Genomic DNA, 68,007 nt, shown 5'->3' on the forward strand with positions numbered 1-68,007 from the left:
GGGGGGGGGGGGGGGGGGGGGGGGGGGGTGGGGGGGGGGGGGGGGGGGGGGGGGGGGGGGGGGGGGGGGGGGGGGGGGGGGTGGGGGGGGGGGGGGGGGGGGGGGGGGGGGGGGGGGGTGGGGGGGGGGGGGGGGGGGGGGGGGGGGGGGGGGGGGGGGGGGGGGGGGGGGGGGGGGGGGGGGGGGGGGGGGGGGGGGGGGGGGGGGGGGTGGGGGGGGGGGGGGGGGGGGGGGGGGGGGGGGGGGGGGGGGGTGGGGGGGGGGGGGGGGGGGGGGGGGGGGGGGGGGGGGGGGGGGGGGGGGGGGGGGGGGGGGGGGGGGGGGGGGTGGGGGGGGGGGGGGGGGGGGGGGGGGGGGGGGGGGGGGGGGGGGGGGGGGGGGGGGGGGGGGGGGGGGGGGGGGGGGGTGGGGGGGGGGGGGGGGGGGGGGGGGGGGGGGGGGGGGGGGGGGGTGGGGGGGGGGGGGGGGGGGGGGGGGGGGGGGGGGGGGGGGGGGGGGGGGGGGGGGGGGGGTGGGGGGGGGGGGGGGGGGGGGGGGGGGGGGGGGGGTGGGGGGGGGGGGGGTGGGGGGGGGGGGGGGGGGGGGGGGGGGGGGGGGGGGGGGGGGGGGGGGGGGGGGGGGGGGGGGGGGGGGGGGGGGGGGGGGGGGGGGGGGGGGGGGGGGGGGGGGGGGGGGGGGTGGGGGGGGGGGGGGGGGGGGGGGGGGGGGGGGGGGGGGGGGGGGGGGGGGGGGGGGGGGGGGGGTGGGGGGGGGGGGGGGGGGGGGGGGGGGGGGGGGGGGGGGGGGGGGGGGGGGGGGGGGGGGGGGGGGGGGGGGGGGGGGGGGGGGGTGGGGGGGGGGGGGGGGGGGGTGGGGGGGGGGGGGGGGGGGGGGGGGGGGGGGGGGGGGGGGGGGGGGGGGGGGGGGGGGGGGGGGGGGGGGGGGTGGGGGGGGGGGGGGGTGGGGGGGGGGGGGGGGGGGGGGGGGGGGGGGGGGGGGGGGGGGGGGGGGGGGGGGGGGGGGGGGGGGGGGGGGGGGGGGGGGGGGGGGGGGGGGGGGGGGGGGGGGGGGGGGGGGGGGGGGGGGGGGGGGGGTGGGGGGGGGGGGGGGGGGGGGGGGGGGGGGGGGGGGGGGGGGGCGGGGGGGGGTGGGGGGGGGGGGGGGCGGGGGGGGTCGGGGGGGGGCGGGGGGGGGGGGGGGGGCGGGGCGGGGTGAGGGGCGGGGAGGGGGGGGGGGAGTGTGAAGGGGGGCGAGGGGGAGGGCGAGGGAGGGGGTGAATGCGGGCCTAGAAAGCGGAAGGGCGCGAGAGGGTGGGGGGGGGGGAGGTGCAGGGCTGCGCCGGGCGGGAAGTGCGGCGGGAGAGCGGCGCTGGGGGCGTGGAACGGGGCCCACCGGGAGGGCGGGCGAGGCCGTGGGGTATGAGGGTGCGGCTGAACGGAGAGGGGGATGGGCAGACAGGGGGTCGGTAGGGGGAGGGAGCGGGAGCCGACAGGAGGTGACGAAGGAGGAGGAGGGGAGAAGCCGGCGTGCCCCCCGCGAGGATGGGAAAAGGGAGACCCCCCGCGTAGGAGGGGGGAGATGGATGTGGGTGCGGAGCGGGAGAGGGCGAAGACAGACGCAAAAGAGAACTGGGTGGAGGGGAGCGGAGCCCTGGAGCCGGCAGAGGCAGACGACCGGATCACCCGGTAGAGCGCGGAAGCGAGCGAGGGAATGACGCGCGCTAGTGGGACGAACAGCGAGAAGAGGCTGCAATAGGGGACTGGCGACCGAGGCTTGAGGCACCTCAGAAATCTCCTGTTGGGTCCTGAGGGTGCAGAGCCTGACTCCCCAGGAGCTGCCAAGCAATGGAATCATGGAATCATTTTGGTTGGAAGAGACCTTTCAGATCATCAAGCCCAACCTTACCCCAGCACTGCCAGGGCACCACCAACCCATGGCCCTCAGCACCACATCCCCAGGGCTTTGAAACCCCTCCAGGGATGGAGACTCCACCCCTGCCCTGGGCAGCCTGGGCCAGAGCTTGGCAACGCTTTGGGGGAAGAAATTGTTCCTCATGGCCAACCTAAACCTGCCCTGGGGCAAATTGAAGCATTTCCTCCTGTCCTGTCAAAGCTGAATATGCTCAGCTCCAGACAGAGGCCATGATTCCAGGCAGGTTCTTCTCCTTCCCAAGGATTAAGGAAGCAAAGGATGACTGGAGAGCAGTGGTTACCTTTCCTTCTCAGCCATGTCTTGTTTCTCTTCTGCCCTGTGAACACAAACCACCTTTGAAATCCCTCATCTAGAGTCCAGCAGGTTGGGGGAGCAGAGTGTCTAAAGCCTTCCTGGGGAGACAGCTGGAGCTCAGAGAGGGATTCCAGGTCTGCTTCTTGTCCCTGTGCTGTACAGCCTTGCTCTCAGGATGCCACTGCTGGCCCTGGAGAGCAGCAGCTCAGGCTGGGCAACTCCCCCTCCAGCAGCTAATGCTGGACAGAATCACAGAATGCATTGGGCTGGAAAGGACCCTGGAAGGTCATCTTGTCCAAGCCCCCTGCAGTCAGCAGGGACACCTCCAACTCGAGCAGAATTGCCTGGTTATAACAGAAACAACGATGGGAGAGAGCAAGGACACCCCAAGAAAATGAACCCAGCCTCCACCTGCCCCCAGCTGAATCCTACCTTTCTTTTCTGGCCTTGATCCTCTCTTCTTCATATCTGTGAGAAACAAGAAACATTCTTTCAATATTACCCACCCAGGATTGTTCACTTTTCACAGGATCCCCAAATCCCAGCATGGAGAGCTTGGAAGGGACCTCTGGAGCTCACCCAGTCCAACCCCCCCACTCCAGCAGGGCACCCACAGCAGCCTGCCCTGGAGCACAGTGCCCAGGGTGGGTTGGAAGCTCTGCACAGAAGGAGACTCCACAACCTCTCTGGGCAGCCTGCTGTAGGCTCCAGCAGCCTCACACCAAAGAATTTTCTCCTCCTGTTCAGGTGGAACCTCCTGGGGTCCACTTTGTGCTCCTTGTTCTGGTTCTGTTTGCTCTGAAGGTGCCAGAAGTGCAGCAAGCAGGCTCCAGTCTGTCACCACTGTGTGACCAGGACAAGGTCTGCCCCAGGCTCTGCATTTCTAGGGTGGGGGTTCTGACTCCACACCACATCCTGCTGCAGGGAGGCTTTGTCCTGTGCCTCCTCAGAGCTGGGAGTGCCCCGGGGTGGCCCTGGGATACTCACTGTAGGACGCAGTCTGGGATCTGTACGTGCTCCATGGGGATGAGCTGCTCCAGTTCCTCCAGGCTGTGGACGTATTGGATCTTGTTGATAAACTTCACACTGGCAGGGAGGGAAAGAGGATGTGCCTGAGGGCTTGGGTGGATGTTCCCTCCTTAGGCAGGCAAAGTTTTCCTGGTGGAAACTGGGAGTTGTGCATTGCTGCATACCCTGCAGCCTGAGGGTCTCCATCTCCCCCCAGGGCTAACATGCTGCTGACTGCCCATGGTGGTGAGGTGCCTCCTGGCTTTGCACTGACCCCCACCCCAGTAGCTGTAGGAGGGAGAAGGGACCAACATTCCTGCCCTGCCCAGGGAATCTTTATGCACTGTCCACTGGGACAAGCTTTAATCTGGATCCAGACCACTACAGCATAGACTCACAGAGTGGTTTGGGTTGGAAGGGACCTTCAAGATCATCCAGTCCCAACCCTCTGCCATGGGCAGGGACACCTCCCACCAGCCCAGGCTGCTCAAGGCCTCATCCAACCTGGTTTTGAACACTTCCAGGGAGGAGGCAGCCACAGCCTTCCTGAGCAACCCATTCCAGTGTTTCTCCACCCTCACTGTCAGGATTTCTTCCTCATCTCCACTCCCAGTCTCCCCTCTGCCAGGTCAAAGCTATTGTCCCTCATCCTGGCACTCCCAGCCCTTGTCAAAAGTCCCTCCCCAGCTCTCCTGGAGCCCCTTCAGGTACTGGAAGGCTGCTCTAAGGTCTCCCTGGAGCCTTCTCCAGGCTGAACAGCCTCAATTCTCCCAGCCTGTCCCCGTAGGAGAGGTTCTCCAGCCCCTAATCATCCTCCAGACCCTCTCCAGCCACCTCGAGCAGCAGCCTCACCCTGGTTGCTACTAATCAAAGGTGAGTTGAAGATCTGACTCCATGAGACAAACTTGCCCTCCAAGGGCAGCTGAGCATGGGAAGCCCTGGCAGGTACCTGATGAAGGGTCTGGAAATTGCCAGCACTGTCCGGATGAACCAGGATGGGTGCACAATGATCAAAGCTTTCAGGTTCTTCCTCAGCCTGTGGGAAAGCCATGGGGTGGAAAATCAGCTTCCAAGAGCCTTCTCCCAATCCCCTGTAATGTGTTAGGTCATCACTAAACCCTCAGCACCACATCTCCACGTGGCTTTGAAACCCCTACAGGGATGGGGACTCCACCACTGCCCTGGGCAGCCTGGGCCAGGGCTTGACAGCCCTTCTAGGGAGGAAATTGTTCCTCATGTCCAACCTAAACCTCCCCTGGGGCAACTTGTGGCCCTTTCCTGTCGCTTGTTCCTTGGGAGAAGAGACCAAGCCCCACCTGGCTCCAGCGTCCCTTCAGGGAGCTGTAGAGAGCAGTGAGGTCTCTCCTCAACCTCCTTTTCTCCAGGCTGAACACCCCAGCTCCCTCAGCCACTTTCCACAGGACTTGTGCTCCTCACAGGATCCTTCAGAGATGCACTGCTCTGATCTCTGTGAGGCTGCTCGTGGAGGACAGGGGAAGAAGAGGTGATGAAGGGAGCCTGGAGGAGGTCAGAAGGCTGCGGCAGAGGAACCAGTTCCAGAGCGTGGGGAGCGAGGAAGGGTTGGAATAGATGGAAGAAGGGGGCTGGGAAGAATGAAGAGGGAACACCAACAGGACTCTCACCTTCTGTCTATCATCTGGTAGCACTTCTTCAGCCAGCCCAGGCCTGGCATCCTCCTGCGGGGGGTTGCTCCGTTCAGGTACACGATCATATAGTCCTCAGCCACCAGCAGCTCCAGGCTGCTGATCACATAGCTGTTGGGTGGTGAGGGACATGAGGCTCAAAAAGGGTTCCTTGACCTTCCTTCACCTGCCTGTGTGTCATCCCCAAAGGACTCCAGACCCCTTCTTTTAGAGCTTGGAAGAGGTTTTGGATTCTCCTGGTGCCTCGGGGTGATCCTTGGGCACTGTTGGAGGTTGTTAGCAGAGTGCCTGCACTGCTGGACATCCCTGCTCTGGTCCTCTGCCCAGCAGCTCCCAGCTGCTCAGCATTGCATGCATATGCTCTGCCCTGGCTGGGAGTCCATCACTGGCATCATTAACACTGAGGCTTTGAGTGCTTTGACTCACTGGACTTGGACACAAGCGCCGTGGGCAGTGTCTCACCCAGCCTGCAGCTGCACCCTGGGTGTGTTTGGCCTGGATTCAAATTCCTTCCAGCAATGAACACATGGAAAATGATTCCCCAGAGCCCCAGTTACCTTCCTTGCCCTCTTCTCCCTCACAGACTTTGACCAGCCACTTACAGGAAGAGGTTCTCCATGATGTAGTGGTAATCAGCCAGGTTACTGTCTGGGAGGTAGCAGGCAGCAAAGACAATGATGGCATTGAGCCCTTCTCCATAGTACCCTGGCAGAGACAGACAGAGGCAGCATCAGGGACCCTTTCCAGGGGGAGATGCCAGAGCTGAAGGGGCAATAGCAGTGAAGATAGACCTGAGCACCTGCTCTAGCTGCAGATGTCCCTGCTGACTGCAGCAGGGTTGGACTAGATGACCTTTAAAGGTCCCTTCCAACCCCTTACGTGAGTCTCTGCATTGCTGAACGTGGAGCTGGGCTGGCTGGCTGCCTCTGTTCAGCTCTAGGCAAGTTTTTGTCTCTCCCTCATGATCAGATTTGCCTCTGATCCCAAGTTTGGCTGTCACAATGCACGTTGGAGTTCAGGGAAGGGATCTGTGCGTTCCCCAGCACAGGGCTGAGAGCTTTGCCCTGGGGAGCTGCTTGGCTTTGCTCAGACTGAGGAATGGGCACTGGCTGAGGACATGTTGGCCTTCAGCTCTGCCTCAGGGACAGCTCAGGGCTCAGCTAGGGAGGGATTAAGCTCCTGCAGTCCCTTCATGGCTGGTTGTGCTGCCTGTACCCAGGGCTGGGCCAGGCTGTGTTCAGCCTTGCTCAGCTTTGTCCCTGCTCTGCTTTGGGGCAGGCTCTGACTGTTTGGTTTCCAGCATGAGCTGGGTGCTTGTTATAGAGTCACTGCATGCTCTGGGTTCAAGGCACCTTTAAAGCTCATCCAGTCCAACCCCTCTGCAGTCAGCAGGGACATCTGCAGCCAGAGGAGGTTGCAGGCCAGGCTGGATGAGGCTCTGGCCAGCCTGATGTAGTGTGAGGTGTCCCTGCCCAGGGCAGGGGGGTTGGAACTGGATGATCCCTGTGGTTCCTTCCAACCCTGACTGACTCTGTGATTCTATGATTCTCTGCTCAGAGCCCCAAACCTGAGCTGGAGTGGTTCCACCAGGGATGGGGCAGCTCCCACCTCTCTGGGCAGCCTGGACCAAGGTCTCACCACCCTCACTGCAGAAGAATTCTTCCTTCTCTCAGGTCTGAATCTCCCTCTGTTAGTTCCAAACCATCCCCCCTTGTCCTGTCCCAACAGGCCCTGCTCACCACTCTGTCCCCAGCTTTCCTACAGTCCCCTTTCAGCACCGACAAGCCACTAGGAGCTCTCTTTGGGGCTTGTCTGCCACACAGTGGTACGAAACGAGCAGCAATTTGCCTTCCAAGAGTCGACACCGCCACGGGCGGCAGCTCCTCCAGCTTGACAAAGAGGGAGCACAGGCAAGGCAGAAAGGCAGGAGGAGGGTCCCCGTGCTCACCTCCGTGTGTCACCACTCTCATGTAGGGTTTGATCATCTGGAGGTCGATGCGGTGCTCCTGCTCGCCGATGATCACCGTCCTCCAGAGCCTCCCGTTGGCAGCACTCCCATCCTCGGCCCCACCGTCCCCAAACAGGTCTGCACTGTCCCCAGGCATGTTCTTGGCTGTGGCTACAGGAGTGTCATCTGCAAAAAAAGGGACAGCCACGCTGGGGAGAGGTTCTGCCAGAGCTCAGGTGTGCAGTGAGAGGCAATAGCAGCCACAGGCTGAGGAGGAACTGTTCCATCTGCAGCTTGGAGTCATGGAATCAGGGAATGGTTTGGGTTGGGGAAGCCCTCTGAGATCAGCCAGTCCAACATCAACCCAACCCCACCATGGCCACCAAACCATGGCCCCAAGTGCCACGGCCACAGGTTTCCTGAACACCTCCACGGATGGGGACTCCACCACCTCCCTGGGCAGCCTGTTCCAGTCCCTGACCACTCTCACAGCAAAGAAATCTTTCCTCATCTCCAACCTAACCCTCCCCTGCAACAATTTCAGGCCATTTCCTCTCCTTCTATCAGCTGAGACTAGGCAGAGGAGACCAACCCCCACCTCACTGCAACCTCCTTTCAGGGAGCTGCAGAGAGCAATGAGGTCTCCCTCAGCCTCCTCTTCTCCAGGCTGAACACCCCCAGCTCCCTCAGCTGCTCCTCCCCAGCCCTGTTCTTCAGACACTACCCCAGCTTCATTGCCCTTCTTGGACCTGCTCCAGCTCCTCAATGTCCTTCTTGGAGTGGCCCAAAACTGACCCCAGGATTTGAGGTGTGGCCTCCCCAGTGCCAAGCAGAGAGGGACAATCATCCCTAGACCTGCTGGCCACAGGATCAGGATCCTTCCTGGTGTTCCCAGGCAGCTTTTTTTGCCCTTAGTCAAGCCTGTCTCCTATGTTCAGCTGCTCTTGATGAGGCTAAAACCCACCCCAGCCCCTGCAGACCTTCATCCCCATCTGGCCTTTTACCTTCCCACTCCAGTTCGTTCCCATTCCCCAGAAATTCCAGGGAATCTGTCTCATCAGGAGTTTCAATGTCATCCACATTAATGTCCAGGTCATCTGGTGTGTCCAAGAAGTCATCAGAGAGGATGGAGCCTTCACTCTGGTCCAGGGAGATGTTGATTTCAGGTGCCACAAGGGTCTTCCTCTTACGGTGAGCCCCATTGAAGTTTAACGTGGTTGGGGGAGCTGAAGGAGGAGAGGAGAAGAGCTGAGAGGTTGTCCTCACCCTGCACCCTTAGGGCAAGGCCTGAGGCTTCCTTCAGGGAGCTTGGGAGCTAAGGGGGGTGGCTCATAGCTGGGGGGTCCTGGCTGCCTGCAGGTGTGGCAGTGCCCAAGCTTCTGAGACATCTATTTCCTCCCCCAGCTCCTTGAGGCAGGTCAGCAGATACAAATCTCTGCTGATTTCCTCTTCCTCCTGGGAACTCCACTCCAAGGGAAGTGGCTCTCACTCTAACTAGAAGCTGGTTTACCCCTGAGCTCCTGATAAGGCAAGGTGGTACTCACAGGATGTGTTTTCATCTTCTGTAGGGCTGCCCAGGGACTCCATCCCTGTCTCTTCTGGGAGAGGTCTGCAGGCAAACCAAGATAGGGAGGGGAAAAGACAGGAGATAAGAGGGAAAAGGACAGGAGATAAGAGGGAAAAGGACAGGAGATAAGAGGGAAAAGGACAGGAGGTAAGGCAGGAAAGAAGTTGTTTAGGAGAAATCACTCCAGGGCAGGCAGTGGACAGGGAAAAACCTGGAACACTATGAGTGCCCTGCTCTGGAATCATAGAACCAGAGAAGTGGGGAGGTTGGAAGAGACCTCTGAGACCATCAAGGCCAACTGCTCACCCAGAGCTCCCAGTCCCAGCACTGAGCCACTGCCCCTAACCCACATCCCTGAGCTCCACATCCATGTGGCTCTGAAACACTTCCAGGGAGCTCTAGGGCTCCTCCTCAAGGGGACCAGGGAACACAGAATCATTTTGATCCAGTCCAAACCTCACCCCAGCACTGCCAGGTCACCACTGAACCATGGCCCTCAGCACAACATCTCCAAGGCTTTGAAAGCCCTCCAGGGATGGAGACTCCACCACTGCCCTGGGCAGCCTGCACAGCATCTTCTGGAGCTGGAACTTTGCTGCCTGTGCTTCTGCTCCCTGCAGAGTGCAGGCACTGAGCTCAGCAGGCTGTGCAGACCCTCTGAGCCTGGCTCTTCCTTAGCCTGGTGGGGGAGGCTTTGATGCCAGCAGCAGCTGAGCCACTGGTGAATGCTGAGCCTAGTTGCACTTTGCCCTCTGCCAGTGGTTTTGTAACCTGCAGCTGCCTTCTGCCACAGGGAGCAGAACATGACCCAGCCCAGCTCCCCCTCTAAGACAGGGATCAGAGCTCACGTGGGATCCCAGAACTGCCATCCCATCTTCACCTCACCCCCCCTCCAGCTTTGACAAAAGCTGATGGTGATTCCCAAACCACTCTGATCTAAGATCCAGGCACCAGCACCCAAATCCATATTTTGGAGCCAAAGGTTCCCTCACTGCTCCCACCCTGGGGCTCCATGGCAGAGGTCAGGACCTGCAGCTTCTCATGCTTGGCTCCTGCAAGCAAATCATTCCATGAGGCTCTGAGAATGCTGGGTGCTGGGACAGCCCAGGGGTGAGCTGGAGTGAGCTGGGGGTGGAGAAGCCACCAGTTTTAAGGCAGTGGGGTAAGAGTGAGGACAGGGCTGGCATTCAGCAGCTGCTGGCCCTGCTGCCTGCTGATACCAGGGAAGAAGATGATGGGGAGGAAGCATGCAGGAGGACACAGCCTAGCTCTGCCCTACAGAGGCTCCTCTCTGTGCTGCCATGACACCAGAGCCACCAGACAAATTAAACCCTATAAATATTTAGATCCAGGGATAATCCTCTCCTGCCTGCTTGTTGTGTATTTATGAGAGTTGGAGACCTGATCAAAGGCAACCTCCTCTCTCGTGCAGCACTCAGACCCTCCAGGTTGCCACCGTGGTCCTGAGCAGCCAGAACCATCCCTCTGGCCCCCTCCAGCCTCTCCTTCTCCCTCCTGCTCCTGTCTCCTGCCTGGTTGTTTATCTGCCTGTGAGCTGGCGCCTGGCACAACTTGGTGATACGGCAGGCGGGGGGAAGGGGAACCAGCTGTACCCAAGTACGTGCTGCAGGCAGGCAGAGAGGCAGCTCCCTGATGCTGGGATTCAGCTCAGAAGAGCAACGACCAAAGCAGAGGAGAAGAAAAGGTTTTTCTTACCTCCCCGAAGGATGCTCGGATCACTCCCTCCCAGCCTTGCCTGCAAATCTTCCTCCCCGCAGGCAGGCAGCCAGCCCCAGCCGCTGAATTCTCTGCACCGAGCAGCTTGGCTAAAGGCTGAGTGCCACCATTTTGCTCCCTGCTGACATCCTGCTGCCCAGTTCCCTCTCCTGGGCACCTCCTCCCGGGTTCCGAGCAGCCCCTGAGCCGACGGTTGGGTGGGAGATGGAGTGAGCATGCTCCCGCCCCGCGCGGCATCATCATCATCATCATCACAGGGCAGCACTTGCACAGCCAGCTGAGACTGACTGGCAGCAGGAGGCTAAACCTTTGGGGAACAGCAGGAGCCGGAGCGGGGGGGACTCAAACCCAAATCCAAACCCAACCCCAAACCCTTTCCTTGCTCCTTTGCACCTTTGCAAGGAGCTTCTTCTGCCCATCAGCTACTGGGGGAAGGGTGGGAACGTGGCTGCCAGGAGCAGCTGCATACAGTTTGCTCAGATCTTTGTCCAGGATTTGGGGTTTGTTTGGTGGTTTTATTTATTTTTTTTCCCCTCTTTTTTTTTTTTTTTTTTGGTTTGATGGCAAGATTGGATTAATCACAGCTCAGCAAAAAAATAGCTGTGCAGCAAATCATCTGCTGGAGAGCTGCTGTCCCACATGCAGCAGCTTCTGCCTCTGCCCTATTATTTTAATGCTTCTAGGAGAAAGGAAGGGAGGGGAAGTGTCTTGGAAATGATTATTGATTTATTTTTAATGCCTGGTTAAACCCAGGCAGTGCTCTCTGAGTGCTTGTTTGTTTGGGGCTGTTTCACTTGCATCATTCCTGAACTAATCCCTCCTGCAGCAGGCTGAGGAGCTCTAGTCTCAGCCCTGCCACTGCCCTGCCACCCTGCCAGCCCCTTCCTGGCCTTGCCAACGCAAGCCCCTGGTGGGTGGTGCTGGGGGCTCTGCAGAAGAAATGTCCCTGGGAGGCTTGGCTGGGGCTGGGCTGAGTTTGCTGCTTGCAGGACAAGCCTGAAATGGAGCTTGGCACCTCCTGCTCCAAGGTGATGGTGTGGGACAGGGCAGTGCAGGTGGGAGACAGCTCTGTGTCCATCCTCCCTGCCCTAGGGGCAGTGCTTTCCTTTCCATCCCTCTCCTCCCTTTCCATCCCTCTCCTCCCTTTCCATCCCTCTCCTCCCTTTCCATCCCTCTCCTCCCTTTCCATCCTTCTCCCTTTCCATCCCTTCTCCTCCCTTTCCATCCCTTCTCCTCCCTTTCCATCCCTTCTCCTCCCTTTCCATCCCTCTCCTCCCTTTCCATCCCTCTCCTCCCTTTCCATCCCTCTCCTCCCTTTCCATCCCTCTCCTCCCTTTCCATCCCTTCTCTCCCTTTCCATCCTTCTCCTCCCTTTCCATCCCTTCTCTCCCTTTCCATCCCTCTCCTCCCTTTCCATCCCTCTCCTCCCTTTCCATTCTTCTCCTCCCTTTCCATCCCTCTCCTCCCTTTCCATCCCTCTCCTCCCTTTCCATCCCTTCTCTGCCTTTCCATCCTTCTCCTCCCTTTCCATCCCTCTCCTCCCTTTCCATCCCTTCTCTCCCTTTCCATCCCTTCTCTCCCTTTCCATCCTTCTCCTCCCTTTCCATCCCTTCTCTCCCTTTCCATCCCTCTCCTCCCTTTCCATCCCTCTCCTCCCTTTCCATCCTTCTCCTCCCTTTCCATTCTTCTCCTCCCTTTCCATCCCTCTCCTCCCTTTCCATCCCTCTCCTCCCTTTCCATACCTTCTCTCCCTTTCCATACCTCACCTTTCTTTCCATCCCTGTCCTCCCTTTCCATCCCTATCCTCCCTTTCCACACCTCACCTCCCTTTCCATACCTCATCTCCCTTTCTGTCCCTTCCTTTCCATCCTTCCTGTCTGTCCCTCACTCTCCTTTCTACTCCACAAGCAGCTTGTCAGCACAGTGATGGGAGGGAGCCTTAGGCTGGCAGAGGTCCATCAGCCCAAAGCTCTGCTCTCAAAGGAAAATAAAATCCCATCCTCGAAGGCCAAGGGCTGGACTGAGCCCACCTGTGGGGCCAGCGGAAGGCCAAGCTGTGCCCTGTGTGCCAGGAGTGGGGCTGGCACAGAGGTGCTCAGATCAGGCCTGCAGCTGGAGCTGGGTGAACAGAGAGGGGCTGAGCTTGGTGCCCAGCTGAACAGGGCAGCACTGTGTGTGAATACAGGAGCTGTGTGGGCTGCCTGGGGGGGCACAGCTGCAGCTGGCACAGGGAGAGGACGCCCTGAAAAGACCCTCAAGAGCCCAGAGCCCAGCTGCAGCAGGGCTGAGTACTGGCTGTGCTGTGTGTGCCCCAGCAAGCTTTGGCCTTGGGGTGGGGATGAGGGTGGCTGCCACCCTTTGGGGATTGATTTAGCACTCTGTGGGGTTAATAAAGTGATTGGGAAGGGCAGAGCTGCCACTTTGGCACCTTCCTCCCTCCCTCCCTTCCTTTCTTCCTTCCTTCACATCCACCCATCCATCCATGTTAATCTCTGTTAATCTCACTGTCCTCTGCCCCCAGCTCCTCACCCTCTCCTTGCCATGCTCACAGAAGGTTGCCACAAGCCTCCCCCCAAAAATCTGGAAGCATTCTGAGCAGCCTTGCTGCAAACTCTCTGTTCTCTGGCCCAGTGCTCTGTTGGAGTTAAGATTCCTGTTGGCTTTGGGGCTGAGCAGGAGGGATCTGCATGCTCCATGCCCTGCTGGCTTCTTACAGGAGGAAAGAAAATTCTCCCTGATTTTTTTTTTTTCAGGGAACAAACCTGGGGAAGTCCTCATCTTGCCACTCTTCCTTCACATCCACGTTTTCCATCCTCAAAGTGGCTTCTGTGGTCCCCATGGTGCTGGGAGAAGGGTTGGCTGCGCAGTGGTTCCCTCAAGGAAGGGCTGAGGCTGGAAGGTGGAAGGAGGAGAGGTTGGCATTGAGCATGGTGGCTGGGGAACATCTCCCTCATCCACAGCCTGCAGGGCAGGGGGGCTGACAGCTGGCTCCACAGAGCTGCCCATGGGGTTTGTGGCCACCTGACAAGTGCTGGACACGGGAGGGAAGGAGAGGTTGGCCCTGGTGAGAGCAGCAGGTCTGTCTCTGCTCTGTTGTGCCCTCAGTGCTTCTCCTTGAGGATCAGCACCCTCTGGGCTGATGTCCACTTGGTTTTCCCTTATTCTTTCTCTTCCAATGCTCATCTCAACCTCACCCAGCACCTCTGCTGAGAGGAATGAGGTGTGGCTAAAAGGGGAGAGAAGAGCAAGCTTCCCCCAGGCTGGTCTCAGCCTGCTCTGGCAGTGGCATCAGTTTCCATTTTGCTGGCCTGGCAAAATACAGAGAAATTCCTGACTGCTGCTGCCTGTGCCCCAACCCTCTGCTTGTCCCTGCCCCCCCAGAAAGGAACAGAGGAGAGCAAAGAAACCTTCACAGGGATGTGGAACATCCTTCCACACCCCTGAAGAATCCACATCTCTGCCTTGCTCCCAGGTAAACCAAAGCAGCTGCCAAAAACCTGGAGCACCTCCAATGGAGCCAAGGTGGCTGTGCTGCTCCCAGTCTGGGCTTTCTCCTGCACTGGTGTGAGCAGGAGAAGTTCAGCTCAATCTCTCTTTTCACTCCCACCAACACCCCAGCAGCAGAAGAGGCCCTCAGGACTGTGTGTGCTGTCTGCTTTCACTGGAAGGTTCCTGCACTGCCTGCCAGCCAGCCAGGATCAGACCTTTGTGCTCATTTCCCAGGCACTGCACCTGCAGCTCCTGACAGAGCCCAGCTGAGGGCTCAGGACCAGCCCCTGCAGGACCAGCTCTGGTTGGAGGGAGCAGATGCATTGCTCTCAGCTGGACACTGCTGCAGCTGATCCTGGAGGGGACAAGGTCAGGCCACATCTTGGATAGAATCTGCTCAGGTGCAGTCAGCTCCTGTGCTGGGATGCATGCATTAACCCAGCCCCTGCAGGACAGTTAGGAGGTGCTTAAAGACCACAGAGGTGTGGTGCTGAGGGCCATGGGTTAGCACCAGACATGGCAGAGTTAGGGAATGGTTGGGCTGGATGAGCTTAAAGGGCTTTTCCAACCCAAATGATTCAATCAATGTCCCTCCTGAGCTCAGCCTTTACACTGTGACTGTGCCCAGGCACTGGATGGGGACTGTTTTATCTTAGGAGAAGCTGATTTCAGGGTCCTCGGTGTCAGGGCAATCAGCACCTGGCAGAGCCTGGCCCTGACCCAGGGCTTTCTCTGCTTCCTTTGGAGGCTGCTCCTCACAGAGGTGACAGCCTGGAGGGAGAGCAATCTGTGGGCATCTGCTCTGAAGGAAGGGGTCTGAATCAATCCAGCATCTGTCGTTATTCCAGCACTGGCAGAGACAGGGATGAGAGCAAGGAGCTGGCTGGGAGCACTGCAGGGCTCTCTCCCTGCCTGGTGTCTCTCATCTTCCCCCTCCCCTCCCCCCAGCACGATGTCTTCTCTCCTCACCCCCACGCCTGGCTGCCTGCAGTGCCCATGCCAGGGTCACACACGTCTCCATTTTTGATTTTCCCTGCGTGCAGGCAAAGAGGACACCTCGGGGCTGCCACAGACCCTCCCTTCCCCCCTCCTCCCTGCCGCTGTCATCTGCTTGCTGCTCTCCCTGAAGGCATCATGGAGGGAGGCAGAGAAAAAGCAAAGCAGCGAAGCAAACCCCGGGCTGGAGCCTGACGTTTCTCATTCCCAACGCCTGCCCAGCAGGGTGGAAGCCCAGATGCTGCTGTACTCACCGACGCTCCCGGCTAGCGAGGAACAAAGCAGATGCTGCCTGGATCCCAGCCCAGCATCCCTCCGGATGCAGAAGGGCTGCTCAGGAGCTCCAGCGCCGGGAGGCAGGAGCAGACCTCTGCGGCTTCCTCGGCAGAGGGCGGAGGGGATGCATCTAGGTCGGCATTCCTCAAAGCATTCCTTGCTCTGGCAGCTGGATTTTGGGGCGGGGTGGGAATCGAGGGCAGTTATTTGTATTCCATGGCTGCTGCTTCCTCTGCTGCCTCCTCCCCCTTCCAAGGTACTTTATTATTATTATTATTATTTTCTGCTTGCAGCTAGCTAAGCCTCAGCTCCCCTAAGGCAGCTAATTGCACTGCTTTTGTGTGTGAGGAGGATGAGGGTGGTGGCGATGGTGAGAAGGAGGGGGGGGTGTGTGTGTTGTGGAGGATGGGTGGAGAAAGGAGCTGGAAGCATCTCCTTTTCGGTGTCAGCTCTCCTCCAATTGGCTGCGAGGTACCAAATCTCTCCCCGCACTCTTCCTCCGGACGAGTGATGCTGGGAGGGGCTGGGCACAGCGGCTGCTGTCAGTGGGAGCCAGGGATGCTCATGATCCCGCAGGATCCGCTCCTGGAGGAGGTGTGGGAGATGGGGAAGGGTGGGTGGGAAGGGGGAAGGGTTTTTTCGTACAGTACATCACTCACTGAGGTGGCCTCAGCATGTGGTGGGATGCAGGATTTGGGGATAGGATGGGAGAGTTGGGATTGTTCAGCCTGGAGAAGGCTCTAGGGAGACCTTAGAGCAGTACCTGAAAGGGGCTCCAGGACAGCTGGGGAGGGACTTTTGACAAGGGCTGGGAGTGACAGGATTAGAGGCAATGGCTTTGAGCTGGGAGAGGGAAGATTGAGACTGGAGATGAGGAAGAAATTCTTGAGAGTGAGGGTGGGGAGACACTGGAACAGGCTGCCCAGGGAGGTGGTTGAATCCCTATCCCTGGAGGTGTTTCAAAGCTGCAGAGCTGTGGTGCTGAGGGCCATGGTTCAGCCCCAGCCTTGGCAGAGCTGGAGAATGGTTCAGCTGGATGCTCTTAAAGGTCTTTCCAACAGAGGCGTTCCTGCAATTGGCTGTTTTACAGGCGGCTGTAGCCGACGGAGCAAGACAGCAGATGTGTGAGTACCACAGCCTGTGAATGCCATCTACTGGCTGCCATCCCAGGACTTGGAGCCAGGGGATTTTTGTTTTTCCAGCCTGCTTTCAGAGGTATTTCATTGAGCACATACTGATGGGCTGAGCTGGCCCAGCTCTGCCTGCCAGGACAAATGCTTATGTTGGGAATCCATTTTCTTTACATCTGCTGGGATGTAGAAAGGGAGCACTGCATCAGGCTGGTTTTCCAGCACTGCACTTCCTCCTATCCAGCCAAATGGGAGGAGGAAATAACAGGAGAAGGGAGCAGGCTGAATCATAGAACCATAGAACTGCTGAGGTTGGAAGAGAGCTTTGAGATCACCAAGCCCAGCTGCTCACCTAGAGCTCGCAATCTCAACACTGCTGCTAAGCCACTGCACCATGACCCTCAGCATCACATCCACACAGCTTCTAAACACCTCCCAAGGATGAGCCCCCATCCCTGGAGTTGTTCAAGGAACCTGTGGCCACGACACCTGGGGCCATGGTTTGGTGGCCATGGTGGTGTTGGGTTGCTGGTTGGACTGGATGATCGCAGAGGTCTCTTCCAGCTGAAACAATTGTGTGGTTCTGTGTTTGCTGTCCTACCTGCATGGAGAAGAAGGGAGCGACTCGTTCCAGGTGCTGTTGCTCCCACCGCACGCAGCTGCTCCTTGCGCGCTGGTGGAAGTCGAAGGCACGAAGCTGTTCTGCAGCCTGCCACGGGGGGGCGCTGAATGCCCCCGGCCTGAAGCGTCGCTGCCGGCAGGGCTGGGAGATGCAGGCAGCGAGCTGTAGATGGCACCTTGCACCAGGAGATGGCAGGGGCTGGCGCCCGAAAGTGTCGGAGAATCGTGGAATTGTTTGGCTTGGAAAAGACCTCTAAGATCAACGAGTCCAGCCATCAACCACCGCGGCCACTACACCCTGCCCCCAGCTCCCACGGCCACGCTTCCCCCGAGTGGAAAGCAGAAAGGAGACATCTGGCCCTAGCAGAGCTTGAAGGATGAGCTGGGAGGCTGATGGTGCCCAGCAAATGCTGGGTGTTGGGGGTGACCTGTTTCAAGTCAAGATGCCAGGGGGCTCAAGCTCTTGGAGCTATCAAGATGTGTCCAGGAGAGGAATGGGTTCCTCACTGAGTGTGCTGCTCCAGCATGGTGGTGACCTGTTTCAAGCCAGCCTTCAAGAGGTGGCCAGAAGATGAACAGGTCTCTCACTGGGTGTGATGCTCCAGCATGAGCTCAACCTCTTACCAAACCCCAGAGAGCCCTCACTGAACAGAACATTTTGAACACCCAGCTCTGGGAGAAGCTTTTCAGAGCCCACATCTGAGCAGGCTGTGGGGGATCCACACAGGAGGTGTAGGGGCTGAGCGAATTTGGCTTGCTCAGACGAGCTGCTCACAGGATGGCTCCCTCGGAGTGCCTGTGGTTTTCTCTTCTGCTAATCTGGTTTTCCTCCCCTCCCAGGTCAGGCAGAAGTTACAGGTTTTCTCCTCACTGGTGAGAGGAAGAAATGGGCCTTTTAGTTTAAACACTCAACTGCAAAAAACACCCCAGCAGCTGGAGTGTGGAATTGCCACCAAGCTCTGCTGCAGCTCTTGGGCTTGGCAGGGCTGGAGGTGCCACAGCTTGAGGTGGTTTAACAGCTGCTGGGTTCCCTGGAAATCCCCAAGGAGGAGGCTTCAGGGTCTGGATGCTTCTTTCTGGGGCTGGTGATAAAAATCACACATGGTGAGGCTGGGAGGCACCTCTGGAGATCATCTGATCCAACCCCTGCTCAAAGCAGCAGCAGCCAGGGGGAGTTCAGTGAAGAAAGTCATTGGTGTCTTGGGGGGGCATGAAGAAGAGTGTGGCCAGCAGGTCAAGGGAGGTTCTCCTGCTCCTCTGCTCTGCCCTAGGGAGGCCACATCTGGGCTGCTGGGCCCAGTTCAAGAGAGATTGAGAACCACTGGAGAGAGTCCAGTGGAGGCTCCAAAGCTGCTGAGGGGCATGGAGCAGTACTGTGAGGAGCAAAGGCTGAGAGCCCTGGGGCTGAGCCTGGAGAAGAGCAGTCCCAGAGGGGAGCTGAGCAATGCTCAGCAAGAGCTAAAGGAGCTGTAGGGGGCAAGAGGCTGGGGCCAGACTCTGCTCAGTGGTGCCCAGGGACAGGACAAGGGGCACTGGGCACTAAGTGGAAGCCAGAAGGTTCCATCTGAACAGGAGGAGAAGCTTTGGTGTGAGGCTGCTGGAGCCCTGCAGCAGGCTGCCCAGAGAGGTTGTGGAGTCTCCTTCTCTGCAGAGCTTCCAACCCCCCCTGGGCATTGTGCTCCTGGGCAAGCTGCTGTGGGTGCCCTGCTGGAGCAGGAGGGATTGGAGTGGGTGAGCTGCAGAGGTCCCTTCCAACCCTCACCATGCTGGGATTCTGCTTGAGTTGTTCAGGGCTGTGTGCAATCAGGTTTTGATTATCTTCAAGGATGGAGACTCCACAACCTGCTGCTACTTTTGACCACCCTTACAGTTAACATAAAAAACACCCCTCCCCCCCCCCAAAAAAAAAGGAAAGTCAAATTTCTCTCAGTTCTGAGGGAATTCCTCTCATGGTCCCTGCCCCTTTGCTGGGCACCACTGAGAAGAGTCTGGCTCCAATCATGTTAAGCCAGCCTGGCTGAAATTAAGATGAAACATTTGTTTGCAGGGGGAAAATAAAAGTTATTTTGGTTCCTTTGAAATTATTTACAACTCCAACCAACGTTTGAAGCAGAAAAAAGAAAAAAAAAAAAAAGGGGGGTGGGGAGGTGGAGAGAGGGAAGGGGGGAAGAGAAAAAAGTCTTTTAGGGATGAAAACCTTCAGGCTTTGTTTAAGATAGGCCTGAAATGAAATGCTTGAACTTTTTTATTACACTGTGACAGCCTCCATTTGAGATCTGCCTGCCTTTAATTAAAGAGAAGGGACAACAGAGTGCCTTCAAACATGCACTTGAGAAACAAGAGAATCAGTTTTATTTTGGGGGGACAGGGGGGAGAACAAAATGTTTGCATTGTCTCCACTGAAGGGAAAAAAAAAATCAACAACCAAACAACCCAAAATAAAAACAAAAAACCCCCAAACAAACAAACAAAAACCCAGAAAACAAAAAATCAACAACCAAACAACCCAAAATAAAAACAAAACAAAACAAAACAACAACAACAACAAAACCCCCCCCCAACAACAAAAACCCCCAGCAAACCCAAACCAGCAAACCCCAAAACACCAAAAACACCAAACCCAAGGTTTTGCTGTGACAAAATAGGAAGATTTCACTCAGGGCTGACCTAAAGAGAAAATATTTTCCACTGCCTCCTTTTTAAATGGGAGCTCTAAAGGGGCAGAGCAGGGTCTGGGGCTTCACCTCTGGCACTCCAAGGAGAGGATGCTGGCATCTGGGAAGCTCTTTGAAATGTGGGATGGGGCTCAGACTCGTTCCTGGTTCATGGATTCACAGAAAGGGTTGGGAGGGAGCTTCAAGGTCAGCCAGTTCCAACCCCTCTGCCACCTCCCACAAGAGCTGGCCACAGGTCCCTCCCCCGGAGGCAGCAGGGAGGCAGCAGAGCACAGCCTGGGCTGTGTGGGGCTGGGGTAATGCACGTCTGCTGCGAGCAGGCTGCCAGGTTCTGCAGCCCTGAGGACTCAGCTGGAAGGAGCTGCTGTGTGGGCAGAGGCAGCTGTCAGGAATGCGTGGCCCAAACCCAGCACCACAGCCTCTTGCTGACTTGGTCTTGTCACTTGATGTGGCTCTTGAACCTCTCCAGAGAGGCTCAGAGGCAAATCCAGCAGAGCCAGGGCTGCTTGGAGAGGTGGAGAGAGCTGTCCCAGATAGCTCTGGTGGTTTTCTTACCCCAATCCTGCTATATTTAAGGCATTTAAAAGGGGGGGTGAGAGGGGGGTGGGGAAAGTGTTTTCCTTTCTCAGGAGGTGCTTTGCACATCTAAACCACCAAGACAAGCATCCTGTGGTTGCTCAGTGACCTGGTTGCAGGCCTGCAGAGTGGGGCTGGGAGGGTGGTTCATGGTCCTTGCACAGAAGCCAAGAAGAGCCTTGCTGCTGGAGCAGCCAACTCCTCCAGGCAGGCACTGCTGGCTCCTGCCACTTCCAGGTTCCCCTGGGAAGCAGCACAGCCCAAAGGACTTTGGGATGCTCAGGGCAGTGGAGCTGCAGGCTTAGGGCTGCAGCTGTCTGCAAGGGAACTGGCATGTGTGTGCCTGGAGCTCAATGCCTGAGTGATCCCTGAAGTCCCTGGGGAGCAGACCCTCGTCAGTCCTCTCTAAACACTTGTCACCTCTGCCTGGGCTTGGTGAGACAAGTTCAGTTGTGATGGAGATGGAGCCTTGGGGAATGGAGACCTTGACTGACAGGCTGGGTTAAACTCCTGGACAGGCTGAGGGCTTGTGGCTACCTCCCAAGAAGCTCTTCAGAGCCAGCAGCTCCCAGCCTTGCCTTGCCTTGCCTTGCCTTCCCTTCCCTGGGGGCTCTTTGGCCTTACAAGAGCAGGCTAAGGAGGGATCTACTCATAAATATCTAAAGGGTGGAGGTCATGAGGGTCTGGCTGGGCTCTTCTCAGTGGTGCCCAGGGCTAGGACAAGGCACAATGAGTACAGACTACAACTCAAGAGGTTTTTCTTGAACTTAAGAAGAAACTTTTTTGGTGTGAGGCTGCTGGAGCCTGCAGCAGCTGCCCAGAGAGGTTGTGGAGTCTCCTCTGCAGAGCTTCCAACCCCCCCTGGGCATTGTGCTCCTGGGCAAGCTGCTGTGGGTGCCCTGCTGGAGCAGGGGGGTTGGATTTGGTGAGCTCCAGAGGTCCCTTCCAGCCCCTCCATGCTGGAATTCTATCACACTAAAGCCTCATTACCTGCAGTCCCATGATGGTGTGTGGAGAAGAGCCAAGGCCACCTCCTGCAGGAGCCATTCTCCAACCTTCTGCTCCAGGGAAATGTGTTTTGGGGTAGGAAAGAGATGGCAGAGAAGGAAGGCAGTGGGTGAGGATCCATTTCATCTCCCCCTTTAGATTGGAAGCCTTAGATCAAGCCCATGGATGAAAGCATCTGGGAGAGATTATGGCCCTGCCGTGGGGGTTGGTGTTTATGCCAGAGGCAATGGCTCGTGGTGAGAGGGCATCAGGCAGCCTGACCTGCTCCATGGGGCTTGTTTACATCTCATAAACAGGAACACTTCACCCACACCTTCCTCCCTGCCCACCCTCCCTCCCCTGACTGCCTCTTGCACTTCCCTGGGCACAAACCCAGGCAGCAGTGTCCAGAGAGCTGCTGCTTCTTGGGCTTTGTGCTGAGCTGGGGCTGGCCCTGGCTTGGGGAGCAGATTTATTGTCCCAGGTAGCCCTGGTGGAAAGCATCCTGGTCCTTGGCAAGTTCACCCTTGCTTGGTCAGGACTTGCTTTGTTCAAGTGCAGAGTTTGTAAGTTCCTTCTTAGTTTTTCTTCTTTAAGTTCTTCTTCTTTAGGTTCTTCTTCTCTAGGTTCTTCTTCTCTAGGTTCTTCTTCTCTAGGTTCTTCTTCTCTAGGTTCTTCTTATTAATGTTCTTCTTATTTATGTTCTTCTTCTCTAGATTCTTCTTCTCTAGGTTCTTCTTCTTTAGGTTCTTCTTCTTTAGGTTCTTCTTCTCTAGGTTCTTCTTCTCTAGGTTCTTCTTCTCTAGATTCTTCTTCTCTAGATTCTTCTTCTTTAGGTTCTTCTTCTCTAGGTTCTTCTTTATGTTCTTCTTCTTTAGGTTCTTCTTCTTGTGGTCTTTCTTCTTGAGGTCTTTCTTCTTCCTTAGGGTGAGTCCAGCTCTCGGGGCCTTTGTTCATTTCCCAGCATCTGGCTGGCAAGTGAGGCAGTGTCTGATGGCCTCACAAAGCTTGCATGGTCTGAAGAGCAGGGGATGTGGTGCTGTCCATCCTCACCTACAGGCAGGGGAGTCCTCCAGAGCTGCTCTGCAGATCAACTGGAAGCCAAACCTGTCTCCAAGAGACAAGATGAGAAGAGAGGCCTGATTCTGCTCAGGTGCAGGGTCAAAAGAGAGGTGGATGGCTGAGACCAACCCTTCCTCCACCCTACCCACTCCCTCTCCTCCACTCAGTGCCTTGTTCTCATCTCCTCTCCAAACCTTCCCTCACAGTCTCTGACCTCCCCTCTCCCTGCAGTGCCCTTGCTCCTCTGCTTCTCTCCATCCTTTGGTCCTCTGCATCCTCCTCCCAGCTTTCTCCTGCCCCATTCTCATCCTCTCTGTCAAACAGCTCCCAGCAAGCCTACAAACCCCAGCCCCTGCAGTTTGCCAGCTCCTGGAGCTGTCCAGGAGGGGAAATTGCAGCAAATGGTCCATGAAAGCCAGCACCAGCCAAGAGTGCAGCTTGCTGTGGCTGCTGAGGGCCTCACATCTACAGGGAGAGGTCCAGAAAGGTTTTTTTCCCTCTGCTTTAAAACACCATGTTGCTGTTTTTTGGGTTTTTTTTTTTTTGTCCTGCATTAAGTTGCACAGTCAGAATCACTCAGCAGCAGAGGGATGTCATGGGTCAGAGAGAAGGAAAAGAGATTTGCTCTCCTGCCTTTTGGGGAGGCCAGAAGATGACTCCAAGTGCATTGACTGGAGGGATTCATGCAGAGCTTTATAATCTGCTCAGAAACAGCTCTCACCTCAAAGAAGCTGCCAGTGATGGATTTGCAGGGTGAGCTCCGTGGCACCTCAGGAGGCTCTGCGCCTGCCCAGCCCTTGGATCTGCCTCCACTTCAAAGCTCTCCTTCCCCAGCTGCCTCCCAATGAGCAGGGTGGGGCAGGAGTGGCCTTGCTGCAGTCCATCAACACCAACCACATCCCCACCTGGGGGCTGGGAGGGTCAGCAGTAAGATAAACTCCACAGTGCCTCATCCTGGGAGGTTCAGCTGTGGAGCAGGAGGGAGATGTCTGCTGAGCAGCTACAGCTTGTGGGTCCTACCTCAGGACCTGGCTCTGCTCTAGCCCTGTGTTAAGCCAGGTTTAGCTGAGCTTATCCTGGTGCCCAGTGCCACAGGCTGTGTTTTACTGTGGGCTGATTCCATCCTGCCAACGGTTGCCCTTAGTTTTGCTGAATTTTGGCCCTTCCTGGAAAGGAACTGATGAGGGTGAAGGCCTTTGGGTAGGGGAGAAGCAAGGAATTCACCCTGGCTGGAGTGATGTGGTCATGGCCCTGTCCTGACTTTCCCAGGACAGGGCTTTTGGAGAGGTCATTGATGCTGTGTGGCTTTTGGAGACCTGAGATTGGGACAATGTGAGTTGATTGCCTACCCTGGGAGAAGCATCAGCAGCTGGAGAGGAGCTGGGATGGGAGAAGAGCTGGGATGGGAGAAGAGCTGGGATGGGAGAAGAGCTGGGATGGGAGAAGAGCTGGGATGGGAGAAGAGCTGGGATGGGAGAGGGGCTGGGATGGGAGAGGCTCTGTGTGTTTCCCAGGTCTGTGCTTGATCACTTGGGAAGGGTTTGGATGTCTAACCCTGGTGAGGAGCTGCTGCTGCTGCTGTGAACTACTTGAAACCACCTGGTGCAAAGCAAATCCTTCCCTTCCAGAGGTGGTTCAGCTCCTACTGATTTCAGACACAGCCCCATCCAGAAGGTGCTTTTGCTCTTGTGTTTTATTATCCAGTAATAAACATTTATTGGTGCTGCTCTTCACAAGGGAGAGCCTCAGCGCAGCAAGTGGTGACAGGAGCATGATGAATTCTGCTGCCAGTTCTTGCCCTGATTAGAGGAGGATGTTCCTTGCTTTGGGATCCTCAGGCTGTTAACAGCTGACACCTAGACACAGGCTGCCCAGAGAAAGAGCCTCTGCCCTTGACATTGATGTGTGAAGGGTTAATAAAGGGCTTTGCTCTGTCTCCACCTTCACATCTGCTGATTAATTCCAGCCAGGTGTCTAAGGGTTCAGGTCTTAAAACAACAACTGCTGAAGTGTCTGGGAACACTTAGTTAGGCTTCACTCTGCAATTCCAAGTATGGGTAAATATTTGCACCTCTGTGGCTGTAAGACACCTTTGAGATATGAAGGCAATTACAGCAGGAGGCGGAGGAGGAGTTCTTGAGGAGGGCAAAGTGAGTGATTTCCTGGGGAGCAGCCCTGCTGCAGAGGCAGGCAGGACTCCTGGGCTCCTTTGGCAGCTCCTTCTGGGTGGTCTTGGGGTAAGGTCATGGGGGGCAGCTGGCTTGGGGTGCTGGAGGGGCTGCTGTCCCCCAGCACCTCCTGGGGAAGTCAAACATGCTCCTGTTTGGTCTGGGGCTTTAGAGCTTCTAGGCCATGGTGGGCCCCAGTGATCCATTTTGCATGGGAGAACGAGGAGGAGAAATGCAGGCTCCAGGAGCCTGAGCAAAGCCTCTTGCTCCTCAGTACCCTGAGGGAAGGCCCTGCATGGCTCAGTGACCCTGGCAAACACCTCTGCTTCTGCTGAGGTCCTGCCTGCAGATGGTTTCATAGCTGTAGGCTTCTGCCTCTTTCTGTTGGAGAAATGAATGGTTTTCAGCTGCACCTTCAGGGGGATTGCAGCCCCAGGAGTCTTCATTTCTGCCTTTCAGCAGCCAGCTGTCCTGTGGTGTGTGCAAGGATGGCAGAAAATGCAGGGTCAGCCTTCTGATGGGGGCAGCTGGGCTTGTCCCTGCCTCCCTGCACACCTGGGCACTCCAGGAAGTAAGTTCATAGAGTCATAAAGGTTGGAAATGATCTCCAAGATCATTGAGCCCAACCATCAACCCAGCCCCACTGTGGCCATCAAACCATGGCCCCAATTTCTTGAACACCTCCAAGGATGGGGACTCCACCACCTCCCTGGGCAGCCTGTGCCAGAGTCTCACCACCCTTGTACTGAAGAAATTCTTCCTCCCTCTCCTCCCTCTCCTTCTCCTCTCCCTTGGCCTCCCCTCACAGCAGAGGTGCTCCAGTCCCTGGATCATCTTTCTGGCTCTCCTCTGGCCTCACTCCAATGGCCTTTGAAGAGATCTCTTCCCTCCAGTGTGTGGTGAAGTTGCTCTGCCCCTCACTGCCCATACCTCTGGGGAGTCTGTGGTGTATTAAATCTGCTGCAACAACTTCAGAGGCATTTCCACAGTCAAGTGATCATAATAATGCTCATAAAGCACACTCCAGTGTGAGGCAGTTATAAATTATCCAACTTGAGGTGGAAAAAGAATATAAAAAAAAAGAAGAAAAGGACCTGGGCTGAGTTAATAGCCCTGGAAGAAGAATAAATTTGGAGGGCCTCATATTGCAGAGCTTTCTTTGGTGTGTGTGCAATAAAAGGAACATTTATGGCTTTGCTGTGTAAATTTGGGTTTAATTTTTTTTCTTTTTTTTTCTTTTCTTGAAGCAAAGACCTTTGAAATAAGTTATAACTTTCTTCCTCCTCTCAGTTTAATATTGCTTTAAAGAGAAACAGCAGACACTTGGGTGCTGTGCACGAGGGCAAGGGAGGAACGAGGTGGGAGTGCAGCTAACAGCATCTTAAGGGCTGGAGAAGCTCCACTAGGAAGGGTGGAGAAGCTCCACCATGGGGACAGGCTGAAAAAGTTGGGATTGTTCAGCCTGGAGAAGAGAAAGCTCCAGGGAGACCTTAGAGCAGCCTGCCAGTACCTGAAAGGGGCTCCAGGAGAGCTGGGAAGGGACTTTTGATCAAGGCTGGGACTGACAGGATGAGAGGCAATGGATTTGAGCTGGGAGAGAGGAGATTGAGACTGGAGAGGAGGAAGAAATTCTTTCCAGTGAGGGTGGGGAGATGCTGGAACAGGTTGCCCAGGGAGGCTGTGGATGTTCCCTCCCTGGAGGGGTTCAAGGCCAGGCTGGATGAAGCCTTGAGCAGCCTGAGCTGGTGGGAGGTGTCCCTGCCCGTGGCAGGGGGTTGGAGCTTCAAGGTTCTTTCCAATCGAAACCAATCCACCAGTCTATGAATCTTGTCCCTGGCCAAGGCCTGAAGCAGGTGAGGAGGGTGAGCAGGGGATGCTTTGGATCCCTAAGAGAAATGCTCAGTCCCAGGTTGGCTTCCTCCAAGCCCTCCCTGGGCTTTGGTGGCCACATGTCTCCCATTCAGTGCTCTGGCAATAAATCTCTGTGATCCCAAATCCCTGGTGAGTAATTGTCTTGTCTGGAGGCGTTTCTGGACGCTGTTCACACGCTGTGAGGAGGCAGAGGGCTGGGCAGATTTCTCTTCCCTCATTTCCCAACCTGAGGGTGATGCTTTCACAGGAAGATGAAGGGGAAGGAGCCTGAGGGTGCTGAGGAGCAGAGGTCCCAGCCCGTGGATGGTTCATGACAGGCCTGGATCAGAGACAAGGCAGGCTCTGCCCTTCAGCAAAGCATCCACCACATCCTTGGGAGGTGAAGCACTGACACCTCTGATCACCTCCTGCCTGAAGAATCAGGGTAGTTTGGATTGGGAAAGACCTTCAAGGTCATCCAACTCAACCATTCTCCAACTCTACCCAGGCTGGGGCTAAATCATGGCCTCCAGCACCACAGCTCTGCAGCTTTTCAACACCTCCAGGGATGGGGATTCAACCAGCAGCCTGTGTCAGGCTGTGAGAACCCTTTCAGTGAAGAAGTTCCTTCTAAAGTCCAACCTAAACCTCCCCTGTGTCAACTTGAGGTCATTTCATCTGAAGAGGAAGGGGAGAGTGGAGCTGGTCTGGGATGTGGCTCAATGGGATGCCCCAGGCTGGCAGAGACAACCTTCTCCCATGCATCCTGCCTGCTGCTGCACCTTCCCTGCATCCCTGGATCTGGGGAAGCCTGGGGCTGCTGGGAAAGCCTCTGACTCAAGCAGCAGGAATGCAGACAGCATCCCTCCCTGGGGCTTTCTTCTTCTTCCTCTGCTCCACTACGCAGCACGATCAGGCAGAGCGACCTGCAGCAAAGCCCCAGCTCGTAAATCCTGGCTGCTGCCAGGGCCCCGCGGGGTTTGCTTCCCTCTGTCAAAGGGAGCAATCAAATCCCCTCCAACACGTTTTTAATTGGGTAGCTGCAGGCTGTGATGTTCCCCCGGGGACATCTGCCCTGTGCTTGCACAGGCAGCAGGGAGATGCCAGACCCCTCCCCGGGGCGAGCGACGCGGAGCAGCAGCAGCAGCAGCAGCAGCAGCAGCAGCCAGGGATTCTCCAGCCTGGAAGCACTTTGGACTTGGGTGGCTGCTGGAACTGGGGCACCCACATGGAAGCAAGCTGGGGAGGTGCCTGCCAAGTGCTGGGGTTCTGGTTGTGCTCCTCAGGGCTGGGGCCAGGGGAGGTGGTGATTGCTCAGTGACTGAGTGGCAGCTGGGGGGTGGTGAGATGCTGCTCCCCCTTGCCCTGCTAAAGCATCACATGGAGGGGGGCAAAGTAGCCTTGGGATGGGTTTGGATGGAAAAGACCTTCAAGATCATCCAGGCCAACCATTCTCTAACTCTACCAAGGCTGGGGCTAGACCATGGCCCTCAACACCACAGCTCTGCCCCTTTGTGACCCCTCCAGGGATAGGGATCCAACCACCTCCTTGTGGAGCCTGTTCCAGCCTTTGAGAACCCTTTCAGTGAAGCGGTTTCTTCTAATCTCCAACCTGAGCCTCCCCTGGGGCAACATGAGGCCATTTCCTGTCCTTTGGAGGTCCCTTCTAACCTCCTACCACTCTGTGATTCTATGATTCCCTTCTGGGAGTCAGAGAGAATCTTCACTGAAGCCCTGGCAGAGCTGATTGCCAAGGGTGTCCCACCTCAGCTCCTGGGAGGCTGCTACAGGGATGTTGGTTTGGGATTGTTCTGCATTCAGGAAGTTTCCCCATGGGAAATGCACATTTCCAAAGTGTTTCTGGTGCATCCAGGATGCAAAGGAGACTAAATTGAAGGGTGGCTGATGACTAAAGGATCTTCTTCTGCTTGATGCTGGATGGAATCTGATCTGTAAAGGGGCCATGGCTGTTCTGGGTGAGGTGTTGAACCCAAGGCTCTTTGCTCAGCCCTTGCCTGGGTGGAGAATTCACTTCTCAGACCTGTAAATCTAAACAGCTCAGGAGGCAGCTGGGGTCTAATCCAAAACAGTAGGAGGGTGTGAAATCTCCTCCTGGAGGCCTTTCCTGCTGTGCTGGAGGCAGATCTGAGGCACTTTGCATGGGGCAAGGCTGCTGGCAGTGGATGGGGTGCTGGGGTCTCTGTCCTGAGGGACTGGGGGGTGGTTGCCTTCTGCCACTGCCAGGCAGGACACTGGACACCAGGGGGACTCATGGCTCTTGGCACCCCAGAGGCAGATGGGGTTTGGTGGGATGAAACCAGTTGTCCAAGCCCTTGGCTGAACTTTGAGGGTCTCCTGGCATGCAAGACTTGACTTGGAGGCTCTCCATGAGGACAAGGGCAGGTGATGGCTCTGGGAATCAAGTTAGATGAGCAACCAGATCACTTTAAAACCTGGTTGGGACCTGGTGCCATGAAACAGATCAAACCTCACCCTGAGTATGTGAAGTTGGGATAAAGCAAAGCTGGACAACAACATCCCCCAAGCCCACTGTGATCCTTCTTGGCTTTGTGAAGGTTAGACTTGTTGCTGGGGGTGACTCATGGAGGTTGCTGCAGCCCTGCAGAGCTCAGGATGATGTCTTATGCTGGCTGGAGATGTAGCCATGGAAGCAGGAGAGGTAAAGCAGCATCTGTGTCCATGGCTGGTGATGCTTCCTTAACGAGAGGAACCCAAACCAGCACCGGGCAAGTTGATTTTTTGTGGCTTCAAGTTTAGCTTGAAGGACTTTTTAAGCTTAAACCAGACATCTTCAGGTCTGGGCTAAATTATGGCTCCAGAGGCCATCATTATCTCATAAAAGGAGCAGGTAATTGGAACATTTTTGAACAACTGCCCAGATGAAGTTTCGCTGCAGGAGAAACCTCTGTGAGCGTTCCTGGATGCGGGGAGGAAAGCAGGGCTGGAATGCTTTGATTTATGAGCAGGGCTGGGGATGCCCAGGAATGAGCAGGCCCTTGGACAGCTTACACAGGGAGAGCAGGAGGCTTAAAAGACCTGCTGAAATGCTTTGTGGTCAGAGGATTTCGCTGCTCTCCCGATTCATCTCCCATTATCAAACGCAGCACAAATTCCTTCCTGATGACACAGGAGGCAGAGCCTTGCCCGGGAAGCCAGCTGATGGATTCAGGGTGAGGGGGATGCAGCAGAAGGTCCTTTGGTGTGTTTTTAAGGGAGGACTGGCGTGCTTTTGGTTGCTGATGTGACTCATGGAGCTTTCTGCAGCCTGCAGAGCTCAGGATGCTGTTTTCTGCTGGCTGGAGATGTGGCTGTGGAAGCAGGGAACCAGTTGAGCTCAGGTACCACTTGCACATCCCTTTCCCATGGAAGATCCCAGCTGGGAGCAGGAGATCCTCCCCACAGCACTCTGGAGAGCCATGTCCTAACCTGGCTCTGCTCTCCCACCCCTCCTGCCCTCCCTGCCAGGAAGAGATTCCTCAGGATCCTCCTGAGGACAAACCTCAGCCTTGGCTTCCATGTTTTGAAGGGCTGCAAAATACTTCCACTAAAATCCCTTTGGGATGGAGAATACCAAAACAACCCCAACCAACCCACTGTGATGCCCCCTCCCTCCCCTCCATGGTGCTGGGGAAGGACTTCCCAGCAGGATGGGCTCCCTGTGCTGTTCAGTTGGTAGAGCTCAGGTACCACTGCACATCCATTTCCCAAGGGAGAGTCCAGCTGGGAGCAGGAGATCCTCCCCACAGCATCCTGGAGAGCCATGTCCTAACTTGGCTCTGCTCTCCCATCCCTCCTACCCTGCATTGCCATGGAGAGGGGATCCTCCTGAGGACAAATTCCATTCTGGAGTGCTGGCTGTTGGCTTCCAGTGTTGAAAGGTTATAAAACACTTGCATTGAAATCCCTTTGGAACTGGAGGGGAGGGGACACACAGACACCCACCCCCCCCACCCTGAAAAACAACCTCAACAAACCCATCACAATCCACCACCCTTTCATGGTGCTGGGGAAGAACTTCCCAGCAGGATGAGTTCTCCAGGCTGTGATTTAGGACCTGTCTGCCTGGGAAGCTCTGGCTGAGCCAAGCAAGAGCACAGATCCTGCTCTCCCATCCTTACTCTGCAAACCAGCTGCTGATTTCTGCTTAATCCCTTTCCAAACAGATAGGTTTAAATCAGGAAGGTTTGGGTTTGTGCCAGCCCCATGCAAGAAGATGTCCTGAATCATATCTCCAGGCAGACAGACTCTTGGGAGGCTTGGAAAATACCAAGCACCTTCTTGGCAGAGTCACAGTGAATGAGAGGAAGGTTAAAAAAAATAATAATTAATTGGCCTACCCTCCTGGGAAAGAGGGGTCCTGGCCCTGCTCATTCCCAGCAACCTAGTGGAAAAGGATTTGCAGCTGAATTGAGGAGGGGAAAAATTCAATCCTCAATATTTAACTTGATGAAGGAAGAGAAAAACCAGAAGTCCTCAATATTCAGCTTGGTGAAGTAAGGGAGGAAAAAAAAAGAAATTGTCAGTACTTAGGTGGATGGAGGAAGGAAAAAAGAATTCTTCACTATTTAGCTTAAGTAAGTGGGAAAAAAAATCCTCAATATTTAGCTTGATGAAATAAGGGAGGAAAAAACATCCCTCAGTATTTAGCTTGATGAAGTAAAGGGAAAAAAAATTCTGAATATTTAGCTTGATGAAGTAAGGGGAAAACAATTCCTAAATACTTAGCCTGATGAAGGAAGGGAAATAATTCCTCAATATTTTGCTTGATGAAATAAGGGAGAAAAAAAATCCTCAGCATTTAGCTTGGTGAAGTGAGAGAGGAAAAAAAAATCTTCAATATTTAGCTTGATGAAGTAAGGGAGGAAAAAAAAGAATCCTCAGTATTTAGCTTGATGAAGTACGGGAGGAAAAAAATCCTCAGTATTTAACTTGATGAAGTAAAGGAAAAAAATTCTGAATATTTAGCTTGATGAGGTAAGGGAGGGAAAAAAAAGTTCTTCATTATTTAGCTGAATGAAGTAAGGGGAAAAAAGAAAAGGAAACAAAAAGCCAGCAGGTGCTGGGGGCAAATGCTGTGGTGGGCACAAGCCTCTGCCCTGCCTGGAAGCTCCTTCTGGTTGCCCTCAATCCCATTGGGATTTCTTCTTGTTCTGTACAAATCAGCTCCCAGAGGAGCCTGTAAAGCAGTGGCAGCAGCTTTGGAGAACACCAAAAGCATCCCAAAACATCAGCAGGATGGGTGTGTGGTGGAGCAAGAGGAATTCATAGAATCATAAAGGGGTTTTGGATGGAGAAGAGCTTTAAGGTCATCCAAGCCAACCAGTCTCTAACTCTGCCAAGGCTGGGAATAAACCATGGCCCTCAGCACCACATCTTTGCCTCTTTGAAACCCCTCCAGGGATGGAGATTCAGCCACCTCCTTGGGCAGCCTGTGCCAGTGCTGAAGAACCCTTCCAGTGAAGAAGTTTCTTCTAAAGTCCAACTTAAGCTTTCCTTGATGCCGCTTGAGGCTGCTTCCTCTTATCCTATCACTTGTTCCTTGGGAGAAGAGACCAACACCCAGCAGGCTCCAACCTCCTTTCTGGCAGCTGTAGAGAGCAATGAGGTCTCCCCTCAGCCTCCTGTTCTCCAGGCTGAACAACTCCAGGTCCCTTGGCTGCTCCTCACCAGCCCTGTTCTCCAGACTCTGGCCTGGGCTGCTGCCATCTGGCACCAGAGAATCATTTTGGTTGGAGGAGACCTCTAAGATCATTGAGTCCAATCATCAGCCTAACACCACCACAACCATTAAACCATGTTCCTGCTGCAAACCCTTGGTGGCATGGGAAGGGAGGTAGCATAGGAAGGGAGGCACTGTGTGTAGCTAGCAGGGCTGCAGAGCACCCCCCATGGGACCCCTCACCCCATGCCACCTACCCTGGGAAGGACAATCAACCAGGATGCTGGCAAACAGCTTGGTGGTCCAACTTGAGAAGTGTGGGAGGCTGCTCACGTCAGCTGGAGAGCAGGGAAGCCTCTGCCAGAGCCTCCCCAGGGCTAACCCAGGGCTGCTTTTCCTGGCAGAGGTTTGACACCACACAGACAGGATGCTGGTGGATCCAGCATTTCCATAACTCAGACCCAGCACAGGCATCAAAAAACCCCAAGAAGATAAGGCAACAATAGTTCCAAGGAAAGCTCTCCTCTTAAAAGCAATAAATAACCTTCAGCAGATGCTGGCTTGCTTCTAATCCAATTATCTATCAGCAGGCCTACGCAGTGCTGGGAGGAGAAACACCAACCCCATCCTGCTGGGAAGGAGGGCTTCAGCTTCTTCCAGAGCTTTTGGGTTCCCACCCTGCCCCTAATCCAGCAGAGTTCTCCAGAAATATGATGCCCATGGGTGGCACAGCAACACAGGTGAGCTCCCTGTCCATCTGCAGCCTGAGAGCACTGGTTGCCACCTGCATCATTCACCTTCTGCATCATCCAAAGCACTTGGAAGATGAAGATGTGCTCTGAAGTACCAGACCTTGGATCCCTCTTTGCTAAGGCTGCCATGGGGCTGGGTGAAGTTTTGTTCTTGGCTCTCCCTTCCCCGTGGCTGCTTCTTGCTGTCTGACCTACTCCAGGCGATCCTGTCCTGGCAGGGGGCTTGGTCCCTTCCAATCCCTAACATTCTGTGATTCCTGAGAGCTTCTGGAGTTCTGTGGGGTGGGCTCCTGGGGGGAAGCCTTCCTCAGCCCAGCACCCTCATTTTGCAGCCACCTTCCCTATACCCAGAGCTCAGCATTCCATTTGGGATGTGTCTCATGAGGTGACAAAGCCTTTGGTGCACCCCACAGGCAAAGCCAGCTGGTGCCCCTCTGCCCAGGGAGGAGAAACCTCTGGGGAGGTGGCTGAGCAGAGGGAGCTTTGCTTTCCTTGAACCTTCTCCTGGCCACCTGGCTGGGCATCCATGCCCCAGGGAGGTGGTTGAATCCCCAAGCCCTGGAGGTGTTTAAAAGCCACAGGGACGTGGTGCTGAGGGATGTGGTTTAGCACCAGACTTGGCAGTGTCAGAGAATGGTTGGACTGGATAACCTTAAAGGTCTTTTCCAACCGAAACTGTTCCATGTGGAGCTGCCGTGGGAGGCTGGGATGGGCTCAGGCAGGAGCTTCTCGCAGCAGCTGGTGGCCGCTCTTGGGTGTCAGGTGTCAGCGGCTGGTGAGGAGGAGGAGGAAGAGGAGGAGGAGGGGGATGCTGATGGGAGGCGAGTGGCCGCTCGCCCTCACGGCGGTGGAAGCGATGCTGGAGAAGAGCTCTGGCCGGAGGAAATTGTTGGCAACCAGGCGCTAATTCTCTTCTCATAAACAAAGCAGCGGAGATAAAAGCGGCAGCCTCGGCCGCCCCCTCCCTCCGGCACAGCCCCTCCGCACCCAGCCCTGCATCTGGAGCTCATTGCGGGCCGGCTGCTGGGAGGATGGGGATGGGAACCAGCTGAGCCTCTCTCCAGGTCTGAGCATGGTCCTGGGGAGGGAGAGTGCAAACGGGGCCCCGCTTGGGCTTTGGGGTTGGGTTCGCATCAAGGGTGGCACCTGAGAAAAAGCAGAGGGGGTTGATAGTTGTGATAAAAGGTAGGGGGCAAGAGCATGGGGCCAGGCTCCCCTCAGTGGTGCCCAAGGGGCAACAGACACAAAGTGGAACCCAGGAGAGTCCATCTGAACAGGAGGAGAAAATTCTGTGGTGTGAGACTGCTGGAACCCTGCAGCAGCTGCCCAGAGAGGTTGTGGAGTCTCTTTCTCTGCAGAGCTTCCAACCCGCCCTGGGCGTTGTGACCCTGGGCAAGCTGCTGGGGGTGCCCTGCTTTAGCAGGGGGCTTGGACTGCATGAACTCCTGAGGCCCCTTCCAACCCCTCCATAATGGGATTCTGTGAACCTGTAAGCAGAAAAGTGAGGTGGCCACCCCGGATTCAGCTCCAGGTTTCCTCCACCAGCAGTGGCCAAAAGCTAGGATGATGTGCTGCTTGCTAGACCTTGTGTGTGTGTGCCCTCGAGTTCATCCTGTCCCTGGCACAAACCTGAGGTGGGCACCACAAGCAGGGTGTTGCCCTCAGGCTCTGCAAAGAGATGATGAGGCACCTTGAGCTTCAGTTTTGGGAGGCTGTTATTAGGAAGGTCAGAGCTGACCCATTTTGCAGCCAAAGGTCACTGCAGATGGATTTCTCAACAGAGAAATATTTTGACAGGCTGAGAAGGGAAAGAAAAAAAAAAATCACAACTAAAAACCAAACCCCAAGCCCATGTGGTCACAACAGAAACATTTGCATTTTCCATTTGCAAGAGGAACAGTTTCCATTTTGGGCTTGGAAGTGACTTCTGTTTAGAAACTCGAGGGCAGCAGAGTCCAATGCAGAAAAACAAAGCAGCACTGCAGCCCCAAAGGAAGCATTTGGAGATAAATGAAACCAATTGGCCCCAGCTGAGATCTCAGGAAGTGGGATGGACACCTCAGCTGATCCTTGGCTCTACCAAAGTCCTCCCAGAGCAAATCCTGATGGACCCTGCTGCTTAGGAGCAAGGTTTTGGGTGCTCAGCCTGTGGTGCTCACCTGGAGATACCCTGAGCTTGTCAGCCCTGTTGTAGGGAAATGTTTTCATCCAGGCTGCACAGAGCGGATGGCAGCTGGGAGCTGTCCCAGCTCCCCACATCACTCCCCTTCCATCAGGGTTTGCTCTGAGCTTTGCCTGACAAGCCCTTGCTGGGTGCTGGTTTTCATTAGCTGGGGGTGGGTGGTGCTCTGCCTCCTTGGCTCTTCCAGGGCCGTCCCATCCTTTGGGAAGCTTCAGGGAAACAATTGGAGTCAAGTGTGCTGAGGGGGCTCTGCAGTGGTCCCCTCTGCAGGCATCCAGGGGTGTGCTCTTTGGAATCTGAGCCCCTTGCTCCTTCACCTGCACCTTTGTCTGGATTTCCTCTGACCCAGAGGTGTGTTCCTAGCAGGATCTTCACCACAAGGTCCATAGCTCCATTTCTACCTACTTGCCTCTGACATTTTCTCCTTCTAGACCCTCCCCTTGCTGTGCTCAGGGGGTCACTGCCCCAAGCTGCTTTCTTCTGGCAACCAAAACGTGCAGCTGGAGACCTGGAGTCAGCTGCTGGCTGCTGTCTCTGGGGTGCTGCTGCTGCTCAGCCATTCCAAAGGATGCTTTGTGAGGGTGTGGCCAGTGTCTGGTAAGACCAAACCTTCCTTTCCTCTCTTTTGGGTTATCTCACATGCAGGGAGCTGAGAGTTGACTTTGCAGCCCCTCAAGACACCGAGGTCCTGCCCACGCAGTGGCTGTGGCTGAGGCACCAGGCAGGAAGGAGCTGGGGCAGCTCATGGGAGATGCAAATGATGTGGTGGAGGAGATGGCACATTGCTGCTGGAGGCAAGTCAAGTCCTGTCCACTGCTCAGCCCAGCTCTGCATCCACACATCAGCTCATGTCAGGTCCCACACTCAAACCTCAGCTTCATCAAAGCCTAAGGGAGTGACCATGTTCCTGGCTCCTGCTCTCCTGCCAAATGATTTCAGCCTTTGGCCGTTTTAAAAAAAAAAAAAAAAAAAAAAAAAAAAAAAAAAAAAAAAAAAAAAAAAAAAAAAAAAAAAAAAAAAAAAAAAAAAAAAAAAAAAAAAAAAAAAAAAAAAAAAAAAAAAAAAAAAAAAAAAAAAAAAAAAAAAAAAAAAAAAAAAAAAAAAAAAAAAAAAAAAAAAAAAAAAAAAAAAAAAAAAAAAACAAAAAAAAAAAAAAAAAAAAAAAAAAAAAAAAAAAAAAAAAAAAAAAAAAAAAAAAAAAAAAAAAAAAAAAAAAAAAAAAAAAAAAAAAAAAAAAAAAAAAAAAAAAAAAAAAAAAAAAAAAAAAAAAAAAAAAAAAAAAAAAAAAAAAAAAAAAAAAAAAAAAAAAAAAAAAAAAAAAAAAAAAAAAAAAAAAAAAAAAAAAAAAAAAAAAAAAAAAAAAAAAAAAAAAAAAAACAAAAAAAAAAAAAAAAAAAAAAAAAAAAAAAAAAAAAAAAAAAAAAAAAAAAAAAAAAAAAAAAAAAAAAAAAAAAAAAAAAAAAAAAAAAAAAAAAAAAAAAAAAAAAAAAAAAAAAAAAAAAAAAAAAAAAAAAAAAAAAAAAAAAAAAAAAAAAAAAAAAACAAAAAAAAAAAAAAAAAAAAAAAAAAAAAAAAAAAAAAAAAAAAAAAAAAAAAAAAAAAAAAAAACAAAAAAAAAAAAAAAAAAAAAAAAAAAAAAAAAAAAAAAAAAAAAAAAAAAAAAAAAAAAAAAAAAAAAAAAAAAAAAAAAAAAAAAAAAAAAAAAAAAAAAAAAAAAAAAAAAAAAAAAAAAAAAAAAAAAAAAAAAAAAAAAAAAAAAAAAAAAAAAAAAAAAAAAAAAAAAAAAAAAAAAAAAAAAAAAAAAAAAAAAAAAAAAAAAAAAAAAAAAAAAAAAAAAACAAAAAAAAAAAAAAAAAAAAAAAAAAAAAAAAAAAAAAAAAAAAAAAAAAAAAAAAAAAAAACACTGCCTCCAGTTCTGGTGTCCCCAGCATGAGAAGGACACAGAGCTGTTGGGGTGAGTCCAGAGGGGAGGCCACAAAGATGATCCAAGGGCTGGAGCAGCTCTGCTGTGAGGCCAGGCTGAAGGAGCTGGGAGTGTTCAGCCTGGAGAGGAGAATACTCTAGGGGGACCTCAGAGCTACCTTCCAATACCTGAAGGGATCCTGCAGGAAGGCTGCAGAGAGACTTGTGCTGAGGGTGTCTGAGACAGGCCAAGGAGGGGGAATGGTTTGGAGCTGAGGCAGAGCAGGGTTAGGCTGGAGCTGAGGAAGAAGTTCCTCAGTGTGAGGGTGGTGAGACTCTGGCACAGGCTGTGGCTGCCTCTTGCCTGGGGGTGTTCAAGGCCAGGCTGGATGAGGCCTTGAGCAGCTGAGTGTGGTTGAGAAGTGTCCCTGGGCATGGCAGGTGGCTTGGAGCAGATGATCTCTGAGGTCCCTTCCAACCTGAGCCATTCTGTGATTCTATGATTTTTGATCTGTGGAGACCCCCAGCAGACAACTGACAAATCCTCCTTAATCCACCTGACCTGCTAAAGCTCTGGGTAATCCCTGCCTGACTCTGCTCCCCTCCAGCAGACCTGCTTGGTACCATCAATCAGCTTCTTTGGCTCCTGGCTGCCTCCTGGGCTGTGTCTGTGTCCAGGGAGACCTTCTCATTTATAAAACCTGGGGACCTCCCACAGTTTCCCCTTGCCTGTGACCCCAGGGAGGGGGTCAGTGCACTGAGTAAACTGGTGGAGAGGGGAGGTCCTAATATTTATGTGGAAAGCCATTAGCAGGCAATACCTTATCCACCTCCTGGGTTGAAGTGGAGGCTTGGGGTGATGGCAGGGCCAGGGCTGGTGTTGGGGCTGCCTCTGAAATGCCCTAACCTGCTGTGTTTTCCCACCTGTGCTCATGGCTGGGCTCTTAATGGAGTGGGATGAGAGCAGTGGGCGTGCAGAAGGGGAAACAAAGAGCTTAGGTCCTCATCTGCTCAGCTTTAAAGCCCAAATGAAAGCTCCCAAATCTACCTTGATAGTTCCTGGGCTGCTGTGGTTTCAGCCAGCTGGTCCCTGTGTGGATGACATCCTCCCAGGCCCAGCTGGAGGATGGAGTGATCCTTCCTGGGCTTAAAAAATATCAACCTATGACAAAGCTGTTGTCTTGTGAACTCCCCTGAGCCTTCTCCAGATGGTGAGCAGAGCTTTGAACACAGAGGTGGTCAGATCTGATCTGTTCTTCTTCTTTTTTTTTCCCTCCAGTGGAATCTACCTTGGATGTAAAAATAAAAAAAAAAAAAAGGCAAGGAAGAAGTGAAGATGAAGGTGAAGATACAGCAGTGGTGAGATTCCTGCAGGGCTTCCCCTGTGAGAGGAGGATTGGTGACTCCCTGGGAGGGACACAAGGGACCAGCAGGTATTTGGGTACTGGGAGGGCAAAATATCAACCTGCAGCACTGTCCCTGACTTCCTTTCCTTAGGGAATGTCACCAAACCCAAAGCAGAAGCAGAGTGAAGAGGGAGGCTGTGGAATTCCAAGCTCACTGAGGTTTTATTCACAACATCTTCATCAGGAAGAGCCTTCTGCTCCCAGGCTGTGTGCAGCTGTGGACACACCTTGCAAGTCCCTCATAGGATGCTGGGAGTCCAAGTTGGGCTGGGAATGGGAACAGAAGCCTGGACATGATGAAATGGATGGAAGCAGGGAAGCTGTTGGCAGAGGGCAGCTGGCTGATCTCCAGGGGAGCATCCAGCACACAGAACCTGGGCAGTTTGGAGATGCTGGGCAAAAAGTGGGGGGAAAGGTAGGGCTGAAGCAGCTGTTGGGACTCCCCGAGCCCAAACAAACCTCACAGTGATTATCCCTTCGTTCAAAAGCCATCAGAGAGAGATCCAGGCACAGCCTGGAAAAGTCTTCAAGGGAGGGTTGAGTGCTGACCTCACCACCTAGTCCTGCAAAGCTGAGAAAAGCAAAGAGCCAAGAGTCTGACTTGCTCCATCCTTTCTCCCTCTCCCCTCTCCCCTCTCCCCTCTCCTCCTCTCCCCCAGCAAGGGATGGATTTGTATGAGATGAAAGGAATGTTATTAAAGCAGAAAACTGCCTGTTGGCAGCCTTCAGATCAGAATGAACCCTTCTGAAAACCAGGCCCTTCCTCACCCCACCCCTCCCAAAATGTTTCAGTGTTCCTCTGTAGCTTTTGTTCTGCTTTGAGCATCTGGGGCTGGCTGTTTGGGTTTGTTGTGGGAGATGGATTTGAGAAGTCTTCCTAATTGCAGTGGCTGGAATTCTACCCTGATGCCATCACTGAATCCCAGCATGGTGAGAGTTGGAAGGGACCTCTGGAATCATTCCAACCCCCCTGCCAAAGTAGGGCACCCAAGCAGCTTGCCCAGGAGCACAATGCCCAGGGGGGGTTGGAAGCTCTGCAGAGAAGGAGACTCCATGAACCTCTCTGGGCAGCTGCTGCAGGGCTCCAGCAGCCTCACACCAAAGAAGTTTCTCCTCCTGTTCAGATGGAAACTCCTGGGTGTGAGTCTGTGCCTATTGCCTCTTGTGCTGTCCCTGGGCACCACTGAGCAGAGTCTGGCCCCTGCCTCTTGCCCCCCACAGCTCCTTCAGCTCTGTCTGAGCATTGCTCAGCTCCCCTCTGGGGCTGCTCTTCTGCAGGCTCTCAGCCCCAGGGCTCTCAGCCTTTGCTCCTCACAGAGCTGCTCCAGGCCCCACAGCAGCTTTGCAGCCTCTGTTGGACTCTCTCCAGCAGTTTCCTGTCTCTCTTGAACTGGGGAGCTGAGAACAGGATCTGGGCAACCCACTGCAGATGAGGCCACAGTAGGGCAGAGGAAAGGGGGAGGAGAAGCTCCCTGGCCCTGCTGGCCACACTTCACCACCCATTATGGTTACTAAGTTCTAAGAAATGTAGGATCTTGGCCCTTGACCTGGGAAAGACACTTGATGATTCCAAGGAAGAGGCAGGATGGGGACAGCTGGGGGTGGAGGGGGGGAGCAGCAGTCCATGTGCTGGGCTGCTCCTGAGTCTGGGGTGGGGGAGCAAACTGTCAGCAGGAGCAGAGCATTCTGCTCAACTCCCAGCTGGGCATGCTGGAGACACAGAGCAGCTCTGATCCCCAAGTCTGATGGGGGGGAGGGGGGGGGGAAATAACTCTGCTTGGTGACCTCTTTGAAGGCTTCAGCTGCTCACCTCCTAGCATTCCTCAGGGAGCCACCTCTGTCCTGTTGGTCCTGGTTGTTCAGCCCTCCCCAGGGTGAGAGCTCAGCATCCAAACCTCCTTGTTGGGTAAGTGAGGGCAGCAACCAGGAAACTTCTCCCAAACACAGCATTATTTGTGTTCTGATGCAGGGCTTATGGAGCTCTTAATTACACACTAGTAAATCTTTGTCAGCTGCTTGTGATTACCTGAACAACCTCTTTGTTCTTGTCCCTCTTGCCATCTCATATCACCCTCTGGACAAAGCCACTCACAACAGCTCTCAGGCCACATAGCTTTGGGACTCTCTTCTGTGGCTTCCCCATTCTTGCTCATTTCTTTCATTTGCAGTCATTGCCCCTCCTGAGATTTACTTCCTCCTGGTCCTGGTTTCCAGGGGTTCAAAAGCCTTGAGTTTTCCACCTGCCTGAAGCCTCCTATCTGGTGCTGCAAGTTTCTTCAGCTCCGAGCTTCCCATGGTGGTGGGAAACAAATTTTTCTTTCTCCTCTACAGCCTTGAGTAAAATTTGTTCTGGGGGCACCTGGGAATGCAGAGGCTTCAAGTATGTTGCTGGCTGCAGAGCTCATGGACTCCCAGCAAGAGAGCTGCCTAAGGTCTGAGCTTCAGGACTGCATCTACACTTGTAGAATGAACCACAGAACTATTTTGGATGGAGAAGACCCTGAGGATCATCTCAAGTCCAACCCTTAACCCAGCAATGACAAGTCACCACTAGATGATGTTCCTCAGCACCATGTCTCCATGGCTTTGAGACCCCTGCAGGCTTGGGGACTCCACCACTGCTTGTTCCAGAGCTTGACAGCCCTTTGGGGGAAGAAATTGTTCCTCATGCCCAACCTCAACCTCAACCTCCTCCAGTGCAACCTGAGGCCATTTCCTCTTATCCTATTGCTTGATCTTTGGGAGAAGAGACCGACTCCCACCTGGCTCCAACCTTCTTTCAGGGGGCTGTAGAGAGCCAGGAGGTCTCCCCTCAGCCTCCTCTTCTCCAGGCTTGGAGTCTGCTCTCTTGAGGCTGCCCCAGCATGGCCAAGTCATCTTCATGCTAGAGAAATCCTCTTGCCACCACAGAGTGGCCACAAGCAGAATACCTGCAGGGAATGTTTCCTTCTCTTGGGTGCCTCCCCAACTGCACCTGGGTCACATTTGGCACAGCTTTATCTGGACCATGCCAGAGCTGGGCCATGGACTGTTCCAAGCTGCAGCCTCCAGGAGCCCTCCTATTGTTGAAGTCACAGGTGGAGGTGTAGGAAAGGGCAAGAAGCTGCAGTTTCTCACATGTGGAATTCTTTGGCAGAACAGTTGAGTGCTTGGTGCCTGATGAGGCCCAGCTGAGGAGCTGTCAGACCTCAGGCTGCCTGCCTGGGTCATCTGGGTGAGGAGACCAGGAGTTATGGTCCCCGTCCCTCATGCCAAGGTATATTTTTACCTCTCACCTGTGCTGGAGCACTTCCAAGTCTGCAGGAGGCACCTGGACTCACTTCAGGTGACCTCTAGCTCTATCCTGGGGAACAAAAAGCAGCTGCTAGAAAGCCTGGAAAGGGTGAATCCTTCACCCTGTGTTGTCTGTTTGCTATCTCCTCAAATCCTACAGGAAAACTCTTCCTGTGCATTCAGTTCCAGCCCCAACAAACCTGTCCCTGCAGCTGAATCTACTGAAGCCTGCTAATAACACTTAATGGCTTCTGGACATCTCAGCCAAGTGCAGCCAAGCTTGGTGCAAGATCAATTCACTCAGGTCCTAGAGCAAACAAACTCTGCATGTCCACAGACCATGGTGTCCAAGGAGCACTCACCTGGCCTGGAGTCACTCCAAAGCATGGTCTGTGGTGCTGGACACAGCAGAGATCCCCCAGACAGGCTTGCTCAAGCCCTTCACAGGGTGTCAGGGGTTGGAAGGGACCTCTGTAGATTTCCCAGTTCAACCTCCCTGCCAGAGCAGTAGCAGAGAATCCAGCACAGGGCACACAGGAACGCATCCAGATGGGTCTTGGAAGTCTCCAGAAAAGAAGACTCCACAACCTCTCTGGGCAGCCTGCTCCAGGGCTCTGTGACCCTCCCAGTGCAGAAGTTCCTCCTCATGTTTTAGGTGTTTAAGGCCAGGCTGGATGAGGCTCTGGCCAGCCTGATCTAATGTGAGGTGTCCCTGCCCATGGCAGGGGGGTTGGAACTGGCTGAGCCTTGTGGTCCCTTCCAACCCGGACTGATTCTATGATTCTATGTTGAGGTGGAACCTCCTGTGCTGGAGTTTCTATCCATTGCTCCTTGTCCTATCCCAGGGTGTGACTGAGCAGAGCCTGTCCCCTCCCTCCTGACCCCCAGCCATCACGTATTGATAAACATTTCTTAAATCCCCTCTCAGTCCTCTCTTCTCCAGACTGAACCCCCCCAGGTCCCTCAGCCTCTCCTCACAGGGCAGTGCTGCAGTCCCTTCAGCACCCTCGTGGCCCTCTGTTGGACCTCTCTCCAGCAGATCCCTGTCCCTCTGGAGCTGGGGAGCCCAAAACTGGCTGCAACATTCCAGGTGAGGTCTGCTCTGAAGCTCCTGGTGATGGCTGAAGGCACCACCTCCAAGATGTGCTTTACCTGGAGAGGGGACAAGAAGGTGTGGCCTAGGCGTGGGGATAGACACAGCTGTGCCACAAGCCCTGTGGGGCTTCCAGGGCCACTTGCAGACCTGGTGGCTGTCCTCTCCCTGCCCAGCTGTCCTCCAGCAGCACTAGGCAGAGGAGAAAGCAGCTCAGGGGCAGCCCCTGCGGGCTGGGGCCAGTGGAGGAAGCAGCCCAGGACATGCGCAGGCTGTGTGCAGCTCTAACCACAGGTGGTGGCAGGGCTGCTTGCTCTGACCCTCCCTTTGTTGGGCAAAGAGGAATCCACCCAGGGCTTCACTGCAAGCTTTCCTCCCTGGGTGGCAGGTTTCTGGTGGCAGGAGCTGGCATGCACAGCACAGGGCTCAGAGGAACACCTGGGACTGGCTGCCACCCCTCCCTGGCACCGCACTCCTCCTCTTCCTCCCCTTTTCCTGATTGTCATCCACTTCAGCCTTCACCTTCACCAAGAACCTCCTCACCAGGACCAAGGCTGGGGGTGAGTTGCCACAGTCCTAGACTTTTTGGCTGGTTGGTTGGTTGGTTGGGCTTCTTGCTGTTGGAAAAGGAACTTGACTTGGGCTGCAAGGAAGAGGAGGGATGGGGAGCTGAGGGTTGTCTCCTTCACTTCTGCTTGCCATGAGGGTTTGCTTCCCTTTCTCTTTCCACTCCATGCCTGTCAGTAGTGTGACAGACAAGGTCAGAAGTTGGCAGGGGCTGTACCCAGCACCTTCTGCTGGAAATCCCTTTCTAGGGGATCCTGCTTCTGGCAGAGGGGTTGGACTCAGTGATTCCTGGAGGTCCCTTCCACCCCCTAACGCTCTGGGATCTTCCAGCTACCCGTAGGACCTTGGGGAAGTGCAGGCTGGTGGTTTCTGGGTTCCCTTCTCTTTAGGGCAAATAAGAGGCAGAGAACAAGGATTCAACCAAGGCTGCCTTGTCAGGCAGCCCTGACTGCTGTGGAAGCAGTAAGACCTGGGCTTTGGGGCACCCCCAAGCTCTTAGAGGCCACAGCAAGTGGGTCACACAGAATCCCAGAGTGGTAGAGGTTGGAAGGGACCTCTAGAGATCATTGAGTCCAAACCCCCCACCCTGCCAGAGCTGGACCACCTAGAGCAGGTCAGACAGGAACACAGCCAGGTGGGTTTGGAAGGTCTCCAGAGAAGAAGACTCCACAACCCCTCTGGGTAGACTTCTCCAGGGCTCCAGCAGCCTTACATGGGACAGTGAAAGAAAAGGGATGTTGCAAACCTCAAAGGCTCTTGTCTGGTCCTGAGGAGTTAGCCCTCAGGGGGGTGGTGGTGCCATGACAGAGAGCGTTGAAAGTCAAGGGGGTGGTGGTGGCCACCCAGGAGCTGGCTGCCCTGAGAAAGCTGCAAGAAATGGAAGGAAAATGAGGCTAATCAGGAAAGCTCAGCTGGTTGGGAATGGTCACGGGTCAGGAAAAATGGCACCAGCCTGCACTCCAGCCCTGCTTGTGGGAAGCTGTCAGATGTCCCCAGCCAAAGGGAATCTTCCACCTGTCTGTCACCTTGGGGTGACCCTGACCTCAAAACCCAGTTTGTGACTGATGGATCTGTGAATTCTTCTGGTTTGTGTCACCTCTTTTGGGCATCCCCTGGGTGTCTTCTCCTCGTCATGCCCACACCTCTGTTCTTCTGATGCTGACGTTCAGCTCTGATTCTCCACCTTCAGAGGCACATTGCAGCCCCATGCAGAGCCCCAGGCTTGCCCAATGCCTCTGTCCTGCTGGGCTGGCTTTGGGTACTGGGGGTCATCTCTGCACATGACAGGATTTGTGCTGGAAGACCCTTTGGGGGCTTCCTTGAAGGGGCATTTGGGCATCTCCATCCCCTTCGTGGTGCCCACTCCAGGCATGGAGGACTCCAGCCTGGCTGTTGTGTGTCTGTGTTTTCATGAGGACACAGTCAGGCAGTCTCAGGGCTGCCTGAGGAGATGTGGAGTGATGGTGTCCAGGCAGCCATGCAGCTGGGTGATGTCCCAGAGCTTGGGCAGCTGCTGGCCACAGAGCAGCGGTGCCCATCCTGACATGGCTGCCAAAACAAAATGGCAGCCCCGAGCAGGTGGTCGAAAGGCCTCCTTCTGCCTGTGGAACGTCCTCCCCACAGCCTTGTGAGTACCTCCCTGCCACACTATCCACCAGGGCCACCTCCCTGTGGGGCTCTAAGCTGAGCAGGGGGGGCTCCAAGTAAAGAGAAGGAACAAAAATCCTTTTTCACTGTGAGGGTGACAGAGCCCTGGAGCAGGCTGCCCAGGGAGGTTGTGGAGTCTCCTTCACTGCAGGCTTTCCAAACCCACCTGGAGGGGTTCCTGCTCCAGCAGGGGGGGGTTGGTCTGGCTGATCTTCTGAGGTCCCTCCCAGCCCCTAGCATCCTGTGATTCTCTGCACCTTGTCCCCTCTGTGCTGTTTGCAGATCCTTCCATGGAGCCTGTGGAAGGGAAGAAGTTCTTCTGGAAGAAAATCATCATCCCAGGCCTGGGCTTCGGCTCTGGCTTGTTTTTCTTCATTTATCTTCATCAGCTCAAGACTCCCTGGCTGGAGCAGCACACTCCCAGCCCCACCTCCCTCCCAGCCCAGGTCCAGCAGAGCAGTGCCCTGCCGCAGGGTGACCCCAGGCTGACCATCCTGCTGTGGCAGTGGCCCTTTGGGCACCACTTTGACTTCATGAACTGCTCCCAGCTCTACAGCACCCCTGACTGCCACTTCACTGTGGACCACAGCTGGTCCCAAAAGGCCCAGGCCGTGGTGGTTCACCACAGGGATGTGTGCTGGGATGCACAGAAGCTGACCCAGATCCCCAGGCTCCAGTCCCAGCGCTGGATCTGGTTCAACCTAGAGTCCCCAAGCCACTCGCCCAACTTAGGTTCCATGAACAACCTCTTCAACCTGACCATGTCTTACAGGAAAGACTCAGACATCTTCACTCCTTATGGGGAGCTGCAGCTCCTCGGTGAGCCCCAGCCCCTCAGCATCCCACCCAAGACCAAGCTGGTGGCCTGGGTGGTCAGCAACTGGGTGGAAAGCTCCTACCGAGTCAAGTACTACAGGGAGCTGAAGGACCACATCAAAGTGGACATCTATGGGAGGTATCACTTGCCCCTGCCTCAGGACAAGCTCCTCAGCACCCTGGCCCAGTACCAATTCTACCTGGCTTTCGAGAACTCCCAACATGAAGACTACATCACTGAGAAGCTTTGGCGGAACGCTTTGTCCTCCGGCGCCGTCCCGGTGGTGCTGGGACCCTCGCGAGGGAACTACGAACGCTTCCTGCCCCCCGACGCCTTCATCCACGTCGAGGACTTTGCCAGCGCCAAGGACCTGGCACACTACCTGCAGGAGCTGAGTCAGGACACTGGGAGGTACCAGAGCTACTTCCAGTGGCGCAGGTGGTTGAAGCCCAGCGCTGGGCTCGGCTGGGCTGCAGACCTGTGCAAAGCCTGCCACTACCTGCACACAACAGAGAGCAGGTACCAGGTGGTGCCTGATCTGTCCCAGTGGTTCGTGTAACTGCTCTTTGCTCAGCCCTCTGGTGCAACCTTTCTTTCCCCTTTTCCCCTTTTCCCCTTTTCCCCTTTTCCCCTTTTCCCCTTTTCCCCTTTTCCCCTTTTCCCCTTTTCCCCTTTTCCCCTTTTCCCCTTTTCCCCTTTTCCCCTTTTCCCCTTTTCCCCTTTTCCCCTTTTCCCCTTTTCCCCTTCTTTCTTTTTTCTCTTTTTTTTTAATCTTTTTTCTGTTTTTTCTCTTTTCTTTTCCTTTCTCTTTTTTCTTTCTCTTCTTTCTTTTTTCTCTCTCTTTTCTCTTTTCTTTCCTTTTCTTTCCTTTTCTTTCCTTTTCTTTCCTTTTCCTTCCTTTTCCTTGCTTTTCCTTCCTTTTCCTTCCTTTTCCTTCCTTTTCCTTCCTTTTCCTTCCTTTTCTTTCCTTTTCTTTCCTTTTCTTTTCCTTTTCTTTCCTTTTCTTTCCTTTTCTTTTCCTTTTCTTTTCCTTTTCTTTTCCTTTTCTTTTCCTTTTCTTTTCCTTTTCTTTTCCTTTTCTTTTCCCTTTTCTTTTCCTTTTCTTTTCCTTTTCTTTTTCCTTTTCTTTTCCTTTTCTTTTCTTTCCTTTTCTTTTCCTTTTCTTTTCCTTTTCTTTTCCTTTTCTTTTCCTTTTCTTTTCCTTTTCTTTTCCTTTTCTTTTCCTTTTCTTTTTCCTTTTCTTTTCCTTTTCTTTTCCTTTTCTTTTCCTTTTCTTTTCCACTTTTCTTTTCCTTTTCTTTTCCTTTTCTGTCCTTCCTCTCTTTTTCCTTCTCTCTCTCTTCTCTCCTTCTTCTCTCCTTCTTCTCTCCTTCTTCTCTCCTTCTTCTCTCCTTCTTCTCTCCTTCTTCTCTCCTTCTTCTCTCCTTCTTCTCTCCTTCTTCTCTCCTTCTTCTCTCCTTCTTCTCTCTCTTCTTCTCTCCTTCTTCTCTCTCTTCTTCTCTCTCTCTTCTTCTCTCTCTTCTTCTCTCTCCTTCTTCTCTCCTTCTTCTCTCTCTTCTTCTCTCTCTTATTCTCTCTCTTCTTATCTCACGTCTTCTCTCTCTTCTTCGCTCTCGTCTTCTCTCTCTTCTTCTCCCTCTTCTTCTCTCTCTTCTTCTCTCTCTTCTTCTCTCTCTTCTTCTCTCTCTTCTTCTCTCTCTTCTTCTCTCTCTTCTCTTCTTCTCTCTCTTCTTCTCTCTCTTCTTCTCTCTCTTCTTCTCTCTCTTCTTCTCTCTCTTCTTCTCTCTCTTCTTCTCTCTCTTCTTCTCTCTCTTCTTCTCTCTCTCTTTCTTTTTCTTTTTTGTCTTTGCTGGTTTCACAAGAAGGTTGAACTTGATGGAGAAGGAAGGAACAAGAGGAACCTCCAAGTGAACAAAGACAAGGAAGTGATTAGGGGCTCCTATGTCTTTGTCTTGCTGGGGAACAAAGTGCCAGCTTGGTTTTGTACTGTTAACTGAGTTAATTACCTGGACAGCTTGGGTTTGTTGACTGCAGCTTCGTCTTCAGAGCTCACCCTCAATCTCTGCAATGAATTCCAGGTCAGCCTCATGGATGGAGAGCTGAAGCAAGTGATTGAGAAGGCAACGAGTAACAGAAATAGCTGCCATAAATACCTGCTTTGGGGATTTTTATCCCGAAGTTGCAAAGGTTGACCATGCCCACAAGGCTGCCAGCTGGTGCAGGTGAGGTGTGGGGTGCCAAGGATGCCACAAAAGGACTGGAAGTTGCAGTGCTTGCTGCATCTGGTGGCAAAGGGATGGTCAGTACTGGTACATGATGAGTTCCCTCCTCCTCTGTGCCTCCACCTTGCAGCTTCTGCCATCAGCTGATGGCACCAGGCCAAGTGTTTAAAACCCAGTGAAAAATCAGCCTGCCAGGAGCTTCCTGCTGCCATTCCTGCCCCATCCCTGGAAACTGTTTTCCATTTCAAGTTGCCTGGGGCCAGCAGACAGAGCTGTACCCTTCCCAGCTCCCTGCCAGTATCTCTGGACGTTCCAAGTGTGTCCCTGAACGCTGCTGATCCCTGAGCTGAGCTTCCCAAAGGTCTGTCCAGACCTCAGGGTGTTTCCATGAGGAACATCAGCTCAGAGCCCAGCAGTACTCACAGAGGTGCAATTGTTTTCCACAGCAGCAGCAGTCAGCAAACTTTTCCAAGGGTTCCTGCACCTCCTCCTGCAGTCACTCTGTGATGGTCTTTGCTGGGATCCCACTGTGAGCTGAATAAACTTCTTAATAAACAGGCAGCACAGTTCCAGCTTGGAGCTCTTTCCTTTGAGGGATCACCCAGGGCAGGTCATGCAGGAACACATCCAGAGGGGTCTTGAAAGCCTCCAGAGAAGGAGACTCCACAATCTCTCTGGGCAGGCTGCTCCAGGGCTCCAGCACCCTGACACCAAAGAAGTTTCTTCTCATGTGGAGGAGGAACTTCCTGGGTTCCACGTTGTGCCCACTGCCCCTTGTCCTGTCCTTGGGCACCACAAAGCAGAGCCTGGGACCTTCATCTTGACACCTACCCCTCAGATACTTATAGGCATTGATCACATCTCCTCTCTCTCTCGTTTTTTTTTCTTTCTCATTATTTTTTCTTTAGCTCTATTTGGATTTCCTAATTTTTTTCTTTTTTTTTCCTCTTCTTTCTCTTTCCATCTCTTTCTCTCTTTCCCCCTCTCTCATTCTTTCTTTCTCATTCTTTTTCCCCCTCTCTCATTCTTTCTTCCCCCCTCCCTTTCTCTTTTCCTCCCCCCTCCCTTTCTCTTTTCCTCCCCCCTCCCTTTCTCTTTTCCTCCCCCCTCCCTTTCTCTTTTCCTCCCCCCTCCCTTTCTCTTTTCCTCCCCCCTCCCTTTCTCATTTCCTCCCCCCTCCCTTTCTCTTTTCCTCCCCCCTCCCTTTCTCTTTTCCTCCCCCCTCCCTTTCTCTTTTCCTCCCCCCTCCCTCCCTCTTTTCCTCCCCTCTCCCTCCCCCCCTTTTCCTCCCCTCTCCCTCCCCCCCTTTTCCTCCCCTCTCCCTCCCCCCCTTTTCCTCCCCTCTCCCTCCCTCTCTTTTCTGGCTGGGGGCAGGGGGTCAGGCTGGCAGCAGGCTCACAGCTTTTCTGAGTGCCTGGAGGACACACACACACACATGCAGGCACGCTTGCACACACACACACACACACACACACACACACACACACAGAGCCAAGATTTATGAGCCTCCAAAGATGCTTCATAAAATATTTACAAAGTGGAGCTTCGAGCCTGAATGTTTGACTCGGCCACGAGCTGGCTGTGGCTGTCAGGCCTCTGGGTGGCATCGGGGGGTGGGTGGGGGGAGGAATATAAACAGACCTTTTTTTCCATTCCCCCAAACCCACTATAAACCTTTGTGTGGTTCAAAAGCAGTTGAGCTGCTTCTGCTTTGTTTTGTTCTTGCCTTGTTTTTTTTCCCCCTCTGTCTCTCCTCAGTCGGTCCTCGCTGGTTGGTGCCAAGCTTGGCAGAGCAGTTTGTTGGCTTTGCTCCTAGTGGGAGACAAAAGCAGGAGCCTGTGCCACCCTCTCACCACGGGCACCAGAGAGCTGCAGCTTATTTTAAGGGGAGGCCTGAAAGGAGGTCTGAGTGAGGTGGGGTTGATCTCTTCTCCCTTCTATCAGGTGATAGAAAGAGAGAAAATGCCTTCAAGTTGTACCAGGGGAGGGTTAGGTTGGAGATGAGGAACAATTCCTTTGCTGCAAGAGCGGTCAGGGATTGGCACAGGCTGCCCAGGGAGGTGGTGGAGTCACCATCCCTGTTCAGGAAACCTGTGGCCATGGCACCTGGGGCATGGTTTACAGATTCACCAAGTGCATCAGGTTGGAAGGGACCCTCAAGGGTCATCTTGTCCAGATGGGTTGACAGTTGGCCTCCATGACCTTGGAGGCTTTTTCCAGCCTTAATGATTCTATGATTTTGCACTGAAAAAAAAGCCCCAAACAACAAAACCACCCCAAATTAGATTTTTCTGGCCAGATTTGGGGGGCTGTTTTTAAAGGGGAAGGATGTTGGGACTTCCCTTTATCAAGGCTGTTGGTGCTCTGCACCCTGCTGGGTGTTAAAAGCAGGCAGGGTTCCTCAGGCTGGGCTAATCTGGGTTATCTCAGGGTGATGTGTGCTAGCTGGGAGGGCTGGTGTGTGCTGACTGCAGATAAGGCACTAAATGAGGCTTTCAAACTCTTCTTAAATGTGGTTGACCTGCTGGGAAGCAGCTCTGCTGGTAAGCATGTCTGCCAGGAAACAGCACTGCTGAGAAGGAACCACAAGGGAGAACTGAGATGACCCTGAGGCACCAACTTGCCCTCAAGGTCAAGAAGGTGGTGCATGAAGGAGAGTGTGGCCAAAGCAGGCTGAGGGAGGTTCTCCTTCCCCTTTACTCTGCCCTAGGGAGGCTGCCTCTGGACTCCCGGGTCTGAATCTGGGCTGCTCAGTTTAAGAGAAACAACGAACTGCTGGAGAGAGTCCAGAAGATGCTGAGGGTCCTGGAGCATCTCTGAGAAGGAAATGCTGAGAGCCCTGGGGCTGTTGAGCCTGGAGAAGAGCAGCCCCAGAGGGCATCTGAGCAATGCTCAGCAAGAGCTGAAGGAGCTGTGGGGGGCAAGAGGCTGGGGCCAGACTCTGCTCAGTGGTTCCCTGTGTCAGGACAAGGGGCAATGGGGACAAAGTTGAAGCCAGGAGGTTCCACCTGAATAGGAGGAGAAACTTCTTTGGTGTGAGGGTGCTGGAGGCCTGCAGCAGGCTGCCCAGAGAGGTTGTGGAGCCTCCTTCTGTAGAGAACTTCCAACCCCCTCTGGCCATTTTGCTTTTGGCCAAGCTGCTGTGGGTGCCCTGCTTTAGCAGTGGGGTTGGAATGGGTGAGCTCCAGAGGTCTTTTCAGGTCCATTGATGGAGATGCTGAACAAGCCTTGACCCAGCTGTGACCTCTGAGGAGCAACACAAGCTCCAGGCAGCAGTGACAGACAACAACCAGCAAGAAATCCACAGAATCCTCCTTTTATTTCCACTTTGTGGTAAGTATGGAACCACCTCGCACCCGAGTTTACACTTGCTTAAAAAAAAAATAATATCATACTGCTCTTTCGTTTTTTTGGCTGTTTCTTTATCTCTTTTTTTTTTTTTTTTTCAGAATAAATGGTAAAAACATCATAAATGTAAACTGCACTTGGCACCATTTTGGGGTCAATAAATAAAATTACAAAAGAAGAGAGAGAGAGAGTGAGGAAGAGAGAAGAGAAACTATGGCACACTATGGGTTCTAAATAAATAAGATAATTTACTTTGAATAAATAGAGGAATAAGTAAAAATTTAGATGCATTGCATCCACTTCTGCAGATGGGCAGGCAGGCCCCGACCATACTGGAGGGGAACTGGGTTGAGCTGGATGGTGCTGAGCAGAGCCATGGCCTACAGGACCCCAAGCTCCCATCCTGCTCCCACCAACAATGGTGAAACAAGTCCCCTTCTTGTCCTTTTTTTGCCTTTTTTGTCCTTTTTTTTTGCCTTTTTTGTCCTTTTTTTTTGCCTTTTTTGTCCTTTTTTTGGTATTTTTGTCTTTTTTGGTCTTTTTTGTCTTTTTTTTGGTCTTTTTTGTCTTTTTTTGTCCTTTTTTGTCCTTTTTGTCTTTTTTGTCCTTTTTTTTGTCTTTTTTGTCCTTTTTTTTGTCTTTTTTGTCCTTTTTTTTGTCTTTTTCATTTTTTTTGGTCTTTTTTTTTCCTTTTTGTCCTCTTTGCTATTCAATCTTTTTGTTCCTCTTAATTTTTTAGCCTTTTTTTGTCCTTTTCATTTTTTTTGTTCTGTTATTTCCCTTTTAAAATTTTGTTATCCTTTTTGCCCTAATTGTCCCTTTTGCCCTTTTCATTCATGTTTTATCCTTTCCCCCCCATTTTTTCCCCCTTGTCACCATCTTTAATTTTTATTCTTTTTGCCCTTTTTGTTCTTTTTTATCCTTTTTGGCCCTTTTGCCCTTTTTATCCCTTTCTATCCCTTTTGCATTTTTTGTTCCTTTTGCCCTTTTTGGTTTTTTTGCCTTTTTTGTCCATTTTGTCCTTGGTTCTTTTGTTTTGTTTTTCATTTCTGTTCTTCCCCCCCCTTTTTTTTTTGGCCTTTTTTCTTCCCCCCCCCCCCCTTTTTTTTTTAATTCTTTTTGCCCTTTTTGTCTATTTTGTCCTTGGTTCTTTTTCCCTTTCATTTCTGTTCTTTTTTCTCCACCTCCACCCCTTTTGTCCTTTTTTCTTCCCCCCCCCCCTTTTTTAAATTATTTTTGCCCTTTTTGTCCATTTTGTCCTTGGTTCTTTTTGTCTTTCATTTCTGTTCTTTTTTCTCCCCCCCCTCCTTTTTTTTTGTCCTTTTTTCTTCCTCCCCCCTTTTTTTATCCTTTATTCCCTTTCTGTCCTTTTCCCCTTTTCTCCTTTTCTTCCCCTCTCCCTCCTCTAGACCTCAACCTTGTGGCTACACCTTAGTCAGCCAAGCAGAACTCCACCCAGCAGTTTTTTGACTACCTCTTTGAAACCCGACCGGGAAACAGATTTCTTCCCAGCAAGTGACTGGGAGCAGTTGAACTAAAGAACCACTCCCCTTTGTGGGCACATTCATTGAGTGAAAACAAGGATGTTGGATCCATTTCCCCATCAGCAAGACCAAACTGGGAGGCAGATCCGCAACCAGGACCCCAAGTGACGTGGGTGATGAATGGCTGTGAGCTGGAGCCGCGGAGCTGCCCCGGGCCGGCGTTACCCAAACAGAGGCTCCTGCCTGTACAGATGTGTGCAGTAAAACACGACCGACCAGCCCATAACTCACTGTCGCCGAGCTGGGCTAACAAAACACTCGTATTTTCGTGCTGTCACAACCCTGAGGAGGCTTTTTCAAACATCCCCCTCGTGTTTCCAAACCTCCCGATTTCGATCTGAAGCATCCTCAGCCGGGGAGCAACGCCGCGGCCAGCAGCAAAACTGCAGCAGCAGGTCAACAAGCTGCAAAAAAAAAACAAACCCAGAACCAACACCCCAACTTAACCCACCCCCTACACACCCCAGCAGATGGTGTTTATTGTTATTAACATCAAATAACACAGGGGATGGTGAGGAGGGAGTCAGATGAGATTTTGCTGCAGCTTTGCTCTGAGGAGGGAATTTTCCATCCTTTTTCTTGTCTTCCACCCCCAACCCCGCCTGCCTTTTCTGCATTGTCGACATTCTTCCGGACAGCTCCAGCTCCTATTACAGCAGAGAGGGCTGCAGAAATGGAAAGCATTAGGGAAGGAGCAGCCTTTCTATTGGAACCACATTTCCACGCCCAGGCAGCAGCGAAGCCGGCGCAGGGGTCGAGCAACGCTGCCGGAGCGGAGCCGAAGGAGTCTCCTGCAGGAGGTGGACCCTGCATGAAACGCACGGAAGCAGACACGCAAGCAAAAAGCCATCCTTTGGCCGTGGCCACGATGCCCCAGCTGACCCTCAAGAGCTGGTCAAGAGCGATTTTGTTGTTGCAAATCCCAGCTGTGACCCAGCTGCACCCAAAACAAACAAGGAGGCGCTCGGTCCCCACGCTGGCAGCGGCCGAGGGCAGGAGCTTCCCACATGTCCCAACACAGGGCAGGACTTGGCTGGCGAAGGGTGAAAGGGATATGAAAAAAAAAAAAAGACTAAAAAAAAGATGAATTGGTGCTAATTCTGTTGGTTTGAAATGCACACATTGTGTTTTTTTTTTTTTTCCCCCTCCCTGCAGTGAGCCTGGGTTGTGGGGTTGGAAGCTGGATTTGTGCTGTACAGGGGTGCACTGGAGTGGGTTCTGCAGCTGCAACGTCTGGAGTGCACAAGTGCCCTCTGCCTGCTCTGAGCATCCTTGTTAGCTCTGAGCATCCTTGTTAGCTCTGAGCACCTGCTCTGAGTCCTCTCCACCTGCTCTGAGCTCCCTCTGCTTGCTCCAAGCTCCCTCCACTTGCTCCAAGCTCCCTCTGCCTGCTCCCAGCAAGACCCTGGCAAAAGCAGGGTCCCCACGGGCCAGGAGAGTCATGACTCATGCACTCAGCTGGGTGCCAGAAAATCACAGCAACCTAGATCTCCAGATGTCACCCAAAAATATCCCAAACCAGTGTGCAAAGAACCCCTTGGGGGAATGCCACTGCTCTGACACCTCCCAGCCACCTCCTCAGGCTCAGGACACAAGCAGAAGCAGTGCTGGGGAAAAGGAATTGCAAATCCTCATCCTGTGGTGCTGGTCCTGCTGCGCCTCTGCAACACCTTCCTGAGTTTTATTGCTCTTTTTTTTTTTTTTCTTACTGGAGGCTTCAGCAACAAAACTAATTTTAGTTTTATAGCAGTGAGAACTGGAAAGCACCAAGCCCTTGAGAGTGCAGTTATTATTATTATTGTTGTTGTTCTTGTTATTATTATTTGGGTGCTTTCTTTCATTTAAAGTCAAGAGTAAGCCACTTATTTGCTGCAAGCACAGTACAGATCACTGCTCATCTGCCACCTCCATCCTGCTCTTCTCTCAGATGCTTATTTTGGGCTACCTTTTTAATTTCCCCCGATCCAGAGGTGCAAACTCTCCCCCGTGGTGCTGCAGCACCTTGCAAGGCTGTTTTGAGAGCTCCATGCACCTGCAGGGTAGCTCAAGTTTGGTCTCAGCAGCTTTTGCATCCCTGGGGTGCAGCTTCAGCAGCCTGTGCTGGTTCAGCAGGCTGTGCAGTGCCCCACAGATGGGTCTCACCTCCCACACTCAGGTTGCCTCTTCTTCTTTTCCCAGTAGTGAGGGGGAAAATTGTGTTACAGAGTGCAGGCTGCTCCTGTGTGGATGCTGGCTGCATGGCCATCCCTGCTGAGGGATGATGTTTATATTGCTCCACTACATCCTGGCTCCTCTCAGCCAAGAGCTGCCTTTGGATGAAAGACAAAAGAAAAAAAATGTATCCTCCACCAGCCTGGCCCTCTGCAGAGGTTGGGAGAGCTGCTGCTCACCCACAGGAGATGCAGCAGGGAGAATCATGGAATTGTTTTGGTTGGAAGAAACCCTGAAGATCAGTGAATCCAACCCTTCACCCAGCACTGCCAGGGCACCACTAAACCATGGCCCTCAGCACAAAGCTACAAGGCTTTGAAACCCTCTAGGGATGGGAACTCCATCACTGCCCTGGGCAGCCTGGGCCAGGCTTTGACAACCCTCAAGGGGAATAAATTGTTCTTCATGTCCAACATAAACCTCCCCTGGGGCAACTTGAGGCCATTTCCTCTTGTCCTCTCTCTTGTTCCTTGGAAGAAGAGACCAACCCCAGCCTCACTCCAAGCTCCTTTCAGGGAGGTGTAAACAGCAATGAGTTCTCCCCTCAGCCTCCTTTTCTGCAGGCTGAACAACCCCAGCTCCCTCAGCTGCTCCTCATGGGACTTGTGCCAGGACCTTTGACCACCTTTGCTGAGGGACAGCTGCCTCCCACCCCCAAACTGAACTGTCCCATCCTGGGGGGACACTGACCTGCTCCCTAGAACCTTGCAGCAGCATCCCTGAGCTGCAGTGGTCACCTGTGCAAGCACTGCCCCTCACGTGGGATTATTTTGTCCCTGTTCAGCTGGTCCTGCTCTGGCAAGGGGAGGTTGGACTCAATGATCTCTGGAGTTCCCTTCCAACCCTTAACATCCTTTGATCCTGTGGATGGAGGATGTGGGAAGCTGCCACGATCTGGGGGGGAGGGAGTGTGAGCAGAGCATTTTCCCTGGTGTTGGTTAATGCCCAGGACATGACACCAATATTCTCCTTCTGTTTATGATTTACTTTGCTTTTTTTTTTTTCCCTGGGAAGAAGGCCAAGGGGAGAAAACCCATCAATCCCAGGCAGCAAATAGAGCCTGCCTGCAGAATGCCAAAGTCTGCGGTCTCATTTATTTCTCCGCAGAGTAAACAGCAGTGACACTGCTGTAAATGTGAACCGGAGCCAAACCCTAGCCCCAGGGTCCCCTCCCTGCACCGCTCCAGCCGCACCGAGGCGATTGGGCAGCGCTCTACGTGCCACGGCCAGGAGAAGCAGCCTGGCTCCTTGGGAATGGCCACAGCGTGGACGCTCCTGCCCCGTGTGGCAAAGCCAGCAGAGGGTGGAAAGAGCCAGGGCTTTGCTGGTGGCCTGGTGAGGCTCTGTCACCTCCCCGGGGGTGGCAGGGCTCCAGCCCAGCTGCCCGCGCTGGGGGACGGGAGGTTAATCCAATTACTGCGGATTAGGGCAAGGTTTAAGAAGGAAAGCCCAGGGCTGTGGGGACCAAGGAGATGGCAAAGGGGGCAAAAGCAGAGCCAGAGCCTCTCCCCTGGAACACAAACCACTGCTGGTGCATCTCTGTCCCCCAGCACCGGGATTTAGGGAGCCATATTGCCCTGACCCCAGTATGGCAGTCAGGAAACCCTCGCACAGGGCAGCTACAACCACAGTTCTCAGCCCCCATCCTGGGGCAGCACAGGACACCCACAGCCACCTGAAGCATCCCTTAGCTGTAAAGCACCCCAGAGGCAGCCCCCCACACAACTCCTGTTAACACACCCCGTGTGCAACACACCCCGTAACACACCTTGTATGCAAAGGACACCCTGTAACACACCCTATTGTGCACAGGACACCCCATAACACACCCTGTGTGCAGAGGACACCCCATAACACACCTTGTATGCAAAGGACACCCCATAACACACCTTGTGTGCAAAGGACACCCCATTACACACCTTGAATGCAAACGACACCCTGTAACACACCCTATCGTGCACAGGACACCCCATTACACACCTTGTGTGCACAGGACACCCCATAACACACCTTGTGTGCACAGGACACCCTGTAACACACCCTATCGTGCACAGGACACCCCATAACACACCCTGTGTGCACAGGACACCCCATAACACACCTTGTGTGCACAGGACACCCTGTAACACACCTTGTTGTGCACAGGACACCCCATAATATGCCCTTGGTGTGCTGCACACCTAGTAACACACACACACCCCATTGATAACCCACCTTGTGTGTGCAGGACACCCTGTAACACACCCCGTGTAGGCTGCACACCCCATAACACACCCTGTGTGCAGCACGCCCTGTCCACACCCACTGGCACCACCTCGTATCCAGCAACCCCTTCCCAGCACACCCCCTCGTACACTGCACCCGTGGATGCAGCACCCCAACAACTGCACCCAGCGTGTGGCACACCCTGCCCAAGGGACAACCTCTTTGTGCCCCCGTGCCTCTGCCAGTGGCACATCCTGCCCAGGGGGCAGCCGCTTTGTACCACCCCCCGCCAGTTACGCCACCGCTACATGTGCCAAACAACGGTCCCCACACATGCCGAGACTACAGCGTGACCGGTGCGTGGTGCACGCTCGCTGTCACCCTCCGCAGAGGCTGACAGGGACCCCTGGGCCACCCCCGGGGGAGGACACAACAGCTGTGAGCCGCTGTCACCGCTCCAACAACCGCAGCATCCGCCGGCACCGACGGTCACGGCTCTGGTCCTGTGCGGCGAGCGGGACGGCGGCGCGGAGGGACGCAGCAGCTCCTCAGTCTCTCCTCATCCAGCCAGAGGTCTGGGGCCGGTCCCTCTCCTGCCGCCACGGCTCTTGGTCCCTCTGCCTGGCGGCCAGCAGCATTTTGGGACGGGGGGCATCTCCTCTCCCATGCCGCTCCATGGTGGGACCTCCTCCCTTCACACGCAGCCACACTCCTTGGCCGAGAGCTCGTTGACGGTGTAGTAGCGATTGTAGGCGTCCAGGAAGGAGACGTCATCGTCGTAGGCCAGCGGCCGGCAGCAGGGTCGAGCCCTGACCTTCTCCTTCTTGATCCTCTTCTTGCTCCTCATGCTCTTGAGCGAGAGGTCGTAGCTGCGGACAGCGGCCTCGCAGGTGCCGCTGCAGTAGCGGAACAGGACGGTCTCGTCCGACTCGTAGCCCAGCCCCAGCTCGCTGACGCTCACCTCCAGCTCCTTCAGGGCGCAGGGTTTGTGGCGGGCCCGGGCTCGCTTCCTGCGGCTGCCTGACCTGGGGAAGAGGGGCAGCTCGTGGCCCCCCGAGTTCATGGCCTGGCTGTAGCGCTCCACCAGCGCCGAGATCAGCTGCCGGATCTCCCCCTCCGTGTAGCTCTCCAGCAAGCTGCTGTCTGCAAGAGAAGGGGCGGATGTTAGGGAGGGTCCCTCCGGGTGGTGGATGGTCTGTCCGGATGGTGGATGTTCCCCCGGGGCACATAGATGGTCCCAAGGATGGAGGTAGGTCCCTGGGGGTTGGTAGATGTGTCCTAGGATGGAGATTGCCTGGCCAGGTAGATGTGCTCTAGGGTGGAGGTCCCCCTAGCCAGGAGGATGTGCTCCCGGAGGGAAGTCCCTTGGGTTTGGTCGTTGTACCACCCAGGAGAGAGGTCACCTGGCCAGGTGGATGTCCCCCAGGATGTCAGACTCCCTGGTAAAGTGGATGTCTCCCAGGATGGAGGTCCCCTGGGGCAGGTGGATGCTCCCCAGGCTGGCAGTCTCCTGGGCTGGTGGCCATTTCCTGATGCTGGCTCCTGGCTCCTTTTACACCCAGTGGCAACTGCCAAATTCCACCCCGCAGCCTGATAATGTGTGGCTGTGACCCTGGGCAAGATGCTCTGGGTGCCCCTGCTTTGGCAGGGGGAGGCTGGACTGGATCATTCCCAGAGGTCCCTTCCATGCTGGAATTCTGTGTGAGATGGAATCAGCCCACACTGGGCTTTGCTCAGGAGCTAAACCTGTGTCCCACTGGGGCTTTGGGACCAGATCCCAGGGATTCAGGAGGGATGGAGGGGCAGGAGCTTACACTGGGACAGCAGTGAGCTGTGGCGTTGCAGGGCCCGTGGAGATCTCCGTGGAGCTGCCAGCAGTGAGGAGGAGGAGGAGAAGGAGGAGGAGGAGGATGTCCATGAGGAAGACGGCGAGGAAGGCAAGGGGCTGTATTTCCGGCTCCTGTTGAACATGTCTCTACAAACTAAAATGGATAACATGGAACTGAGGAGCATCGATGCAATGGCTGCCAACTTCCATACCTTCATCTTAGAGCAAGTCAGAACATTGAAACTCTGCAAAACAGGCAAAACAAACATCCTTAATGCATGGCCTTCACCCACAGCCCCCTTCCCTCCCACCCTTCCCACCTCCTGTGGCACCGCCAGCATCTTCTTGCCCCCACCCCACGCCTGCCACCCTCCTGAGAAAGGTCCAGGGAAGCTGAGGCGTGGAGAGAAAGTGCAGCCCAGGGCTGTGCTGCCAAGGGGAAAGTGGCCACAAGGAGTGAGGGTGACTTGGGGCTGGTGATGGCAATGGAGGCAGGGCAGTGTCCTCAGCCAAGCTGTCCCTGACAGCAGCAGCCTGGCTGGCCAGGTGGGTATAGAATCCCAGAATTCCAGAATCCCAGACAGGTTTGAGTTCAAGGCACCTTTAAAGCTCATCCAAGTCCAAACCCCCTGCAGTCAGCAGGGACAGCTGCAACCAGAGCAGGATGCTCAGAGCCCCAAACATGAGCTGGGTCCTTACCTGACGCCACTCCACGTTCTCCATCCAAAGCAGATTGGATCTGGTGGGATTTTCCAGCTGCGCCTGGGAGCAGGCAGGGCAGCAGGGGATCGGGTCGGAGCTCTGGTCAGCAGGCTGTCAGCCATCAAATCCCCATCAAAGACAGGCTCTGGGAAGAGGCTCTGACTCGAAGCTGCCTCCTGGCCCCCTTTTCTTTTTGATTCTTTTTATTTCAGCTCCTTGCAAACTCCAAACATTTCTCCTTTTCAAAGCTATTTTCCACAGGGGGAAAAAAAAAGAAAAAAAAAAAAAGAGAGAGAAGAAAAAAGAGAGAAGGAAAAGAAAAGAAAAAATGAGAGAAGAAAAACAAGAAAGAAGAGAGAAGGAAAAAAGAGAGAAGATAAAAGGAGAGAGAAGGAAAAAGAGAGAAGAAAAAAGAAGGAAAAAAGAGAGAAGGAAAAGAGAGAAGGAAAAGAGAGAAGGAAAAAAGAGAAGGAAAAAAGAGAAGGAAAAAAGAGAAGGAAAAAAGAGAAGGAAAAAAGAGAAGGAAAAAAGAGAAGGAAAAAAGAGAAGGAAAAAAGAGAAGGAAAAAAGAGAAGGAAAAAAGAGAAGGAAAAAAGAGAAGGAAAAAAGAGAAGGAAAAGAGAGAAGGAAAAGAGAGAAGGAAAAGAGAGAAGGAAAAGAGAGAAGGAAAAAAGAGAAGGAAAAAAGAGAAGGAAAAAAGAGAAGGAAAAGAGAGAAGGAAAAGAGAGAAGGAAAAGAGAGAAGGAAAAAAGAGAAGGAATAAAGAGAAGGAAAAAAGAGAAGGAAAAAAGAGAAGGAAAAACAGAAGGAAAAAAGAGAAGGAAAAAAGAGAAGGAAAAAAGAGAGAGAAGGAAAAGAGAGAGAAGGAAAAGAGAGAGAAGGAAAAAAGAGAGAGCAGGAAAAGAAAAAAATAAAAAAAAAGAGAAGAAAAACAACAACAAAAAGGAGACAAGCAGAAGAAAAGAAAAAGAAAAAAAGGAAACAGGGGGGGCAAAGAGAGAGAAGGAGGAAAAAAGATAGAGAGGGAAGAAAAGAAGAAAAAAAGGGAACGAAGGAAGAAAGAGAAGAGGAAAAAAAACCCAACAACAAGAACCCAGTTTTAATTTAACGACACTTGCCAACGAGAATTTAATTGGGGGAGGAGGGGAGAGGGGGCAGGAAGGAGGGGAACTGTTTGTTTAAAACCGAAATTTGCCAGGTTTGCTTTTCCCGTTCTCGCACCAAACAAGCAGGGCTGCAAAAGCCGGCTCACCGCCGAGCGGGATGCAGCTGATTTGCACCTTCATTAAGGGTAATTAATACAGCCCGTGGGTTACAAGATAATTGTAGAAGCCCGGCCAGAGTCTAAATATTTTTCAGCGGGGCTATAAACAATGCCAAGCTAGAAAAAGAATAGTTTGGCCATATAAGGAGGTGAGCTGGTGGGATCCCGCCGGGGTACGGAGCGGCGGAGCTGGCCGCGACACGGCGCCGATAAGCACCGGCAGCAGGACGTGTGTTGGGTTGAGAGCTTGCAGCCGGCTGGTGGGAGGGCTGGGAGCGCTAGGAAGGAGCTGGTGCTGTCCCCAGCTTCAGCCCTGTTACACTGATGTGCTGCTGCTTCCCCTCCGACAAAGGCAAGGTTGGGGTAGTGTCTGCATCGTGGAGGTGCTGGGAAGCTGGTGGAGGTGCTGGGTGTGTTTGCTCCTATGTTCATCAGCATCATTAGAGCCATGGAATTGGTTTGGTTGGAAAAGAGCTTTAAGATCACCCAGTCCAACCCTCCTCTAACTCTACAAAGGCTGGGCCTAAATCATGGCCCTCAGCACCACATCTCTGCAGAGAAGGAGACTCCACAACCTCTCTGGGCAGCCTGTTCCAGGGCTCCAGCACCCTCGCACCAAAGAAGTTTCTTCTCCTTCTCAGATAGAACCTCATGGCTTCCAGTTTGTGCCGATTGCCCTGTCCCTGGGCACCACTAAGCAGATTCTGGCCCCATCCTCTTGCCCCCCACAGCCCCTTTAGCTCTTGCTGAGCATTGCTCAGACCCCTTCTGGGGCTGCTCTTCTCCAGGCTCAACAGCCCCAGGGCTCTCAGCCTTTGCTCCTCACAGAGCTGCTCCAGCCATGGAGTGGTTTGCTGTCCAGGAGGACAAGCAGCTTTCAGCAGCTGATGAAGTGTTTTGGGAGGTGAATGCCACCGAGGACAACCAGCAAGAGGATCACACAAAACCTAGACCTCAACTTTCATCAGTACCTCCTGAACTGCTCCCAGTGGGGCTCAGTCCTGCACCAGGGAGGAAAAGGCTGGGATGGAGCAAGGCTGTGACACTTGATCCGGCCACCTGAGGAAGGGCCTCTGGCTTACTGCAAGCCCATAAAATTTGAGGAGAATGGTTTCAGAACTGCTGCACCTCCCATGAAGAAAGCCTTGCAAAAGACTCAAAGCTCAGCTCCAATGTACAAACCAATAAATAATAGAAAATAAAGCAATCATTGCAGGCCCTGCCTTTGGGGTTTTTCTTGCTCTACAAAGCCACAGACTGTGAGTGCCAACCTGGGGGAAGGAGAATGACACCACAGGAATCACACAAAAATCCCTCTTTCCACAGGGCAAATGTGTGGCTGTGCTGGACACCCTGCTTGGCTCTCACCATCTGTGTCTGGGAGCCAAAACCCCATTTACAAGTCACCCTCTGCCACCCTGTGCCTGTGCACTTTGATTTCAGCCTCCAAATTCACCCACTGAAGCCATGCCACCAATGAGCCACAGGTCCAAGCCCTGAGTTTGCTGTGAGGGAGAGCTTGGGTTGGATCCTGGTTGGGTTTGGATGCCTGCAGCCACTTGACATCCCAGGCATGGACCCAGGGATCCTTCCTGGCTGGATGAAGGGCCAAGGTTTGAGCTCAGGTGTTCTTGTGGAGAACAGCCTGACAGCTCTCTATTTTCCTGCATTCTCCTGATGATCCATTGATGTGATCACAGCAGTCTCTCCCTGCTGTGTCTGCTGCCAGCTCAGTCCTGTAGGAAAAGACCCTTCCCTGCTGGACAGTCCCCAAACCAGCCCCAGTTCACAAGAGTCCAGCAGTAAAAGCTCTCCAACATGAAGCCTTTCCACCAGCACCTCTTCTGCCATCACCTGCCTGGCTCATACCCACCACAACCAGCTCCTGATGGGGCTTGCTGCTTTCCAGACAGAGGAAACCCTCTCTGTATCCTGAAGAATTGGAAATCCTGAGGGAAACCAACAAATAGCAGCACAGAACACTCCCATTGCTTAGTCTGGAGGGAGCAAGTTGGTTATCTCAGCTCTTCCAGCTGCTGCAGATCCTCCTCACACACCTTCCAGGAGCTCCTTGTGCCTCTCATCTTAAAGAGGATTCAAAAAATCTTAGAATCATGGAGTGGTTTGGGTTGGAAGGTTCAAGATCATCTAATCCAGCTCCTTGCCATGGGCAGGGACACCTCCCACCAGCCCAGGTTGCCCAAGGCCTCATCCAACCTGGCCTTGAACACCTCCACAGAGAGGGCACATCCACAACCTCCTTGGGCAACCTGCTTCAGTGTCTCCCCACCCTCACTCTCAAGGATTTCTTCCTCATCTCCAGTCTCAATCTCCCAGCTCACAGCCATTGCCCTTCATCCTCAGACTCCCTTCACTTTCCACATTCTCATTTTTCTTCTCCTGTCTCTTATTTTTTCTAACCAATTTCCAATTTTTCAAGCAGGATTCGACCCCAGCATCCACTGCCTCTCAGCTCCTGGAGCCATGAGATGAAAAAGGCAAAAGCAGATTTTGGGTTTGGGTTCTTGTTTTTTTTTTTTTTTGGACCCCAAATCCTCCTTGCTGGAGGGAGGTGGGGGATGGAGAAGGGGAGGTGAAAACTTTCAGCCCTGCCTCTCCAAACACCCAGAATGCAAAGAACCCAGAAGAAAGGATACTGTAAGTGTGTCATAGAGGTGCAGTCAATTCATGCTTCTGGGCATTGATTCATCATTTTGGAGCTCTTGGGCTCAGCCAGGCTGCAAGAATGGATGAGGCCATGGAGTGGCCAAGGGTTTTTCTGGCAACACAAAGCACTTGGAAAGAAGGCGGCCTTGATGGGACATCAGAGAGAGCTTCCACCTGCCACACATTGTTTATTTTAGTGCCTTACATGGGAGCCAAGCTGCTTTGAAATCCTGGCTCCTCATGACTCACCCCACAGGAATTAAACAATTTCCATCCAGGCTCACGGTGAAGCAGCTCCAAGGGCTGCTGAAAAGCAGCTCCTCTGGCAGCAGCCTCCAGTTCAACTCCTGGTCCTCTCCTGGTTGGAGAACCATCAGCTTGGTCCTGGAGGGGATGGGGATGTTGAGGAGAGCAGCCTGGGCAGAGCTTGCATTAAACTGGGAGAGAGCAGATTGAGGCTGGAGATTAGGAAGAAATTCTTTAGAGTGAGGGTGGTGAGGCACTGGGACAGGTTGCCCAAGGAGGTTGTGGAACACCCTGGAGGTGCTCAAGGCCAGGCTGGATGGGGCCCTGAGCAATGATCTAGTGGGAGAAGTCCCTGCCCATGGTGGAGAGGTGGGAGCTGGGTGATCTTGAAGGTCTCTTCCAGCCCAACCCATCCTATGAAAACCTACCACAAGCTCCTGATGTGGTCTTTGGGACCTGAACCTCCCCAGGGAGCACTGGGGTGCCTGGCAGCCCCAGCCAGGGTGGGTGCTGCACTAAGTGCCTGCAGCAGGATGGCCAAAGCCCTAGCATCAAACCAGCCCCCAAAATGGCAAATCTGGCCCCAAAGTGAGGGGCGTTGAAAGGGAAAAAAAAAGCCCCAAACCTTGATCTGAGTTGAGCTGTTGGATTTTCCTGCTCTTTTGACCCTGACTGGGTGCACAAAGGAGGGCAGGGAAGAGAATGTCTCTCTCTCTCCAGGTCTGCTCTGGAGCTTGGCCTAGGTGGTCTCCAGAGGTTCCTTCCAACCCTTACCACTCTGTGCCACAGAGTGCCACCATCTCAGTGCAGACATCCCTTTGGCTGGGGACTGCTCACCAGCAGCTCTCCCACCCTGGCACAGCCTTGTCCTTTGGATGCCAAAAGCGATGACGACCGCGACGCAGCCCTGCAGCTCTGGTTTGTCCCTGTGCCGCCTTCCCTCCTCCCCAGCTCCCCCCTAAGCAAAACCAGAGCTGAGGAGGGGACACATGGTTCTGTTTTGCCTAAGTGAAAACCAGCCCAGTGCAGGAAACTCCAAAGCTCTTCCCAAACCCCCCCAAGCTTCCCCCTGGTCTCCTCATAAAGGGCTGACCACAAACGAGCCAGATCCTTGTCCGGGGGCTCTGCGCAGCAGCCTTTTTTCCTTTGGGAAAGGCTTTTGGGGCCACCACCAAAACCCCTCCTTGCTGCAGCCTCTTGGCACAGCCCTGTCAAGGAAAGAGGAGCAATCCTGGCCCCGTGGGATGGTGGAGGAGGAGAAGGGGCCGTGGTGGGGTTCCTGGCGGCATGGGGAGCCAGCAGTGGCGTTCCCACGCTGCTGTGACATTTCCATTCAGGCTGAATTACAGAGGGTTTGGTTTACATCTCTCCAAACAGCTGGGGTTAAAAAAGAATTTTAACACCCCAACAACCCAACCCAACCAAACCCACAACCCCAGCAGCACAATAAAAGGAATCAGAAAAAGAAGTTCCTCACCAAGCCCCCAGCGACAAGGCAGGAAGGTTTGCTAGGGGCAGGGTGCCAGGGGTGATGCCATGCTCCAGGTTGTGGCTGGAGAAGGGAGAGCATAGACTCAGAGAAGTGTTTGGCTTGGAAAAGATCTCTAAGATTGAGTCCAACCAGCAACCCAACACCTCCATGGCCACCAAACCATGGCCCCAAGTGCCATGGCCACAGGTTTCTTGGACACCTCCAGGGTTGGGGACTCCACCACCTCCTTGGGCAGCCTGTGCCAATCCCTGACCACTCTTGCAGCAAAGAAATTGTTCCTCATCTCCAACCTAACCCTCCCCTGGCACAATTCCAGGCCATTTCCTCCCCTTCTCTCACCTGCTACTAGGGAGAAGAGACCAACCCCCACCTCACTACCTGCTCCTCAATGTGAGCAGCAAGGTTGGGGTTCAGCCCCATGGACATGAGGAACAATTTCTTCCCCTTAAGCATTGCCAAGCCCTGGCCCAGGGCTGGTGGAGCCTGGTCCAGGCTGCCCAGGGCAGTGGTGGAGTCTCCATCCCTGGAGAGGTTTCAAAGCCGTGGAGATGTGGTGCTGAGGGCCATGGGTTGGTGGTGCCCTGGCAGTTTGGGGCTAGCAGTTGGACTTGATGACCTTGAAGGTCTCTTCCAGGTTTCAGGACTGTATGATTGCAGGATTCCAAGAGTCACCCTTGACGGTAAGAGATGAGTCAGTGGAGAGAGGATGGCAATAAAGTGCTCCGGGATGGGATCACTCAGCTGGAGCAGGGAGTGTGGCCTCAGGAGTGACGCAAAAGGACTCCAGAATGGGGGAACCAGGTGGGAACAAAAACTGCTCCAAACCACTCCCTGCTGCTGCCAAATCCCTTTTGCTGGTGGGCAGGGAAAACACAAACAGATCGTTTGGCATCCCACCAAACCCAGGATGGAGCCTTGAGGGAAAGCAGAGATAACTCCAGCCCAAAACATCCCTGCAAGCAAGGCCCTCCCAGTGCTGAGCACCCATGGGTGCTGCTGTGCTGGCTTTATGAACCACCCAACACTGTTGCTCCACCAAAACCACCTCTACAAGCCAGACCCTCCCAGTGCTGAGCACCCACGGGTGCTATGGTGGTGGATTTATGACCCATCCAACACTTTTTCTCCACCAAAAACACCTCTACAAGCCAGACCCTCCCAGTGCTGAGCACCCATGGGTGCTATGGTGGTGGATTTATGAACCACCCAACACTATTTCTCCACCAAAACCACCTCTACAAGCCAGACCCTCCCAGTGCTGAGCACCCATGGGTGCTGCTGTGGTGGCAAACACCACCCAAGGTTGCTTCTCCAGCTGAGAATTTCCCCCTCGTGCTGCCACCTGAAGGCTGAACATCAGTGATTGTTGGGGGGGGGCGTTGTTTTTGGGGGGTGGGTGACAAACCATCCCCCCCCCAACCCCCTCCCGTCCCCTCTAAGCACCTAATGACTGCATGGTGCCAAACCAGGGCGGTTCAGTCAGAGGAAACTCATTACTGTGGCTTGTTTGGACAACCCCAGTGCCTGGGGAAATGGGGTTAAAAGCTTCACTTTTGGCACTGAGACAGAGCCCAGGCCCCAGATGTGCTTTCCTCTGGGCTGGTTGCAACACTGCTGGTATCTGTGAGCTGCAGTGGGTGTGCTGGGGGGGGGTGGGGGGGTGGGAGGGGGGAGACAAAAATTCCCTCTTTTTGTTTTTCCTAAGGGAGGAAAAGCCCTCAGTGGGATCCAGGAGGGGAAAAAGGGTAGCCTACAAAAAAGCTGGGGAGGGACTTTTTAGGCTATCAGGTAGTGATAGGACTGGGAGGAATGGAATAAAGCTGGAAATGGGGAGATTCAGGATGGATGTAGGGAAGAAGTTCTTTCCCATGAGAGTGGTGAGAGCCTGGAATGGGTTGTCCAGGGAGGTGGTTGGGGCCCCATTCCTGGAGGTGTTTGAATCCAGGCTGGATGAGGCTCTGGCCAGCCTGATCTGGTGTGAGGTGTCCCTGGCCATGGCAGGGGGGTTGGAGCTGGCTGAGCCTTGTGGTCCCTTCCAACCCTGACTGATTCTAGGATTCTATAAGAAAACCCCAAGGGAGGCAGAAGAGGGCAAGAGGGCTGCCAGGAAAGCATCACCTCCTCCCACCAGGCTCATCTGCCCTGTTTGCCTTCTTTGTGGGTTTGGATGGAGCTGTGGTGTGCTCCAGCCCTGCTCCCAGAGCTTCAGTGGGGTCACTGTGCTGCAGTGTGCCTCAGTTTCCCCCTTGCCAAAACACCCTTGAAGGGCTCCATGTCTGAATTCCCTCTTTGGGTTTGGGTTTTTTCTTGCTCCCAAGGAGCAGAGAGGTCACCTCTGGCCTTCCCATTGGGCTGCTGTGGTACCTTCAGCTCCCACCTGAGCAACTCATTCCCAGAGGAACTGATCCTGCCCTGGCCCAGCAGTGCTGCAAGCAGAGCAGGCTGAGCGAGAAACAAACTCTGCTGGGGGCAGGGTATGGGAGGGCAGCCCACGAGGGATGAGCACCCACCTGCAGCCCTCCCCAGCACCCATCCTGTCCCTCAACTTCATTCAGCAGCATCCTTCTGCGTTCCTCAACAGCACCCATCCTGCCCCTTAACAGCACCCATCCTGCCCCTCAACAGCACCCATCTGTGCCCCTCAACAGCACCCACCCTGTCCTTCAACAGCACCCATCTGTGCCTCTCACCAGCACCCATCCTGCCCCTCAACAGCACCCATCTGTGCCCCTCAACAGCACCCATCCTGTCCCTCAACAGTACCCATCCTGTACTTCAACAGCACCCATCCTGCCCCTCAGCAGCACCCATCTGTATCCCTCAACAGCACCCATCTGTGCCTCTCACCAGCACCCATCCTGCCCCTCAACAGCACCCATCTTGTCCTTCAACAGCACCCATCTCTGCCCTTCAGCAGCATCCATCTGTGCCTCTCAACAGCACCCATCCTGTCCTTCAACAGCACCCATCCTGCCCCTCAGCAGCACCCATCTGTGCCC

At 53.8% G+C, this 68,007-nt stretch overlaps 3 protein-coding genes across 3 annotated transcripts; 1 reads left to right on the plus strand and 2 right to left on the minus strand.

The window, feature by feature from the left end:
- Nucleotides 1–2,633: 2,633 nt before the first annotated feature.
- Nucleotides 2,634–12,968, minus strand: ATCAY (ATCAY kinesin light chain interacting caytaxin). Its single transcript, XM_054396014.1, has 9 exons — nt 12,892–12,968; nt 8,370–8,434; nt 7,830–8,051; nt 6,826–7,011; nt 5,480–5,582; nt 4,857–4,988; nt 4,163–4,249; nt 3,193–3,291; nt 2,634–2,673 (listed from the first exon to the last, which is right to left on the minus strand). Exons 1-9 carry the CDS (start codon nt 12,966–12,968, stop codon nt 2,634–2,636), a joined length of 1,011 nt encoding a protein of 336 aa, XP_054251989.1.
- Nucleotides 12,969–33,100: 20,132 nt separating this feature from the next.
- Nucleotides 33,101–45,838, plus strand: LOC128978261 (4-galactosyl-N-acetylglucosaminide 3-alpha-L-fucosyltransferase FUT6-like). Its single transcript, XM_054396072.1, has 3 exons — nt 33,101–33,284; nt 44,745–44,822; nt 44,904–45,838. Exons 1-3 carry the CDS (start codon nt 33,101–33,103, stop codon nt 45,836–45,838), a joined length of 1,197 nt encoding a protein of 398 aa, XP_054252047.1.
- Nucleotides 45,839–57,503: 11,665 nt separating this feature from the next.
- Nucleotides 57,504–59,379, minus strand: LOC128978206 (neurturin-like). Its single transcript, XM_054396015.1, has 3 exons — nt 59,337–59,379; nt 58,624–58,791; nt 57,504–57,952 (listed from the first exon to the last, which is right to left on the minus strand). Exons 2-3 carry the CDS (start codon nt 58,778–58,780, stop codon nt 57,504–57,506), a joined length of 606 nt encoding a protein of 201 aa, XP_054251990.1. The 5' UTR covers nt 58,781–58,791; nt 59,337–59,379.
- Nucleotides 59,380–68,007: the final 8,628 nt, after the last annotated feature.

The sequence above is a fragment of the Indicator indicator genome, chromosome 36 (genome assembly GCF_027791375.1).
Source record: "Indicator indicator isolate 239-I01 chromosome 36, UM_Iind_1.1, whole genome shotgun sequence".
Taxonomy (NCBI): Eukaryota; Metazoa; Chordata; class Aves; order Piciformes; family Indicatoridae; genus Indicator; species Indicator indicator.

Bases quoted from the DNA above. Each gene is read 5' to 3' on its own strand.
- ATCAY (XM_054396014.1), bottom strand. From the start codon at position 12,968: ATGGGGACCACAGAAGCCACTTTGAGGATGGAAAACGTGGATGTGAAG. The intron at 7,012-7,829 runs GTAAAAGGCCAG...CTTTTTTTGCAG, and splicing joins GAACGAACTGGAGTGGGAAG to ATGACACTCCTGTAGCCACA. The intron at 4,989-5,479 runs GTAAGTGGCTGG...ACCACCCAACAG, and splicing joins ATCATGGAGAACCTCTTCCT to CTATGTGATCAGCAGCCTGG.
- LOC128978261 (XM_054396072.1), top strand. From the start codon at position 33,101: ATGGGCTCAGGCAGGAGCTTCTCGCAGCAGCTGGTGGCCGCTCTTGGG. The intron at 33,285-44,744 runs GCAACCAGGCGC...TGCTGTTTGCAG, and splicing joins CTGGCCGGAGGAAATTGTTG to ATCCTTCCATGGAGCCTGTG. The intron at 44,823-44,903 runs GCTTGTTTTTCT...CCTCCCTCCCAG, and splicing joins AGGCCTGGGCTTCGGCTCTG to CCCAGGTCCAGCAGAGCAGT.
- LOC128978206 (XM_054396015.1), bottom strand. From the start codon at position 58,780: ATGTTCAACAGGAGCCGGAAATACAGCCCCTTGCCTTCCTCGCCGTCT. The intron at 57,953-58,623 runs GTAAGCTCCTGC...CTTCTCTTGCAG, and splicing joins CAGCTCACTGCTGTCCCAGT to ACAGCAGCTTGCTGGAGAGC.